Below are 58299 nucleotides of genomic sequence, written 5' to 3'. Positions count from 1 at the left end.
AATTGGTTAACGAGCCTCGGTTGTAAAAATAAGCGTAATTAACATCCCTAATTAGAACCTCCGAACCACAAACAATCATGCTTGTATTATTCTACTCTATCAGACCTCCCGCCCGTGGTTCACTCTGGTTTAGAGGGACTGCTCAGCGCTCATTAATAGTTTATCAAAATCATTACATTCATTAAAAAGCCATGATTTCTGGGAATAATCACATGAATGGGGAAAAGTCCAACGAAAAAGTCCCACCTTCTAGTAAAAAAAAGCCAATCGTCAATCTTTACAGACTGGCAGTTCTTTGGGAGAGGGGCTATCTACAGATTTGGTTGTTGTTTACGCCAGTCCCTGTCGTTTGATGACGTCTGTGTGCCTGTGCTGCTTTTGAAAGGAGAAATACCACATTGCGGTCGACGGTGAAGGGTAAAAAACACTTCAAAAACATTCATTTAAAGGTATGCACAAAATGTTGCATTGTTTTGGTGTGTTTAACTCAATTCTTACTACTCTAATTCTTAGAGTTTTGTTCCAACCCTGCCTCAACACACATACCATGTAGCTTTCAAATAAGCCTGAAAGACTTGAATAGTTGGATCAGGTGTGTTTGATCAGGGTTGAATCTAAACTCTGTAGGGCTCCGGAGTTGAGCTTGACACCCCTGGTTTAACTGCATGTAAGGTCCATGGTGAGTTAAAAACAAAGTTGGTCTTTGCTTAGTATTTGTAAAAATGACTTGTAATAATAAATGTATTTACATTTTTATTGAGGAACAAAATAAACAGAAAAAAAAGTTCAGCAGTTTTATTGAATATTGTGCATGACATGACAAGAACTGTTTATTATCAATCATAATGCAAAGAACATCCACATCACATCACATCTCGAGTCCTTTCAGTGTCGTCCTCTGGTCTTTGATCCAGTTCTGTCTCTGTTCTTCCAGTGTTTGTAACCACATCCTCATTGAAACAGCCATAATGGAGACTGATGTCATGAAATAATTGACTTTTCTATTGCACAACTGCTGAAATATACTGGGAAAAAACATGTTTTTAGAGCTTAAGCAACAAAGTAATGAGATCAGATTTTGTTTCGGATTTAAAATATATAATTTGATTGAAACGGTTTTGCAATTTCAGGATTCCCCCATTCATTTAGATGGGACTTTGTCATGGTTGAGCTGCCCGGAGGCACTGCAAATATGAAAAGAGACTATGGTCTTGTACACGTCCATACAATTGAGATGCACAGAGTTTGGATACAGGGTCTTTTTGAAGATGTGTTTAGAAGTCTCCAGTATACAAGGCCATGGTTTTATACTTTAGTAAAAGTGTAGTTACCATGTTTTTTTGCCAGACTGATTGCCAAATGTATAACGACAGTTTTACTACACATACCATGGTTGATTTATGGTTATCATAGTTTAACTACAATAACCATGTATTTTTTGTTATGTACCATGATTACAGGGATAGTTCACCCAATGAAAATGCTGTCATTATTTACTCACCCTCAAGTCGTTCCAAACCTGTATGAGTTCCTCTCTTATGTTGAACATAAAAGAAGATATTTTGAAAATTGCTGGCAATCAAACAATTGGTGTTTGCCATTGACTTCCATAGTATTGATTTTTCCTTCTATCATGGTCAATGGCAACCACCAACTTTTTTTTGATAACCAGCAATCTTCAATATGTTTAACATACGAAACCAACTCATACAGTTTTGGAACAGCATGAGGGTGAATAAATGACAGAATTTTCATTTTTGGGTGAACTATCCCTTTAAGTGTTATAAGAGAGCATGGGCCATCATGTTTTTGGGGGTGTTTATTGGTTAAAAATGAATCAACCAGTACTTTTAAATTTGTAGACTAGCTCCAAATTTAATTTAAATGAGTCTTTTGATTAACAGAATCACACAATTTGCGATTGTGTGATTCTGCGCGATTAATAAAAAAGCTAGCTGTAAGTAAAATATACGTTTTGTAATGTTACTGATCAGCTGACTTCTGATTCAGGAGAAAAAATATTGTCTAAGTGACAATTTATTAATATATCATAATTTTCAGTGCAGTTTATGGTTCACTCCTTTTGTTCATGCTATGTTCTAGTTTAAGGGTAGAAATCTGTGTGTATTATGATGTGATTTATTGTATATATAATAATCTAATATATATACACATTGTTTTAGGTCACATAGCAAATGCTGCCATTCTTCTGAAAACTGCTGATCTTCAAAGACCAGCCATCAATCAGGTAACCTGAACACAGAAAGAGTTTCGGAATACAATTCAGTTACCCAAGTTATCAAATACTTTAATCAGTTACAAAATTTGCAAGACAGCCCTTTGACAAGCTTAGATTTTTTCTGTTCTTTTAGAAATGTATTTATTAAAGTTTGGGAGAAACATTTTCAGATTTCGCTTTTCTCACCTCCATTCTCAGAGGACGGCAGGCCAAACATACTTATTCTCACTGTTATGTATACAGTGGGTATAGAAAACAATCATCCCCTTAAAAATAATCACATTTTGTTTCGCTGCCTGAAATTTAGACATTTTTTGTTTTATTTAGCTTTATTAACTCTGTGCAACATATTAAATCCAAGTGAAAGATATAACACCAACATGTCACAAAAAATAAAAAAAGTGCACTTGGTAGTGCTTGAGTTGCACTACCAAGGACTGAATTCTCCAGAAAAGTTATTTTCATGCTGAGCTAATCAAAATAACCACAGCGGTTCACAGCTGAAAGTCAGATGACATTGAGAAGGTGATTAGCTACACCTGATTGAGTCATATTCATTTTTTCTGACATGTTGGTGTTATATCTTTCACTTGGATGTTATAACTTACACTGAGTAAATGCAGCAGCATAGAACAAAAACTGTATCCATCTTTATTTTAGGCTGCAAAGCAATAAAATGTGGTTATTTTAAAAGGCAGGAATTATTTTCTATATACTGTACAAATGTGAACTTGTGAATTGCTGTACAATTCAGCTAAAAAAAGAGCTACCTGTTATCATTACATTTGTTTAATCATGTAACATCATTATTCTAACTTTTGCTTAAACAATGAAAACTGCAATGTAGAGAATATATACACACACACACACACACACTTTTTTTTTTCACAGGATCCTCAACTGAAGGACTGTGAAAATGTGACCATTTTGAACCACTAGTGACCGTTTCCACAAGATAAATAGAAAGGACATATCAGAGGATGATAGAGGTATTGATATTTCACTGAAGTTAGCATGCAGTATTCACTGTTTCAGACAGACATACGGTTGTGTTACAGAATGTGTTTTATGGTTACTGAACAAAAAAAAAAAAAATTACGTTTAGGCTGCAAGTCAAAATTATAGCTTATTAAAATAATAAGGATGCAGTAGTGGTTCAAGTTTGTTTTGTGATAGTGTTTAATGATTCCTTTGTCACGTGCAGTTTAACTGCAGGCTGTTATCCATCTTTTCACATGGAGGACAACTGAGGGACTCATACGCAACTATTACAAAAGGTAAACACATTTCCTGATACCCAATAAAGCCACACAATCCATTAAGAGCAGCAGGGTGTAAACGATTTGAATTGGAAAATCAGAGAAAGCTGTACTTATATTGGCTTCTGTGAAACAAAATTATGTAGCTTCTGAAGGGAAGTACTAAAACAAATCTGAAACAAGAATAATGTACTCTTCATCATTGTCCTGTTCAAAGGTTTACGCCCTGAGCTCTTAATGCATTTTGTTTCCTTCTGGAGCATCTTGTTTTCTCCTTTATCATATTTGTGAGTTTTCCTCAGGATGAAAAGATGGATCTAAAAAAAAAATATGCAGAAGATGCTGGGTTACCAAAGAATTTGCGGGACTTGGGGGATTCTTTTCTTAGTGTAAATGATTAGTTAAATGTTTGTTAAATAACAATTGCAGTCCTGTAAAAGGCTGTCCTGCATTTGCTGATAAATAAAACTGAGTTTTGTTGATGCTTTGTTGACAGTTTTAATAAGCGCATAAAATGAATGTGTGTGTAGAAGGCCCATAGCATGATGATTGGCCATTTACGGAGATTTAACTGCTTGCACCCTGGATTTTGTAGAGACTTTTCATTAGCCGGTAATTGAGTAAAATTTTTAATCTGTGTCTGGGGGTTTATTGCGTTATTGAGTGGCCTGAAAAACTGTTGTGCTCAAAAGAGGTCTGTTTCTGTCTTTGTCAAGAAACGCCAGAGCACATACACGGAAACTGCCCAATCGTGCAGCTTATGGGTTCGTGCACGGATGTGAAGAGTCCATAAACGCAGTGTATTACACAATCTGCTACAATGCTGTCAGTTTTCACTGTTCAAATAAAAAATCCCATTTAAAACGTCTTTCTAAATTAAAGCCAAACCAAAATTTCCAAAGACCGTTTAAATGCACATGAAAGTGAGTTATTGATCAACATGAGTTATTCTGGAAGTACAAGAATGAGCTACTGTACATGATATTCATGCTGCCATCTGCAAAAAAGCATATTATAACAACATTTAACAATGAAAAAAAGCTGTATATTTTGTAATAGAACCTCAGTTTAAGGGAAATTGAAATCATTTACAGAACATATTTCAAACATGACTTGCTAACAACGTCAAGTTGAATCAGCATTCCATGGGTGAGAAACAGCCCACAGACGTGCTGATTTCTAAAGGTCAGTGTTGAGACTGCAACACATTTCAACACTCAAATCCACAGAAATGTGCCAATGACTGGACAGTTTATGCAATTACAGTCCTACTCTTGGTTTGCGTGCTATGCTGGAAAAGGCACAAAACACCTGGCGATTTAAAGGGGGAAATGATTTTTAAGTGCACTGTACACTGCTTAGGATGAAAAGTTTCTTGCTATATTCAAAATAAAACTCCGCACACAACTGCTATATGTAATTTATGATGCTGTACTTTTATATTTAACAATAACAGCTTTATGCTACATTGTTTTCAGATGACATTACTATTTTGCAGGTTTACACAACCATCTTCTCACTATATATAGTAACCTCTTGAAAGATTTTCTCAGTACTTGGAGTGCTAGATTTAGATATTGTTCTAAATTTGGTTACCATTTGATTTGAACCTTTACAGACTCAGCAGACTGTCCTTGTTTTCCCCCGTTCTTGACACTATAAATTAATACAAATTAAATAATTATATTTTAACTTCATCATTGGGGGGAAAAACAAGGGCAGTCATATGATCAGTAAAAATTCAACCGACAACAAAATGGAGAACACTATCCTAATCTAGAGCATAATCTGTGTTTATTTCTGTAATCACACTAAAATAATCCCTGAGCTATAAAAGCCTTCAAGACACTAAAATATCCATCAAGTACATAATCCAATCCCTCAGCATAAAAAAAAATGTCTCTTTAATTTTATAAACTTATTGTATCTTTAAACATTTACAAATTTCATACATGCTTTCTGCTGGGATCTAATATCACATTCAGCTTCACATTCCCACACTCTGTTTTAGGTATAATATTCTGGTTAACCACCACTGGTTTGTGATCAACTCACCAGGGTATAGACGCAGGTAGTGTTTTGGTCCCACTGATACAGCTGTGTTATTTCACTAAAGTGGTTCCAGCTGCACTGGTTGCAACAGTGCAGTCTAATGACTTGCCATTATTCGCTTTCATTACCTGTTCATTTTTCCTCAGTGCTAAAACAGAACTTCTCTCGTCATTCCAAGTCCAGTATGCCCTCTGAGAGAGCATCTATAGCTTTGGAGGCAGCTGAGGAGGAGCTTCTTGGTCCTGAATCAATGAACATGCGAGGGATCTCACTTCCAAAGTAAATCTTACTATTAGCTGCAATTGCCTTAAATTTCATCAGCTGAAGATATTCAGGAGTCAGCTTCAGCTAAGAGGAGAGGGGAGAAGTAAAGTCAAAAACTTTCATAAAACAATGAGCACAATAATGACGGGGGGCAGTTTTAGGAGTTTACCTTATTGGCCTCAGCTGCTCTCTGAGCAGTGTAAAAGTCTGCATCTGCTTTTGCTTTCATCCGAGCAATGAGAGCGCCGTCTATAAAATCAGCGAGACATATGAGAAATCAAAATCAAGACAACAGAAACCACAGAAATATTCAGAGCTGTGTGATGAGGGATTGTCAACAGCATTGAAATTCATCCTAAGCATCCCATTTCACACTTATGATTATGAATATGTTCCGACAGCTCACCAAAACCTCAGTGTCTCCCCTCAACAATCTGTCATTCTAATGATATTATCATTCTGAAATGTTTCTTTATTTACATTTCAATTTATAATGAATTTATTCCACAAGTGAAAGTTTCCAATAATGGTGCAGATTTAAGGCAGTAGTATTCAGCTAGTCATGTGATCTGATAAATGGAGTAGTGCTGCATTTACACCGTCATAATTACTGCAATGACAACCTGGCCCTTTATAGTTGAAATTGTTCACATCCTCAAATTTGGAATTACGAGTGTCTATGCCAACACTTTCACTGCCAAAATTAATCTAATTAATTAATTAAAACCATAACACAAACCAGTTGTTATGGAAATGCATTATTAATAAACATTTAGCACTGGACACTGATTTTTCTGTCAGTGACTTTTTTCTAGCTACAATATATACTGCAGGTCTTTCATTTATTTTTATCATGTTAATTAAAATATCAACAATAGTTGTTTATAGGAATTATTAGACAGAAAGTTACAAATAACTGCCTAACTACATTTGTCTGCTGCCATTTTGAGTGTTTCAATGCTATGTTGCACCAAACAGTTACAAAAGTAATCAGAAAATTCAGAGCTGACAAGCTTTAATTGTTCTAGAAAGACGTGAATGCAAACACCACTGGTTTGAATTTTGACTCTGAAAAATGATGACCGTGTGAACACCTTAGTATCTCAACATGTCGGCCCTCATGAGGCAACCAGCTTCCATGTAAAATAAAATTGATTTTCTCAGGTTACTGAAATGACAGTGATCATGTTGATGTAGATTTGTCATTACTTTTACAAGCAGCAAAAACTGAGAAAGAATAATATAAAAAGAATAATAAAAAAAAAAAAAATGCTTCAGCATCCATTGTACAGAAAAGAGCAGATACAGTATGAGACAGTACAATAAACCTTTACACAAAACTTCCAAAGCGTGATCAGAAGGAAAAAGTCCTAGCATCTGCCTCTTCAAAATCATCTTGCACACACAGACTGAGAAAAGATGCTATTTGTCATTCTACTCTGTGTTGATTATAATCACAGTAGTTCAGAAATACTCATGGAATGTCCATAATTTCTAAACTAATGTTCGCATTAAACTATTACACTGTGGCATTTAGTACACACAATTCAGTTTTTGTAGCATAGAGTAGGGACATACTGATTTATACTGTCTTTTTACGCATTGTATTGCAATGTGCCGTGTAAACGTAATACCATGTCTGCATTTGTGATTGGAAAAAGAGACAAACAACAAGCTCTACTCTACACTGCTCAAAACTTGAAATTGAATCATCAGAGGCAAATCCTTTAAATATGTAAACGTACTTAAAGACTGCGCGTCAGCATTTTTTGTCAGAACACTGGCATTTGTAGGCTACTGGTTCAGGAAACAGTCCTCATCCTAAGTAAATTGCGCTGCACACATCTAAATATTTGGGTTGAACTGTTTTCGGAACAGAGTGGTAAAAACAACTTAACCACATTTTTCTAGTTGTGTCCTCTTTTGTAAGACAAAACAAAGTAGTTTTGCTATCACGAAACAGCGTCTCCACCACACAGCAAGCAGTAACAGCAAGAATAAAAGTTACGCCTTCTTTCTTTGTGAAAACATTCGGGCGGCATTATGCAAATCTTCCCACACCTTGACTTAGGACCAATTCCCATTATTGCCGTGACAGCGGCAGATAAATATCAACATTAAAATATATTACAGCGCACATGAACACACAAAACTCAAGTACATGGAGGGAGGGGTTCCAGCAGACCAATCACAGCGTTTGCAGTGTGCGTAAGAATTGACGTGCTGTTAGATTTTTGGAGAAGCGCAAGTGAGGCTAAGGCGTACTACACATAGTCTACGGCGTAGGTTCGACACAGAAGTATAAATTGGGCTTTAGACGTGGGGGCATGTTTAAACCACCTGTTTCAGGAAGGCGTGGATGTGTCTTCACTTTCATAAAGAAAATCTCTTTGAGTTTGAGACTTTAGTCTTTGCAACTATAGGGATCTTATACATTCATGAACAGCTTTTAACTCTTCAAAGAGAAAGGAAAACTTGAAATCGCATCATATGACCGCTTTAAAAGAGCAGCATTTATTTGAATAGAATCTTTTTGTTAATTCATGAATGTCTTTGCTGTTATTTTTGATCAATGTAATGCATAATAATCAATTTAATTTGCTGAAAAACATATTTCTTTAAAAAATATACTAGCCCCAAACTTTTGAATGGCAGTTTATATGTTTTTCTTTTGTATGATGTTATGTTTTATTAATGAACCAGGTATATACTGAAATCCTATGAGGTAATTTCTTACAAAAACTGACAGTTAATTTTGACATTAACTTTATATTTTGATATGAACAGGGCCCAAATACCCCATATGATTAATGAGGGATATTTTCATTCTCAAACATTGAAGTTTAAGACCTCGGAGGGAACATGACAACACATTCACCTACCTTCAATTTCTGAGATCCTTTTCTCTATTTCTTTTTCCATAACTTTCTGTCCAAATTTTATTTCAGACACCTGAGCCACCTTCTCTGCCTCTGCGCACACAAAAAAATAACAGAGCGACATTTTCACTTTACATGAACTACAACTTCATCTAAATCCAACCCATATGACCAAACCTGCTCATCAGGCTGAAAACTAGGAAAAACATCTTTGTTCACCGATGACAGCCTTTTTCCTCTCCGTCTCTGCCTCCTTCTCTACCACCTTCTGAGTCTGAGCCGCAATCAGTAACTTCGTCCTCTCACCCTCCCTAAGAGACACACACACACACACACACACACACACACACACACAAAGAGAGGAACAGGGAACAGATTCAGTTTCAATAAAGTTCAGCCGATAAGGATTGACAGAGATTTCTTATATAAGATCAAAATACATTTTTGCAGTTCAGATACAGGACGAAGTTAATTTTGGACCCTGGTCACAGCTTAAGACTCACCGTGCACCATGTGTGAGAACAATGCTATTTGCCAGTCGGCTGGTTACTTTATTAGGAATTGTCTGCAACATAATACATTTAGTCTCACTAATGAAAATTATAAACGAAAATGATTCTATTTTTATGTTAACTGATCTTACCCTCATTGTTAACCAATTATTTGGACATATGTGTAATATTCCTCAAACTTAATCACCAAAACTAAATTAAGGAACCAAAATCACGTTCAACAGCATATTTATGTATAATATTGTAAGTAATTAATTTTTTTCTGTAGATACTTTAAGTAACTTATTCTGTAGTATACTTATATGCAAGTCCAGTAATTATATTTGAAAAAATGTGATTCAGAGACAAAATGTATCAATAAAGGCCAGTAAGAAACATTTATTACCTGTACATGTACTGTTTGGAGATGTTAATGTTGGGCCGTTGTAACACAATCAGATCATTAACAGCTATTACACTCAACATATAAGAAGATCTCATAAACTCACATCAGTTCATAGTTCCTGCGGATGCTTTCTGGAATGTTTGGTTTGGTGACACGGACCGCCTGCTTAGGAGGAAGAGGAACAGAAGAAAGAGAAAGCAAAGCGAGGAGAGAGTAAGAGAAAAAAGACAGACAGACATGCTTTTTGTTAATAAAATTAAACTAATTATTTGACAGAACACTGTTCTCACAAAGAGACCTTGTTATGCAACAATTTATACTTTTTTTTTCTTTTTTTTTTTACTGGAAGGGCCTTGGGTAACAATAGGACGCATAAATATACAAAACAAACTTGAATGGATATGGTCAAATACTTCTCAAGTGAATCACAGCTCAGTGTGCATCGTAAATGACACATTACTTTCAAAAGCTCCATTAGAGAATTCTGGAAGTATTACAAGGAATTGTGAATCAGTTTACTGTTGATCTCAGTATCAGCTTAACGAGCTGATGACTGGCATATTTTGAGTGCTACCAGCTGAGAAACAAGAACAATGGAAATCACAATGGAAAGGTCAGCACCAAAGGGATTTGATGAAGGAAATCTGAATCTTGCCAAACCAAAGCTAAATAAATAAAGATAAACCCATGTGCAAATACACAAAGCTAATATGTAGCATCTTGTCTTTCAGTAGGTCTAACAAAACGTCACAAAAAATAAGTCTTGAATGTTACGAAAGCCCATGTTTATCTTTCCTGATTTCAAAAGAATTGTTAGTGTATAACTGGTGCAGAAAATGGAATGCAGCCAAAAACGTGACTCAGTGGAATGGAACAGAAAAAAGATTGAACTGCCAAACCAATCCAAGTCGAATCCCACCTGAATGATGAGTCCAGGTGCCATGTTGGTGAGATCCTGCTGCAGCGTGAGCTTTAGATTCTCGTCTATTTGATCTAAGAAACAACAGGCTACTTAAAGAAAGACAGGTGTACACAGAATTTATACCCCTAACTTTTTGTTTTATCATCACACACAAGTGCAAATAAAAATCACTTGAGAAGCTTATGGCACAAACAACATGTCAAACGTCTCCACATTACCACTAGAAGGTCGTACACGGATGAAATCTAATGCTATTATGTTATTAATATATATTTTACAAATTTAAATGAATTACTGTAAGGAGTTACTGTAACTGAAAGAGTCATTTTTTGATTCCTAAACCTTCCTAGAAATTATATATTGCACTTCAAATGGGAGTCTATGCAAAGCAGATGCATTGAAGTAAAGATTTTAAAGCGCCAAAATCATACCGAGCTTCAATCCCTGATTAGGACATTAAAGCACATCACTTACCGAATAGACCTATGTAGACCTCCTGAAGTGCGTGCACACTACAGAACTGATTCAGCTCATGGTGAACTTTGTTGAAAATCAGAGCTTTGTCGTAGTCGGCAGTGAAGTTTCTCACAATGTCGTACACTGCAGCAGAGCAGACAATGATGTTAAGAGAGAGATGAATAGGGCACATAAAATGAATGACAGTCAAAGTTTGGGTTATCACTTAAATTCATAGAGAGTGGGACAAATCATTTATTGGCGAGTAGGCTGTGCCAAAGAGGCTCTTAGTGGGCCCTCCCATTACAGGGACCAAGGGAAATGCTGTCCACCCTTAACAACAGAATTGTTAGTGGTTCTACATTATAAACAGCAAACAAGTCATTATACCTGCTGAGGGAGCAAGATAGTTCACCACCTCAATGCGATCAAAGTAGATCATTACACCTCCACTGCAAAGCAAAAAAACATATATACACACACATGAATGAGTGTGAAAATGTATTCCAAAAAGCACAAGCAATAAAGGAAATATCATACGGGGTCTCCCTAAAAGCAGCATGTGTCTGTGATAATCTGTAATACTGTAACACTGACCGACTGTTTTATGACCAGAATGTATAAATGTTTTGTAGTTTCCACACTATTTCCAGCTTGGATAAGAAAAAAAAATTCCTCAGCAACAAAAAGTTATTTAAATCGTAATATTTCACAATATTACTATTTGTACAATAAAATACTATTTGGTTGAATAAACAAAAAACTTACTGAACCCAAACTTTTAAACAGCAGTGTACAGTATATACACTTATAATAAATGATACATTTACCCACAAAAAGTACACATAATCATCAAATGATGATTACATTATTATCAACGCTTTACAGCAACAATCAATATAATCTCTGGGATTGATTTAATTTTAACCAGTTTTTCTGTACTTTTTCCAGTGTTATTTCACAAGTTATGCTCACAAATGATGTTCATCCACAAAGTTAAACTTTCAACCGTCAGTCTAGGATTCTCCTGAACTAATGATCTGCTGTGTGTACAGGCTTTAAAACCTGCAAAATGACTCCATTATGATATTGGCTATACAGAATCGCAGGTAAGAGTTTACCAAATTTGAATTTGGTATCACGCAATAGGGGAAACCAAATGCCTACTGTAATGCTGCTCTCACTCTCATTTTGCATGCATATGAATAAAACACAAATTCTATGGTGACTGCACCTCACAGAAGATCTGATGAATGTTAAAAATGTATCTCACCTTGTGCCACATGGAACATTCTTTACTTCATCTGTTTGTAGGGTTGTCTTTATGAAAAGAGAGAGGATGCAATAAGAAAAAGAAATCTATTAAGTTAAACCATACATACTGTATAATGTCAGTCTTTTACCTGTACAGACTTAAATGTAGTAATGAACGGCAGCATTAGATGAAATCCAGGGCCACTGGTGGTGGTCAGCAGAGCTCCACCTCTGAGAGAAGAGAAGCACACAGTTATACAATCTACAGTACAAAGTAAAAAGTGCCATGTTCTGCAAGAAGATTAATGCAAAATCTTGAGCAACTGACCTGTAGTAGACACCCACATGTCCTTCTTCAATCTTATGAAGAGCAGAAAACATCCCAGCGCCTCCTATGGCGAGGATAATGGCGGCAACAGCAGCCAATGTCATTCTTAACACAAAAGATATACGTTAACCAAAATATGTTCGCCTATTAAGTTACTGATTTATTGTTGTTAGGTTATTTCCTATATCATCTTCACGTGGGAAACCCAATGAAAATTTTTTCATCTTAGCAGTTAGACAACAGCCGTCATCCAAAAAAAAACAACTTAATAGCAATGATTAAAAATTCTTAATACATATAGGCCTGGTTTCACAGACAGGGCTTAAATTAAACCAGGTTTAGGCCATAGTTCAATTATGACATTTAATGATTTTTATAAATGTGCCTTAGAAAAAAAAAAAAAAAAAAAACACACACACACACAAAAACATTACTGGTGTGCATTCTGAGACAAAATAAAGGCACTGCTATATTTTCCAATCAGTCAAAGCAAGTTTCTTTCAGTTGAAACAGCTCAGATTTAGATTTTAGTCTGGGATTAGGTTTAAACCTTGTCTGTGAAACTGGGGGATAATGTTTTATTGTAGCCTACTATACTGATCCAAACAACCTAAAGTGTTTTGCTAGTCTTAGCTGATTTCTCCAGCCTGGTCAATAATCTCTTGTGTAACAATGATAAGAACGACTAGTTTTAGTGTTGTGTGTGTGTGTGTATATATAAATGTTATCGCTAACAGCTAAACATGACTAGTGTGAAACCCACGCACAAGCAGTCGTTAGAGTTGTTGACAGATTGAGAGAGCATGTGGAACACTGACACTGATGTGACTCTGTGGCTAAGAGGATCAGAAAACCTAGCACAAAGACCTGCTGTCCGTGTTATAACATCACAAACGAAACATCAGTTTAGTAAGCCAGCACTGAAGGGTGCAAAGCCCGGGTTTTAGACAGGATAAGAAGCAGGAACTCTGGATTCAGCCACCATTGCTCGTTAAACGCATGCATGAGTGTCCAGAAGTTGCCGCCGGATGTGGCTTTTCTCTTTGCATCACACAAACTAACAGATAGAGTCCTATAAATTAAACATACTCCTGCTGACAAGATGCAATATAACCAACAGAAAACATGACTAGCTATATTTATACACAGACGAAATACCAGACAATGCGAGACTACAACACGGAAAATTACTTTGTGGATGAATGCGAACTAAAAGAGATGTTACCTAAGTAGGTTACTGTAACTCCTTCGTAATGGCCGGAAGAGACACCTGCGATCGATGAGGAACCTACAAGCGACGCTCCTTTGCGTCTGACGTCACCACAGTTTAACGCACATTTCCGCTGTTGTTCGAGCACCACACCAGTAGATGGGGACAAATATCTTCATATAAAAGCAGGATTGGGGCTGAGGGGAATGAGAGACTCTTTAAAGGGATAGTTCACCCGAAAATGAAAATTCTGTCATCATTTACTCACCCCACAAACCTTTATGAGTTGCTTTCTTATGTGGAACTTAAAAGAAGATATTTTGAAGATTGCTGGTAATCAAAAAGTTGGTGGTTCCCATTGGCTTCCATAGTAGGAAAATAAATACAATGGAAGTCAATGCGAAACACCTACTGTTTGATTAAGGAGTTGAGGGGGAGTAAATGATGACAGAATTTTCATTATTGGGTGAACTATCCCATTAATTTCCCGATTTATTTGCCTCATTGTTTTTATAATAAATTAAAAACATTTGTAGTAGTATTACATTAGATTGTCCTAATAAAAGCTAAAGGGTTAATTTCAATAATTTTTATTTAAACTTTAGTTGTATTAATTGTATTATTTCAGCTTAAATTTTTATATTATTTAAATGTTTAAATGTATTGTTTCATATAATATTTACATTTTATATTTATTTATGCCCTTTCATTTTTTTATATTTTATTTATTCTAAAATATATATTTAATAGTTTTAGTTAAAAATAAATAAATAAACGCTGATTTGCTTGAATTGTTAAAGCTTTTACATGAATTTTGGAAACTAACATGTACATTATACTTGAAATTACAATACTATGAAGCCACTAAAAAAGGCTACAACAGGCCTTGGGCAACAAAAACAAATAATAATAATAATAATAATACACACACACACACACACACACACACATACATATATATATATATATATATATAATATAATTTTTATTTATTTCCTTTTAAAGTGCTGCTGGTCCAAGAATCATCTTGGTGGGAAGCAGAATTGGATCTGTAGTTGGTTAACTTGCCATACCCATGTGTTCCAACAATTTCTGATCAGCAAATACTTTGTTGAATGTTTTGGAATTATCTTTGGTTGTTTGTCCTGAAATTGCTTGATTGATTGGTCAATTGAATTTGTGATCAGTAAAAACCTTTTATGTGATTTTTTTTCACCGGGTGAACTTTGGACTTCATTTCTTTAAGGACTCTTGTAGGGAATGTCAATGAAGAAGGCTTACTGCCAAAAGTTTGATTGTTCCATGCTGCAAAATAAAAAAAATAAAAAAATAAAATTGATGAATATTAAGCGAGTGTGGATCCGTGACTAGAAAATGATGTGCTTATTGATGTACGCCCCCTAGACTAAAGTTGAGTGCAGAGTACTTAATTTTTTCTTGATCATCATATAATAAAATGGAAACAATTAATGGTTTGGGATGGTTTGTTTATTTATATAGCACTACTAAAAGAACCCTGAAGGTTACCCACAGTGCTTTGCATTAAAGCAAAACAACCAAAACACCATTCTTACATGCAATGTTTTTATTTTCATTGTGAACAGACGTGTTTATGGGGCTTAATATTAGAAACTGTAAGGTTTATGACAGTGGATTATATATTTATAATATCTTTATATTATGAATTGCGTTACAAGAGTACAAAAAACATTTGTAAAAATGAAACTTAACGTGGAAACTTCTTTTATCCTATAAAGATAATGGATGCTTCTTGTCTCGTCCTTGCCCTTATCGCTAATTTTTTTTTTTTTTTTTTTGAGGTTCAGTGGGATGGTTTGTGGTTATAGTAGATGGTTAAAATTGCTCATCTGGTTGCATCTCATTTAGAGTGTTTCTTAAAGATGGAGATATACTCCTGTACATCATCAGGGGAGCCCAGCACTACAGGAACCCTCTGGTGGATTGAGTCAGGTTTGATGTCTAGGACATTCATGGCTCCTGTTGTTGCCATACCGCCAGCCTGCTCCATTATGAAGGCCATGGGGTTGCACTCATACAACAGCCTCAGCTGGAGCCCAGAAAAAAAAACATAAAACCATGTGAGATTGTTGCCTTAAATACACTTTAAATTGCATCCTTTCACAACTCAAACAGCTCATGGTGTTGTTAGCAATGCAATGCATTCACTTTTAAACCCTGTTTCTCCTCACCTTGCCCTTGGGGCTCTTGATATTAGCAGGATACAGGAAAATTCCACCATAGACCAGAGTCCTGTGCACATCAGCTACCATGGAGCCCACATAGCGCCCTCCATAGGGTGAACTTCCATCCTGCAGGTCAGAGTGGGAATGTTATCTTTACTGTTAGTGGAAGATGCTTAATATGTTGGTTGCAAAATTTGATAATGATAAATATGTTTCTTGAGCAGCAAATCAGCTTATTATGAGAATTTCTGCAGGAACGTGTGACACTGAAGACCAAAGCAATGGTTGCTTGAAATACAGCTTTGCTATCACAGGAATAATTGACATTTAAATTATATTAAAATAGAAACAGCTATTTTAACATTGTAATACTACTGTATGTCACAATGTTATTGTTTCTACTGTTTTCTTTTCTTTCTTTCTTTTAAAAAAAAAAATGGCCTAAGACTTCAAAAACATTAATGAGCCCAAACTTTGAACAATGGAATATCTTAAGTCTTAAGTAAAGATCTGACTCTGCCATGATAGTAACCATAATGGTCGCTAAACAGATAATAGAAGGATATTTGTCTAACACGAACCCTTCAGAGAAATCTAATCAAAATCTGTAGGCTCATACCTCTGGGAATTTCTTCTTTTGCAGATATTCTGTGACATCTGGGTAAAAATGTGCTGCATAGCCTTCATTCAGACTGTAGATCTTCCCCTTCTTCTTAATCTTCACATCCTGGTCTACAAGTATAAACTCACCAATGGCCTAATGATGGAGGAAGAAAAGGTGTAGAAAGATTAAGAAGTAAAGCAACTATTTAAAGTTAAACAGAATATGAAGAATGTAACATAATTCTGACTTACAGGATCAAGCATGAAGCAGTTGACTCCTTGGCCTGTGGAGAGAACCAGCATGGTGGCACTGCCATAAAGAGCGTACCCTGCTGCCACAATGTTTCTGCCGCTCCGCAAGGCATCTTTCTCTGAGGGTTCATCATCAGTTTCCTGGAGATCATGTGCACACAAACAAACAAAAGCATTTCATTCATTTTTAAATGACTATGAAGAAATATTTGTTTGTAATTCATTTAGATCTGAAAGCCTGTACTGTACATTTCTGTAGATTGCAAAAATGGTTCCAATAGAAGCTAAGCAGTCAATGTTTGAAGAGCCATCCAGAGGGTCAAAGCAAACCACGTATTTGCCCTGAGCAAAATAAATAAACACAAAGTCAGGTAGTTTATTGGCTTATACACAAATACATCAAAGATGTTAGTTAATACATAAAGAAAATTATTTTACAGACCAAAACAAACAAGTCAGATCATTTCAATTTATTAAAAAATTTAAACTTAAATTATATTAACACAAGATTTTCGTATGTAAATCAGTTTTTTAAAATTGGCCAAAATATTAAAGTGTTTGAAGGTTTTACTTTGACATTTTATCTTTACTTTTTTTTTTTTTTTTTTTTTTTCAGATTACACCACAACAACAAACATACTGATGCACACACTTACCCTTTTCTCTGGTTCTACAATGATGGCACGTTCATTTTCTTCAGACACCAGAACACAGGATGTGAAGGAGGCTTTAATCATGTTTATAACAAGATCATTGGACAGGACGTCCAACTTTTTAACCTGGTCACCTGTAACATTTGTGCTCCCAGCAATTCCATAGCTGATTAAAAGAAAAAAATATTTTTAACAGAGACTGATTCATGAAGAATTATGTACGTAGTCTTTATGCTTTCCTCACAGTGCCGATAACTTCAACATTTGTCCCCTATTTCAGCAAGAGATGAGGTCTAATCATTGCTTCAGTCTGCAGTGTTTCTTTGCAAAATAGCTTAATTGACCAGCCACTGCGACAGTTCACTGATATACTGTAAATGTATAACTATTCAAATGTGCAAAATGTGCAAAAACTATGCATCGGAAAAAGTTTTTTGCAAGTGGAAATGAAAGTTTTAACTGTTGAAAAGGTTCTAATCAATAGTAAACTAAAGCACATTGTATAGTCTGTGAAGTGATAGGGGCTGCTTATTGAATACCAAAATATAGAGAATTTTTTTTTTTTTTTACTATAAGATGCAAAGATGACAGAAACAGTCTGAAAACCATAATATTGTTAATATTGAATTGTTTGGTGCTGTAAATGCATTGGCAGATACTCACAGATTGGCAATGCCGGCTTTTCTGACAGCAGTGGAAATGGCTTTGATGGCCGTGCACATGGAGTTGAGAAGGGTTGTAAGCTCTCCCGTTCCTTTGGCTTTTCTGCCCTCTTCCAAAACAAACCTGGTGAGGGTCACCACGTTGGTATCAAATGCACCTCTGTCTGACATGATGACTGACTGCTAATGTGTGAAACCTCCTTGGAGTTCCTGCTTGGATTCCTGTCAGAACAGATTTATTAGAACTAAGTGTAGATAAAATACTGTGTTTAAAGGGGGAGTGATGGTAGTTTAGCCAATTGCAGATAGAGTTAGAAAGGAGGGGTGGCTTCTTGCACATGTAGTGAATGCAGGTGAGGGCCTGGCTGAAGTCCATAGAGTTTATCACAGATTTCAGACTGAGTATAGGGGGACAGTTGATTTAAAACAATGGAGCTGATTGTATCATTTTGGCTTATTTGATTTGTGATGGATTGATTGACATTTTGCAATGTAAATCTACTTTATGCAACAACTTGTGTCTAGTTTTAAGATCTGTGCTTACAAAAAAAGTAATAAAGTGAATAGATGATAAAAACAACGGACTATAGCTTCTTTTTTACAGAATTACAACATTCATTCATTCATTCATTCATTAAATCATCTGTTTACCTAAAGATCCACATAGTTGTAGTGACTAATGATTGATTGGCATTGCAGAACTGTCAACAGAATCTGTTCATGTGCACGGGGTGTCCGTGATCAACGTGCAGTTCAAAGGTTAGTGCCCGCAAAAGAATGCATGGGCAGTGGGATTCTTACACAATATTATAACAACCATGCACTAAATAACTGTTCAGGTTTCTTAATGTTTCAGTGTTGATTTTTGCCAGTTTTGTTTCCACAGTTATATATGTCAGTTTGAACCCAGGGCTAAAATGATGGTAATACCATACAATAATGCACTCAATATTGATTACAATGATGATGATTCTGGGCCTCATTTCCAGCAGTAATGAAGCCGCATACTTGGATGAGGTAGAGAAACTCACATCATGGTGCCAGGACAATTGTTTCTCTATGAATGTGAGTAAAACTAAAGAGCCAGGAAGAGACAGCAGCAGCCATATACTCCTCTTATGATCAGTGGGACCCCTGTGGAGAGGGTGAGCAGCTTCAAGTACCTTGATGTAAACATCACCGAGGACCTGACGTGGACTTCACACAAGACTGCCATGCAGAGAGTTGTGCGCTTAGCTGAGCGCATCTCAGTTTCGACTCTTCTCTCGCTGCTGGAGATCTACCTCAAACACTGCAAAAGCAGAGCTGTTAAAATCATTGAAAGGTTAGTTCACCCAAAAATAAAAAAAAATTGTATGCATTTTACAACACATATTCTCTGGGATTTGTGATATCACAAATATTGACGAATGGGACGAGACCTGATTGAGCTGCACTAGATAAGGCAACGAGTGTTAACACTATGTCGGAGACAAGCTATCTTTCCCAAAGCAGACAAACTTCTGCGGTTTAAACCAGTCTCAAATTGATTTGATTTTCAATATTTACACTTATGCTAGCAGGCGGCTATGGTATGGGGCATGACATTTTCAGACCAGGCGCCAAGTGGAGCCACTCACAATCACACTGTCCCAGCTATTCAATCATTTGATATAGGAGCTATTCCAGCTGTTCATGACAGACTGGGGAGAGAGGTGTTAAAATATTGTAAAATTTGTTAAAAGTAAAGGTTTTACGCACAACCTAGTACAAGAGCCTGATCTATTACACCTCCAAAACAAACTTTGTATAGGAGCTTAATAGGACTCATTTAAAGCTGGCCCTGTACCTTTAAGAGACTTTAACAGTGCTTCCGGGTTAGAAGGCTGAGTGGATAAGTCCAAAACATCTGTGAGTAACTCATGGATGAAAACGCTATATGTCATTGATGTTGGGGCATTTCTATTTATAATTCAGTTTTTTTTTCTGTTATAATTTACGTGTTCAGCTGCGCTTGCAAACGTAAAGATTCTTTAGAAAATGCCAATGCAGAAAGTACTTAACTAACGTAACTAACGTTACAGCCTTCAGTTCATATTATTTCCAATAATATGAATGTGACCTGTGTAGTAAATCGCATTGGACTGTAAAACAGACTTCAGGACCTGTTACTGACCTAAAGTTGGCTGGATTACAAGTGCACTTGACCTTCTTGCAGTTGCAGGTTCAATATGCGATGACTGAACCAAGAAGTTTTAGCGTTTCTTCTTCTTGGACAGTTACCCTGGTCATTCAAACCACATAAAAAAAAAAAAAAAACTTTTCCAATTCCAATGGCAAATATAGTGATATAATATAGAGTTGTGCAATTTTAGTAATACAATTTCTATTGTTTTGTCAGTAGCTACTTTTGCAAAAAAAAAAAAAAAAAAAAAAAAAACCTTTTAGTATTAAATAAATATAGAGCAGTATTTAAATGGTGAATATGTAGTGGTCTAACAAACAAATAGGTCTAAATCTATTAGAATGCATTGTATACAATACATGCATTGTAGAAAATACCAATGCCTTCAAAGTTTAGCCTCAGACTGTTTTTCAGTCTGTCTTGTAATTTTTTTTTCTTGAAAGCGTGTAACTGTCCTTTTAATTGTTACATTTTAATGCATTATTCACAATTGCTAGTCTTACAGGAGCTGTTTTAGTTTTTTCAGGATGGCCTATTTTGGCTGGAAACGTAAGGTGGGGGAGAGAGTTTCCAAGATTCCGAGCAGGTGGATGACGAGGACATGGAGAAGGAAAGAGCTGATTGGCTGCATGTCATCAAACAGAGACGAGAGCTGCTGCTGGAGGATTGTGCTGCTAAGAGCAAGAGACTGAAGGATGAAGGAATGCTGCTCGCCGAGCAGGGAAGGTTTGTGTGCTTGTTAAATCCAGTCTTGTGATAAATATTGCAAGTTTGGATGAGCTATTAGAAAGCCAATATTGGAATAGCAAGAAGTGTGTACAGAAAAAACCGAGTCTCAAACAACATTGCTTCCACTGTTTTCATTTCTTAGTTACAGTCTGAAGCATGATGTATGGTATGAGTCCCAGCGCTGTGTTGGGTGCACCATTGTAATCTATTCTGTGTTCTGGTCCGAAATTCCTTTATGTATACTTGAAATCAAGATTAAAATTTTTTGAATGAAATCTTTCATTCAGCAATGACACGTGACACTGAAGACTGGAGTAATAATGCTGAAAATTCAGCTTTCCCATCATAGGAATACATTACTATTTAAAAATGTGTTAAATTAGAAAACAGTTATTTTAATTTGTAATAATATTTCAAAATATTATACTTTTTTTTTTATCAATTCACAATTACTATTTTTACTGTATTTTTGACTTAATAAATGTAGCTTTGGTGAACAACATGCAATTTTTATCTTACCAACCCCAAACATTTAAACAGTAGCATAGACACACACACAGACACACACACACAAACACGTTGGTAGGATACAGATATCCTGGTTTTGACAGTGAGCTTTCTGCTTGATTCGAAAAAGTGATTCACAAAATAAGATACTTGTTGACCCATGGACAACCTCTCTCATCCTTACCTGATTTTCAGTAAGTCTCTCCGTTTTATACACTCTGGAGGCATGTGGCTGCCAAAATCCTTCCTGGAAAACCTGACATATGTTTTGTCTTTATGGTTACTCAACTGATAGTTGTTATTTAATCAGGTCAGTGCATTGGCCAGCAAATGACAAAGCAGTTGTTGTCAATGATAGAAACAGGGTTCTTGGAGTCATCAACAAAGATGATAAACAGCGGGTCTTTTACCCTGTCAATTATAACAGTGCCCATCCAGTAGATGGGGCTGTGGGTTTGCTACAGACTCTCTGCATTTGGATGTGGACCTCTTGTTTGAACTGGTTCACAAAATATGCTGGCTCATACACAACTATTATATAGCTACAGAGGACTTAAATTATAATAAGTATGGAGTATGATGATGGTTTTTATCCTTTTTGTTGTTTTGGAACTTGACTGCCCAGACCCCCATGCAAATTAATTATGTAGACATTTTCTTTTTATATTTCTGGGTTTGTTATTCTTTGAAGAACTTTGACTTACAACCCACTATTTACATTATGCACCCTGAATGAAAAACACTGACTGAGCTCATATAAGCAAGGATACCGTGATATTATATCACTTTTCAAAGCAAACCTTGTGCTTTGTTTATATGAAGTAGAAAAAGGATTACATCTATTACTTTTATTGACATTTATTCCTTCAATGACTGGATAAACCCGACACCGGTCGGAGAGGCCTAGGCAGGAGTTCAGTACAGCATGTAGAAGCTGAACATTTTAGCACTCAAATGAGACTTTCAGTTTTAGCATGTCTGTGAAAAGCTCAACCAACGGTCATGAAGCAGGACTGAGCTGAAAAACAAAACACTCTAATGTGTGCGTTTTTCTCTCACTATTTATTTTCTATGATCATAAGTAATTATGTCATTGTTTAATATGCACTCTCTTCTCTTGGAGGCAGCATTTCTTATATGAATCTCTGAAGCAGGTGTGTCCACATACACTTAGGATGATCTTCATCTCTTTGAGTTGAGAGGGTGTTACGAAATGTGAGATGGAGAGGAAAAAGGTCTTCTTTCTCAAGTTTCTCATCTTTTAACCACTTAACCGGAACAATAAGTCAAATTAGGCTGCTTGTATTCTCACTATCCAAATAAAAAAAAGGAATAAACGTCACAGCCAGCAAGCACCTGAAGGGGATAAAAGAAAAAGCTTGAACTTACTGGAAGATGGTTTAAAGGTACGGATTAAACCGAAGCTGTCGTTATTGCGGCTTTATCCTGTAAAGCCTTAACAAGTCCATGAGAGGTCAGGGTAAGGTGTCCCCCGTCAATTTTACAGCCTTTTATCTTCTTTTCTTCTCCACAACTCTCGGTCTCCATCCATGTCTTGATTCATTTAAAAGCTGTAGTCTGAAATGTTTTTAATGGTATAATTAAGCAGCACTTTGGCTCTAACCGCGAATTAGTGGACTGTAAGCTACTGCTGCTCGTGATGTGATTACCGTAGCACTATGCCAATATTTGTTGCACCTGCTTTTTCAGAGAAATTTAAGGAAGGCCAGGTAGCGTTCCCCAGATTATTATTTATTGCAAGGTCAAGTCAAGTAGATGACAGGGCCACAGGTTTTAGGATTTCTGTATAATCTCTTGCTAATGGACAGTTTGTTTTGAATAAGAACTGTTCAACTGTATTTATTGACTGCTGAGCAATCGATTTTTTTTTACTTTTGAATCATCACAATTAAAGATAACTGCTGGAAAATGTCCTCCTGCTTTCTGTACAAACTGTTCATGCATTTTTATTGCTACTGGAGCTTTCGACTGTTTTATCATGCACAGGATGATCTTCAAAAAAGAAAGAAAAAAAAAACGTTTTCGTTAAGTGGCCTATTTAAATGTGGAGGGCAAAAATAGCCCTGTGTTACCAGGGAAGGCTTAAATAGGAGTCCCAGAGAGGGTTTCTAGGCTCATCAGACCTCGGTACATCCATTCATTGTCATCTAATAAGAATATGAAGTGAATCTAGACTTCAGTAGATCTGAATATATTTGAATGTATTGGAGATCTGGAACAAATTGAAATGATTGAAGGATGCATAAAATACCCAGTTTGTGGAACTGCTCATAATCAATTTATATATTGTACAATTTCCCTAAATGAGAAACTATGCAAGCTATGTATCATAAGAGCCAACAATATTTGCAGTGCAGTAGTAAAGATGCTACAGCAGGTAACTTGAGGTGACGGTCTCATTCACAATCTTATAAAAGACTCAAACGTCTTTATTACTTTAAATCACCTTTAAATTTCACATGCTTGGTAGCCATTATAGCTGGGGTCAGTGATGATACTCCCTTAAACAATGGTGCTGGCTAATGCTTTATGCAGCCCCTGAAGAGGCGTGTTGCCCTTGGCGACTCTTATAATCAAGTTTTTTGGAGAATAAGTGAATTGTGATGAGGAAATTACATGGAGCTGCAGAACAGTGGGAACAGGCAGGTCAACACAATGCACTTATAGGAGGCTGCATTTGAAGCTCACTTTGCTCCTTTGTGTGTTAACTGCTCAAGATAAACATTTTTTGAAATTGAAAAATTGAACTATTGAAAAACAAAAAACATCCAGGTAATGACACGCAGTTTTACTCTAAGTTTCAAGCATATGTAAACCTTTGAGGCAGCTTTTTAATTTATCTTTTAATTCAGCTATAATTTATTCTTGTGGACTATAAACATCTGTCATGTGATTTTTTTTTTATTCGGGGCAGTACTAAATAACTTATCTCTTTTATTAAAATTAACATTTGGCATTTTCTGCAGAGATGTAAATTGACTATGAATGATAATGTTATTTGTATAATGTTACAAATATTATTTGTAAAATGATGCAGCAGATTTTTTTTTCTTTACAATTTTTAGTTGTTTTGTATTATTTAGCATGTCAAGTTCACACAAGTAGCAAAGTGCCTAGATGTTGAAAGTGTGTTGTCATCAAGATTACTTGTCAAACAAATACATTAATTTGACCTAGCAAAATTGCTTAGAATAATCCTTGACATTTTTAAAAAATAAAATAATTGGTAGATAAATGTGCCCCCATACTAAATCCACTACATATAAATGTGGTATAGTTATCCAACAGTAGTGCCATGCAAGATGCAGTATATTTATTTCTAACCCAATATAACAAGTTAGTTCTAGTTTAGAAAGCTGGATTTTCTTAGCAGTTTACTTACTTTGCCATTTTTCCCTGAAACCAATTAGTTATCCCATATTTACATGACTATCACTCTTTTACTTGGTGGGGTTTTTCTTTTTAATAAACTTCCACTCATTTAGCTCAAGGTTTACAGCCAGAGTTACAGAATATAAACTATTGCGTGGTTATTAACACTTTAACCATTTTTATATGTGAAAAAAATCTGGAAACATATTCGTCTTGAAGACTCATGTGACTTCAATCAAATTGAAAAAAAAAAAAACTGTGAGATTGGGGGAAAGAAAAAAATAATTTTATGTCGCTCAAAATGTATTTTAGTTACCCAATTGGTTTTTCTCTTAGTGTGAATTTTTTAAATCATAATTTATGCACAAGATGAAGTATCACACAGTTGAATAAATATGTCCTCATCATGTGTTTCTCACAATACAGATCGATATCACTTGGGTACGAGTGTGATATTGCATTTATACAACAGTTCAATGGCACTGTAAATACATAAAAGTGTAACTAAATGTCTTAAAAAACATTATGTTGGCATCTGCCACGGATTCAAATCTCAAAGTTGACCGTTTAACACAGGGCTTCTCAACTCTGGCCCTCGAGGTTCACTTTTCTGCAGAGTTTAGCTCCAACCCTAAACACACCTGAACAAGCTGATCAGGTTCTTCAGGACTGCTACAAAGTTACAGGCAGATCATTTTGATCAAGGTTAGAGCTAAACTCGTGAGGATCGTGAGGGCCAGAGTGTAGGTCCTCTGGTTTAACAGCTGAGCCCAAGCCTCTGTTATTAATTTGGAAACCTCACTTAGAACTAGTAACAAAGGAGCGTTGAGTTGCTTCATTGAAAGCTGACTGTTTCATGTAGAGTTGGGTATTATGAGAGAGTACTCATTTGACTACTGTGATTGCTTCAATCCATAATGTGCCTGAGCACGGTTTGCTGAGCAGCTTCTACTTTTGTGTGCGCTACTGTGATGATTACGACAACAAACATAGATTATAACGGATGTGGTTCTCATCTTATTGATAAACTTTAGTTTTAATTTGTGAGAAAAGCAGGAAGTTCCTCCATCAGTGTCATTTGTCTTCTGTAATAATGTTCTGATACTTGCAGCACCATTAAAACAATGAAAACCACTGCACTACGTAAGGGATAAATCTATTAAACAGTCTATTAGCGAAAGCGCTTTCTCAAATCAAAAAGTTGCATCATAATGACGTAAGTATGCTCAAGCCCTGGAACATTAAATACATTGTGAGTACAGGCCAGCGCGGAGAAAAGATGAATGGGTGATATAGAGTATATGTCGAACGTCACCTGACTAAATCTGGAAAATAGGTCTCATCACTTCCTCTTGTCAGAGAATGCGCTAATAGCCATAATAAATAACTGCGATATCTATGGACTTTTAAAATAATCACTAACTATCTGTTTTTATTGTTGACATTATATATATAAAACATATAAATGTTAGTTTATGTATAGTAAATGAAAATAATAATAATAATAAAAAAAAAACTTTTAGATATCATTCTGCATATTTGATGGACATTGGTTATGATAATCTTTGTTATCTACTTTGATACTTTGATATCTACTTTTTACTCAAGGCATCTTGAGTAAAACTGCTTCATATTTAACAAAGCATATGCTTGAACCAGAAGCAACTCATGGGTGGAAAACATTGATATGTATAGGTGAATGCCACTTTCGATCTCTCCAGATATGTCAGATATGTCAATATGTCGTCACTCACAATAAAAATGAATCCGTTTCAAGATGCCACAACACAGCGCAGCCTCTTGTTCTAAACATCCACTGGCACTTAAATTCTGAAGAAATTGGATAAACATCCAAAGGTCAGAATAGAAGCTGCTAATTTATCTATCTACCTATAAATATCTATGTTGGAAAGACCTCTCAGCCAATCAGAATCGAGGAACAGAAAGAACTGTTGAAGAACTGTTGTATCCACTTTTTTTCCTGAACACGGAAGTGTTTCTAGTAGTTTTTTTAGATGACATGAAGCGGCTGGACGTTAGCTGCATTGAAGAAAGATGAGCGCACAGATCCAACATACAGCATCTATCTGTTTTTTTTTAATTATTATTTAATTTTACATTAAACAAGACATTAGTCCTATTACCATATGCAGTTCAGTTTGGCAGAGTTGCCTGTTTTGATCAGTGTGTGAATCATGTGAACACCCCACAATCCTTGTCTCATAGATGTTCAGTAAGTTACAGTATGTCACATTAAAAAAGTGACCGGACAGATGGTATGTGTCTCCTGTCAGTATTGTTGGCATGTGGGAGATTTTCCTCTATTACTGGAACTATTTCCTGGTTGACATTCATTTAAAGTTAAACTGTCCTTCCACACTTCATTAAGTGGGATAAAATGAGACCATTTGTAAGTTTCAATCGCAGGACTGATTATAAATATCTGTAATGTAAGTTTTGAAAGTGCTAACAGTTCAACAGAGACAGATTTTGCTACCAAACAACAGAAATAGCTGGTGACATCAGTCAGCATATTCCTAATACTGGACTAGACATCCATGTCTTGCTGATAAATTAGTTATTATTATTATTATTATTATTATTATTTTGACTAGCATAATCTGTGATATTAAGACTTAATGCTTGAATATTATTAAATTCCCCAGTAATCTAATTTTTATATATTTTATAACTTTTTATATTAAATAACGATTAAGTTTGCAGGGGGCTCATGAAACATTGATGTCTAAGGCACATTTACGAGGTGAAAGACAAATAGTACTTACTATAGTACTATAGTGTCACTTACAGTAAGGATGACCATAATAGTGAATAACATCGCAGTTTCACATGACTCCTGCCTCAACATGGCTATAAAGACCCACCTACTGTACCAGCACATTGTACTGTGATGTTGTAGATGTTTTGCCTGTTCAGGCACCACTGGCACACTGTTTACACTGCTAACCAGTGTGCCCAGGGAATTAATTGAGTGAGCAATACTTTTTTGGGAAAGATAAGTAGACAAAAGTGATTAAGCGTTTGCTTCCTCAAACAATATGACCTGATAATTTACTGCCAAATTGTCTACACAAGATTCGTAGTATGCCAAGAAATTTAAACACAGCCCAGTATGAGGGTTACATTCATAACATTCAGTTTGGCTCCTTTTTAGTCCTTAAGTTTTGTTATTGTTGTTGTTGTTGTTTTTCGTCGTGAAATCTGACTCCTCATTTTCTATTTTCCCCAAGAAAATTTCCTAAAAAGTTAAATTTTATGATGTAAGCATCTGTAATATAGCTCTGAATTGTACTACAGTTGTAGGAGGACGTTTTCTTTTGGGTAATGATTATAGTCATTGTCAGAAGGTGATTTATTTTAAACACCATACCATGAGATAGCTTTTTCAGGAGAGAAGGAAAATAAGAGAAGACTTGCATTTGTTAAACTTCATCAGAAATCTTAATATACCCCATACATACCTTACGTTGCTCAGTCTACCTCAGTTGTTGTGAAGGTCTCTGTGTGTGTGTGTGTGTGTGTGTGCATACATACATCATAGTGTATATTTTGCAAACCAGAAAGCTCTAAAGAAAGTGTTACAATTTTTCAAATAATTTACCGGAGTATTTTCTGTTTTTGTGTTTGCTGTAGGAACTGGGAGGCATTGAAGAGGTGGGACGAGGCGATTCAGCTCACACCAGACAATGCTGTGCTCCATGAGATGAAATCACAGGTAAAAAAGAAAATCAGTTCAGTTCATACACACTACAAAATATGATTTTAATGTGAATTGGGAGTCTGCAATAGTGGAATTTACCGTAAATGTACAGCTGTTACGTAGGCTGTTGTTTTCATTTCTTCCTCCCTAAGTTTCATTCTCCAAACCCACTCCCTGTCTGTGGCTTTATGACAAAACGTTTTGACATCTAGGGGTTTTTTCTCGTATTTTCCCTTCTCTACTCTCACAGGCAAACTGTATCTTACATAGAGAGCATGATGGACATACTGTACCTGTCCTTCACTCTGGATGGAATTATTATTCTTTGAGGATGCGGACGATTTTAGATAGTGGTCCTGAAAATGCAACACACATTATCATAAATAAATATATATATATATATATATATATATATATATATATATACACACACACACACTTGTTTCTTAATGTAGGGAAAGGCCTGCTGGGTTTAAGTGTCTTGCTCAAGAGCGCAGTGGTGATCAGACGCAGTGGTCACTATGACACTGTCATTAATTCACTAGACACATTTACTTGTGATTTTTATTTTAAATGAAAGTTTATCCAAATTTAAAATGTAAGTTTATCCAAATGGATCTCTACTTTATTTATTGTATTTTTGTTATTCACTGAATGTCGGTTGAAATAATGTCATGAACAGGATCATGGAGGAGTTTGCTTCAGCTGATGGTGGGCTGTTTATGAAAAAAGTTTATACAGTAGGTCACATTTATATGTTAGCAGCTCGTAATTAATAGTAAACCTGTTTTACGGTAATGAATGACAACATAAAGGAAAAAAAAGCAGTCTGACGACCCTCCAGGCGGGCTGCTCCTTCAAAATGTTTGCAAGCACCTGCTTTTGTACAAATCAAATGGTAACAGGATATGTTTGTAAAACATTTGCATAATGCTCACAGAAAACAACTGATGACCTGGTCTGCCTTTTTATTTGTTCCTTCATTTGTCAACTCATTCACTCATCTTACCTTTAATATCCTGTCTTTCACTCTCTCCTGTCAGTTTTCACTCTTATGATCTCAGCTTTAGCTCTGAGAGTCTGAGAGTCTGCGTGAGGACATCACAGTATCTTGGATCTGGCAAAGACAGATCGGCTGAAAATATCAGACAGTTTTTATTGAGCATTTTGATCTCTTTGACAACTTAATTAAATACAATTTTCTACTAAACTGAGAGCATTGATAGATCTAAATGTTATGTAATTCGTTTTAGTTTCTCTCCTTAACCTGTTCATCAGGATCGTAGTTACTATATGTTTTCTTATTTTGACAGACGTTCAAAATGATGACAAAGTTCTGTGACAAAATAGAACCAAGACCAATTTAAGCTTTAGACTTTCATGATTTCACCATATCTGCAATGAAAGCTCTTCTCGGAAATGGTCTTGGATTGCATGATTTGGATTTCTCTTTTATTTTACTCCACTAGTCTTTACAGAATTTGCTGATTGGCCCTAAATCTTGACATAGCTTACTCAATCATACACAAATGTATGTGCTGTAGATGTACAAATACATGTTCAGAGACTGAGCTGTTTACTGAGGTGAATGCACACACACACACACACACACACACACAAACAAACACACTTGTTTGCTCACTCATTTTACTTAACATAGGACAGATTACAACCAGCAGCAGTCATTGCATCCAGTCACTTAGTCTGTTCTGTCTACTTGTAACCCTGTTTTGTCATTTTCATCCCTTAACTTTCACTTTTTCTACATTTTCCATCCTCTATTATTGCTCCCTTTTAAACTCTTCTTTCATCGCTCTTCATCTTATCTTTGGCATACGTGTCTAGGCTTTGATGTCTGGGAAAGTTGTTTTTCATTGCACAGATGAGCGTAGGTGTAATGACAGTTGGACTTTAAAACACCTTTCAACGGATTGATTTTCTGATTAAATTTTCTATCAAACCAACAACTGTCATATTCTCATATGTGGGTGTAAACTTCAGAAACCAGATAAAGCTGAAATCGAATAGTCTATGTGAAACTGTGAATGTAACAATGAAACAACAGGTTTTACAATAAAAATAAATGCATGCATATAAACATGTTTCTTTCTAAAAATAACTTCATCTGGAAAACTTAAGTTGTTTTTCTACATGCTGTAAAGAGTATGCCAGAATAATCATGATTTATTGAGCTGAGTGCACATGAACAACTGCTTTCTTTCAAATCGCTATTGATCATTACTGTGAATGTTGACTTTACTCTTTTATTTGTTGCTCCCAATGTGCATTTTTTATATCCTGCTTATATAAAACTGTCCAGTCATTTCAGTCCATTTTATTCTGAACAAAATCACTTGAACTCACATCATGTCATTATGACTTCTAAACTCATAAGTGGGAATTTCCCAGAAGCACTTGAGCGCTGCACAGGTCAGGGATTCGTTTTCAGCACTGGTTGCAATTACAAGATCTGGCTAGCCTTATATCTAATTAAATTGTTACTTCAGGAAAACTGATCATGTTTGGAAATCAGACTGAAATTAAGTTTGAGGTGAAAATTACTTTTAAAATTACTCTTCTCATATAAATTATACTTATACTTATAGTCATACATCAAATTCAAAAAATAATAATAATAATAATTTGCACACATTGTGCTAGTGTAGCTGTTTTAAGTTGAATAAATCAAATTTTTGAAAATGTTTTGGTTGGAAAACACTACACAACATTTGCAGTTTTGTAGGAGTCATTGCCTGTTGCCAAAAGAGCCAGTCTGAAGATTTTGTCCAGTTGAGGAGACTGATTTCACAGAAACTCCTGTAGTGTTTGATGGGCACAGACTCTGTTTATCTTCATAGTTCCCGACTGTGATTCCATTCAGTTGAGGGAGTCAGTTTTAGAGCTCATACTGTTTTCATTTGTCATGCGGCTTCTGAGGCGCATTCTCTGTGACTTTGTGTTGGAAACAACTAATGCTGGTAGTGTGTGATCATCATTCAGTTGATGCATGATTTCTAGTTTTTCTCTGTAACCATTTACAAAGTCTGCAAAGTCTTCTAAAATCTGTTTAGATTTTAAAATTAGTGTTGAGAAAATATTTCAGGAATTGAGTCTGTCAACTTCTAACCTTGTGATGTTGTAACCCTTAGGTGTTGATCGCCCTTCAAGAGGTGTTCCTGGCTGTGCAGTCTGCAGAGATGGCCACCAGACTCCGCCCCCTCTGGTGGGAGGCGTGGCAAACTCTGGGCCGCACCCAACTAAGTCTTGGCGAAGTAGAGCTAGTAAGTACATTTTATGTAATGAGCTTCAATTATCTAGTCATTCCAGTTTATGCCAAAACTATAGTTAAATCTGCCCCATCAGGTCTTACCATAAAAACATTCATAGAACTTCAGAACAAAGAGTAATTTCTTTCTTTTTAAGAAAACAAACTAAAATAATAATGTGTATAATATGTGTATAAATGTGATATTTAGTCCAAAGATTTTTTTTTTCCTTTTTTTTTTTTTTCTTCAGTTGATTAAATAAGCAGTGTTCTGTTCATTGATTACAGTTGGGCTTTTTTTTTGTTATAATTAACAGTGTAAATGTTCTCTTTAATTATATCTCATCCCACAACATCAGGGCCCTAGGCAACCACCTAAGTAACCCAAATGAACAGCCAAGCTTAGAGGTCAACACAAACGGTTAATTCATCATTTTGAGGCAGTCAGTATGAGGTGAATGAGACCTCTTGTCACTTATCAATCGCTCAGACTGAGTGTTATTGTGATGAAATGTGTAGTTCAGTACGTCCAAGCCCAGGAGCATGGAAGAGTACTTTAAGAGGAACACTGCCACACCTTACCTGCCCCGACCTGTGTGTGATTGATTGTGCACATTAGACAGACATGCTCAATGAAAGAAAACCTTGCAGATCCTGTAGTCCTCCAGCTAGTAAGTATTTGCCTGTGTCTATTGTAATACAAACACTCATCGCGCACACCGAGTTTGACGTCTTGGCTAGAGATTGAATAAATACTTTACTATTTTGGGCTAAGCATGCCTTGTCAAGTCATTTACTCAAGTCAAGTCAAGAAAAATAACCTGAGGATGGAGGATTTGAATGAAATGTTAGGAGTAATGTTTACGTTCTGTTTTTTTTTTTTTTTTCTTTTTTCTTTTTTTTTTTACATGATTATAGAACACATTTTCTTCGAACTGCTGCAGTGATAATTGACTTCTTGTTGAAAGGGTGTTCATACCAAAGACATTAACTGTTTTCCTGCACAAATCTTTAATTACATACTTTTTAAGATTTATTCAAACTGTGTCACTCTCAAACTAAAATGTGTTACATCAATAAGAGCTACCTACATTTGCTCTAATGAAAATTATTACTTTTAATAACATTTACATATCATAGTGGAGTTCATAGTATCAATGTTTATGCATTGTTGAAACATTTGGAAAACGTTTTGATCCACCATTCTTCTCACAACATTCTTTAAAGAAAAACAGCTCACAAAAAATGAATGTCCAATCAATTATGAGCAGATTTTTCGGGAAATCTCCAGTGCATCCCTGTGGAAATTTCTATAATGTTTGAGTCTGAGATAAAGACCCTGGAGAAGAAGTGTCAAGCTTTTTATTTTAATTACAATTTTGTCATTTTAGTATATTTTCATAAATTCTTGCGTAAAAGGTGTAGTGCAGTTCTAAAGTATGCAAGTTTTTCTTAGAAATCGCTGATAGTAATTTTCTTTGTCTGGGGTTATGACATTTTGATTTAAAGTAATGAAGTAAAAAAAAAAGAAATATATGCATAATTGTTCACAATAGGATCAATAATATGCATTTAGGAAACTTTAATTTCCATTTTATACCTACTGCTATTGTTATAAACAAATATAAGGTAACTTATGCAACCGCTACAGTACACACACACACACAAGTAATCTTACAGGATTCAGCACTTTCCAGTTTGGTGTGTTAGTCACTCCTAATGGAGGAGCAAGATTGAGTGAGTCTATGACATGACTTCAGCACAGCTGTTGTAAACATCTCTGTTAAATCGATCAGATCTCTGCAGGAGAAAAGGTCTCCCAAAGCCTTCAGCTGGTTTTATTCCTCATTAAAGGTTTTCCTCATGACAAGTGCTGAGGATTCTTGGCTCCTGCTCACACTGGCTCTGATATTCTTCCTCTCTCAGGCTGATATGTGATCTAGTGTTTCTGTTGAAGGAGTGACCATTCCTTTGTAGATTGTCGAGTCAATAGGGCAATTATGAAGGTAAAATGCCTCACTAAATCCTATTTATGAATGCATTATTTTCCCAGGGGATGAAAAGAAAGCAAATGTCATTCTTTGTCTCTCTATCGTTCTCTTGTCCCCTGAGTAACATGAGCAGGGTGACTGATTCACAGCAGGAACTAGGCTTTAGTCTTCATACAGAATGAATGTATGTTAGTTATGTATAGACTGAATGTGCTCTTCAGCACTCAAGCAGCTGTGACACTGTGTGCACATAAAAGCCATCTTCAACAAATAATTATTTAGCTTTCTCATAATCATTTTAATACTGTCGATACTGAATATTGAGTGTAGAATAGATCTGACATATGCAGCGGTTCAGTGTGTGCATTGAAAGATGTGTTGATCTTTCAATCTTAATTATGTGCTTTGCAGCTGTGGTTTTTTCTTTCTTTTCTTTTTTTTTTGTATGCGAGCATGGATGATGTGACTTGTTAAGGCTTATTAAGTTTTATTGAGCTGAAACCACATTCTTGTTTCTTTTTAACTTCTTTCTTAAAGTGGGTTTTTGGGAAGAAATGGGAACTGACTTTTGTGTAAGTGAAGTTGTTTTAGTACATTTTCATTAGTTCCAGAAAGCTGCAGAGGTTTGTTTTATCATGAAAAGAGCAAGGAGTCATGACTGCTCACTTGGTTTGACTGTACATTAAACATCTGTTCATGCTCATTTTGGAGTGTGCTCTTAAAAAGTCCATGCATTTTATATTCCAGCAAAAAAACAACAGAGGGCAGAACTAGCATTCAGTGAGCCACTGCTTTTGGTCATATCAAACATTTTCATTAAAATAAAGACATATTTATTTAAATTAAACTGAATTGTTCTACTTGAGATTGCAGTTAGGCAAGAGTTAGATTTAAAGACTCATCTCAAGCTGTACATGTGTGAAAAATGTTGGTGGATATGTCAGGGGAGACTGATTTATTTATTTATTTTTGAGCTCTATGGCATGAACTTTTTTTAAATGGAAATAAATTGATACTTTTTTCGGCATGGATGGATTCATTTTATCAGAAGTGAAAGTAAAGACATTTATAATGTTGCAAAAGTGTTATATCTCAAATAAATGCTGTCCTTTTGAACTTTCTATTTATCGAAGAAGCCTAAAACTTATTATTATTAGGGTAGCCTATTATATGCCCTATTATTAGGGTATTATTAACAGTTTTCAACATTGAGAATAATAATAAATGTTTCTTGAGCAGCAAATTAGCATATTAATATGATTGAGGACTGGAGTAATGGCTGTTGAATTACATAAAAAAAATTAAAAAAAATTTTTTTTTAATTACTATTTAATAATAATAATTTATATATTTCACAAAATTAATGTTTACTGTATTATTGACCAAACCCTATACTAAAGTGTTACCAAAAATACTTTTAAAGCATTTAATAATCCTATTTGATGTACATTTTCACATGTTTTATGTTTCTTCTGTGCGTTCCAGGCTGTGCGATCTTTCAAAGTGGCACTGCACCTGCATCCGTCTGAGCGCTCCCTCTGGGAGGAAGACCTAGGCTGGGCTTTACAGCTCCGGGAGCAACAAAATGCTCTCCGTGAAAGAGCGAAACAGGAAGATGAAGCCCAAAGGCTCCTTGTGCAAGCTCCTGAGCTGAAGAGCGATTATGATTTTGAAAGCGATGAAGTGATTGAGGCTTGCACAACCATGGCTGATAGACAGAAAAAATATGAGGACTTAAAGAAAACAGTGGTTGTGGATGCACGCGGGGTCGCCAAAGAAGTGATTGTCAAAGATTAAAGCAAATCCACTTCATCCTCACAGTGTTGTTTAGTCAAGGCACGAGGACTCTGAGTGAAATAGAGGCTGGGGATATTGGTGAATAAAGTTGAATACATTTTTGTTTTCTTTGTGCACAAAAAGTATTCTTGTAGCTTCATAACAGTATGGTTGAACCTATAATGTCACATTTTAAAGTGTTCTTCCTTACTTTCTGGGCCACAACTAAACGTTTCAGTTGGATTGATGTCAATGCAGAGTCAGAAAGCTCTTGGATTTCATATAAAAAAATAGCTTAATTTGTGTACTGAAGATGAACGGTCTTACGGGTTTGGAATGACACGAGGGTGAGTAATTAATGACAAAATTTACATACAGTATTTGAGTCAACTATCCCTTTAACTATGTTACTATTCCCAGTGAATCTGTATAGTGAGCATCAGATTCCCAGAAGAATTTGAAATGCTTTGGCATTTTCACTCCAATAAGAGCATAAATTCCTTCTTTTTTTTTTACTGATGCATTCTGTGGTTATTTCATTGTTTTAGTCTGGTTAAGCATTGCCTTATAAGTTTCCAAAATAGCAGAGCAATCCCTTCTCAATGTACACTCTTGATTAGCAATTTCACCATTTCTAGTTGGATTTTAATTCAGTCCTGTTTTATGTGAGATGTGAGCTATCACTTGGGACCCTAGAGCTGTTATTCTGTAGCAGTGTGACTCCCTGATGTACTAGGGCTGGCTGAATCAATCATAATATCAATAGTATCGAAACCAATGTTTGTATTGGTATCAGATCAATCCCATCCTGATGAGATCGATAGTTCAGGTTAATTTTCTCTGGTCTGTGCTTAGTATATTGTTTCTGTTTCATTAAAGACTAGACATGTCTTTGTGTGTACATACAGTATGCAGCTCCTTTCCCATCTCGTATACACATGTTGCTCCTCCTTATATGGGAGCAAAACGCTGAATGTGAAACTTTGCGAACTGCCCTCATATTTGGGGCTTTTCTGCTTGTCTGTAAATAATATTTTCACATTAAGCATTTTTAAATGTCCCACTGAGTCAGAAGTCACTGGCAGAGTCCTTTCAGAAAGGCAAAGAATATCCATGTAGCGATGGTGAATGTAATATTGTAGTGGTAACATTTTAGTATATAGACCAATTCTCACTATTATTTTACTTCTTAGCATGCCCATTAATAACATACTTGCGGTGTATTAGTACTTATAAAGCACTTATTCGTCATGACCATATTCTATATCTCTAATCCTACCCAATACCTTAACATAACAACTACCTTACTGTTAATAAGAAGCAAATTAGTAGTTTATTGAGGCAAACATCATAGTTAATGGTTTTTAAATGGTGTGAATTGGACCTTAAAATAAAGTGTGACCATTTTAGTAATAGAAGCGTTAGTTATTGTACATTTTCAAAGTGTAATCAGTATCTGTATTGGCGATACTGGTCTTGTATGTACTTGGTATCGGATCGATACCAAAATTTGCAGTAACACTCACCCCTATGATGTACCAGGACTGAGTGGGAAGGACATGACAAAAACACACATACACACACTTGCTCCATTATCTATCTACAGATTTTTTTAGTTTAGTTAGTGATACAAAGAAATAAAGTAGGCCTAGTAGTAATGCAGTCATGGGTTAAAATGTCACGCAGAAGAGAAGGTGATGCAGGGAGCAATATTTTAGTTATTATGCTTTATTATAGGATTACTTTATATAAGGATTTTTATGTGATTTTCTTTGGGTGAAATTACACTTCTCAACATTTAATCAGCTCGGTTCCTTGGTGAGAAATCGCTGGAAAAGATTTAGCTCCAGGATTTTGTGAAGTTGGTATCACCAGTTCCTTTCTGACTGGCTGGGTACTACAAAACTTCAGAAAGTCAAAACTTCTGGGTTCTCAGGTTTTCATTAATCAGTACCAGGCTGCTGCATTAAGTGTTAACAAGGGTGAACTCTGGATTTGGCAAAATCTGTTGAGTTCAACTGAATATTTCAAATATAAGAGAATCATTACAAACTTTCTCCTTCAGCGCAATGATCATCTTCTCGCTGGACTCCAAAGAATGAAGAACAAAGAAGCCTGCTACTCTTTCTCAGCACCTCTCTACTGCGGTCGTCCGGTGACTTTCAAATTCTCTGCTAATTGAGAAACTTCCATTGGCATTTGACTCATCATGTCGTGGCATGAGTGCGGCACATGCAGGGCCACCCCTTCATGCCACTGACCAGCACAGAGGGAGTGCTCACAGATATGGACTGCCCTCATTGTGAGAGCATGAGTCTTGCTCCACTCACATATTTTCCTACTCGGCCCTACTCCTGCTTCCTCTGCCTTCACCTCCATTGATGGCATTGAGCAAAAAGGCTCAGTGGTAGAGCATTGCATTAGCAGCACAAAAGGTTGTGGGTTCAATTCCCAGGGCACACACATACTAGTTAGAAAAATGAATATCCTGAATGCATTGTAAGTCGCTTTGGATAAATGTAAGTGAGAAGCTCCCCTCTCAAAGAGGCTGTCGCGGCACATCTATGCTCACCCACGGGTAGAAAATTTATGATGAAATGGCACTCAGCTCGATCTTATATAGGCAGTTGACTGCCCATTTTGGCAGGCTGAAATGCCATTTGTTTGTGCAGCTTCACAAACGATAACAAATCATGCAATGCTCATTCTTGTTATCTCATGGAATCAAGGTTACATTAGTAATCAAGGCGTAAACAAGCTAGTTGGACATGTTTAATGGTTCCAGTAACTCACACATGACGCTGCGTTCTAAAAACACATCTCTAGACTTTACTGCCATGCATCTGGCAAAATTGTGTCCTATGGAGGGACCATTCCCACAAAACACATTTTGTGTTCCACGGTGCAAACACGGCTTTTCAATGTATTTATTTATTTTATGTACTTCTATACTTGGAAGGTTTTTTTTCATTCACTGCCCTGCCTCAAAAAGAGTTTGTTGTGAATGGCCTCTAGGCAGTTTTTGTAGAATAATGTGCTACAGGTTGCTGCAGGTTTCTCACAAAAGAATACATGATCTTTACAGCTTCATAAAAACACAGTATTCCTTACCCAAACCAAATATAATATAATGCCTAAAACTACTTTGTTGCCCTAAATTGAATTATTTTCAAAATGAAATGTGCTGTCCTCTATAATTCTGTAGTAAGCACCCCACAAATTCAGTTTCTTTGTTACAAGCCTTACATGTATGTATATGTGTTCTTGGCTGTCACTGCCACAACCCCATTATTTATGGGCATTCATATCAGTGCTGATACTGTTCAACTGTGTGCGTGGGCTGCAAACTGGAAGGTTTACCTCTCTAATGTTTTTTATTTGGCTTCCAGCATCCTTCTGCCTCCCGCTAATCCTCTGCTAATTGTTGCTTTATTCAAATAAATGAGTACACTAACGTTTTCACTAATGATGATTTAGGGAGGAGCCTGAAACAGATGGACTGTGGACTGTGATGCTGTAGGACTGCAGTGAAAGATCATTTTCATCAGTTTTTATTTATGTATCCGTATGGTACCGAGACAGGTAGCAGTTTGTTCATCATGAAGTAATGAAATAAATGGATGTCTATAGTTGGTGAAGGTTTCCAGATCTGTCGCTGTGCATTGGTCATTGTGCAATGATCATATAACACAGTCAGAGTAATATATTTTTAGGATGTGGATACAACATGATGAATAGGATGACTATCCAGGAATATGACCTGACCTGACAAGTCATTTATTCTTCTTAAAATATAATGAGCTCTGACTTTTTAAAAAAGTAGACACAATGATTGCTGACACATTGGAAACATTACATTTGTAGTTTTATTTTTGGTCATTATAGGTCATCTGTCTATTTCCACATACAGATTCAATGACCGATGCTGTATGTGAGCATTATATATTTTGTATAATAAATTGATTTGTAATACATGTTGTTAGTACTGTGAATTTTCAGTTCATCCCAATTATTTAAATTATATTTGAATTATGTTCTAGCTGCTATGCTTTTATTAATATTTGAGTGTGAAAACAAATACCATAAGTTTTTTTTCTTCTTCAGTTTTTCTGTTTGTCATCAATTCAAGAGTTTATTTTAGCATTTAATAGCTGACCATTGCACATTCTGGAAGGTCACATCGAGGGTGAGAGCAAGACAAGGTTGTCTTTGTGTTTGAAAGTGTGAAAATGTACACAGTAATGTTGGATCATTTAGATACATGCAGCAGATGATGATGCTAAATAGCTTGAATTATGCCTCGTACTGTTTTGCTACACATAAATGTGAAATGAAACAAAAACCATATAACTTGCTTCAACATGAGTAGAACTATGTCAAACTCTATCTCACAGAGAAGAGATAACTACAGTCCACAGATGTCTAAAAAAGACTACAATAAATAAAAATATAACAACACAGTGTTCACATTTTTACATCACAAGTATGTACAGACGAACTCAATAGCTCTTCCTTGACAACCACTGACCGATCAACACCTTAGTGACAGTTACGTTTTTCTGCAGTGGTTACAAGGATTTAAAAGTGCAAAACATATGACCTTAAAAGACATACACCATCTTAATAGCTTTTACAATTCCACCTCATATCTACATATAGTTTAAAAGAAACAAAAACTCCATTAACAATGTGCTGTGTATCATGTGCTCTTAAATTTGTACAATGTGTTTTCAGTACCAATATATTTTGTGATGGTGTTACTGTTAGTTAACATGGATATGCAATTGCTTGGTTAATTCACAGAATGTTGTACATATTATGGAAAATCCATAGAATGTACACTCAGCTACATCTTACAAAAGTCTGAAATAGTGGACAGTTGTTTATGCACCAATGGAAATGAAAAGTGTTTTGGTAATCTTAACATAACGAAAAGGAAATTATAAACCATGAGTTCCAGCTTAAGAAAAGCCAACAAGGCACTCTGGTTTCTTGAACTTGTGACCAAATGGCGATCTCACCAGAATGTCTGCAAAAAGGGAGCTTAAAAGCCGGGCAGTAGATAATTGCTCGCAAGTACAATATTTGGAGTTTCAAAAATACATCCCAGGTCAAACAAATTAATGAATTAGGGCCCAGTGGAATTTTATTGGTCTAATATAAAGGCCTTTTTTTTTTCAGATATTCACAAGAATGAAAAATAAATTAAAGACACATTTCTAAGAGCTTTGTCATGTGCCTCACTGTTTAGAAAATGCAGTCGGCATAACCTGTTGCTTAACAAAACATTCTTTTGAAATGCATACTTTTTTTTTATATACTTTATAACTTTTTCATACTTTAGTAAGCTTTTTTTTAAAAACTTTCCTCTTTAGTCTCATGAGTTTTTAGGAATTCTTTCGCTCTGAGAAGTTCTGATTCCATTCTCAACACTCAGCTCTTGAAATGTATTTCACCCCATGAAATGTTGAATTAAGTGAGTTTTTCAGTATGTATCATATGCTTCTTTCTTGTAAGCTCAAAGTCTCATCTGTAAAGGTCACTTGCAGCGGCTGGTGCTTGGAACACTGTGCCTCATTTGTGTTGGAGTGCGTGCATGAATGTGATTTCACAAAGTTTGTGTCTGTTTCTGTTCTGTTTTCTCCACTGCTGCGCTCTACCACCTGAGAGTCCCGCAGAAGGCTTTGCTCGGTTGAAGTTGAACACGTCCTGCTCTGCATAGAGTCACTGCAGCAGCCCATATCCTGTCCCGCCTCCAGGGGATACAGACACGTTTGCGACGTGTTAACCACATGCACTAGCGAAAGCAAATCACGAGACATGACCGATGAGTTGTGGATGCCATTCCCACAGTGAAAATCTGTAGAGCTCCTCCCGTGTCTCCTTCCACAGATGCGGCAGAAGAAGCACTTGATCTTTTCTAGAATCTTCTGCACGACTGTCTTTCTCAGCAGGATGTAGATCCAGGGGTCCAGAATGGGGTTGATAGAGGCAGTTCGGATGGCCTCAAGGTCTAGGTTCAGCTCAGTTGTCATCTCTACTGGAGAATGATACAGCTGGTTCACAAACACCCGCACCTAGACAGAAAACAAAACATTATCTGTTTACTTGCATGCCCACTTCTACGGTGAACAAAAAAACAACAGCACCCCCAGTTAATGCTGTAATAATGGCATTTCATTGCAGATTTGGCAAACCATAAACTGTTCTTTATGGTTTGACTTTGACGTTTGGAGATCGGTTTCTATTTCAACATCTTTTGCAGTGATGAGCAAATGTTGTAGCCAATCACAGACAGTTGATTTCTTGTACACAACAGCCAAACAGAGCTGTTTAAGTCAGGTGTTGTGTTCAGCACGAATCATCCAATTACAACAAAGTATATAAGAATAAAAGTATCAATTATTGTATTATTATTATATTAATTAAATTAAACAATTAGGCTAATAACAAACTATTATCTAAACTGCCTGTAGGCCTATATCAATCTGCGTGTTTTCTGTGTAAAAATAAGGGTCGTTTTTGGCTTTGGACTAAAACAAAAAGCAGATGAGCTTATTGAAAAAATTCATTTTTTCGCTTTTCACCAGGAATATAGCCATTTCCCCGGTAACTGCACTAAACAAAGCAGCGCAGCACCTGATTTTACAACTTGCATTGCTCATATTTTATTAATATAGAAAAGCATTTTGAGGTGTAAGCTATATCTAATTTCGCATTTATATTTGTTTTTGTTGGGGTTTTTTGAGTTTTTTTTCTCCACAGGAGCACCAGCTGAATCTTCTCTCCCATCCCATTTCTACCAGTGAATCCAGATTGCCAAAGTTTAGGGGACAAATGGGTTGAAATTAGAAGGGGGACGATTGTGTGAGAGGGGTGCCTTTAAAACAAGATCTGGCAACTGTACAACCTTGAAATTTGTTGACGTGATTATTCATAATGAGTTTTGGTTTATAGAAGTCAGTAGAATTTCTTTATTACGACCATAGAAATTACGGGAGTTTTACCGAAGGCGAATGTAGCAAACATATAAAACACGCCCAGTGGGATTTTTTTAAATTTATTTATTTATTTATTTATTTATTTTACGGGAGAAATACGGAAAATGTCTAAACGGGATGATAGCGGGATAAAATGTTAAAATACGGGAGAATCCCGTGAAAAACGGGAGGGTTGACAGGTATGAGCCACGCATCTCAGTGTTACCTAAACAAAACACCACCAGTGTAGCTACTAAAGTTAAGTGATGTAATAAACTGGTCACAGAATAAAATTAGTTTGTCTAAATAAAATGTAAGACGTGATGGTTTGCACAGGCAAAATATCCCATATTTTTAATTTATAAAACAAAATTTTATTTTATTAACTGTATCCGTATTGCCCAGTATCCTAAAGTATGATGAATTTCATAATTTTCAATTCTAACGTACAGTAGCTACTGTAAACTATAGGTAGGCTATGATACTATTTCACAGAATTTTGTGACAAAAAAACACTCTTCTGTGCCATCTAAACTTTAAATTAATCATTTACTTTAATTAACTAGCTAAAACCAGCAAATCATCTGCCAAACCATCTTGGTTTAAGTTTTGCTGTGTTGTTTTCAGCCGAGTTTCAACATTAATAAATTTTGTGCTTAATCAAAGTAACTCGGTCAGTCATTTCCCAAAGACCGTCACATCCCACTTACCACTAAAGGGATGGAGCAGATGAGAACGACAATGGACGTGGCTGTGAGAACAATGACCATCTGGATCTCCGCGCCCGCCAGACGGGCGAAACTCCGCCTGCGCCTGAACTCCGCGACTCGCGCCTGGTCCGTCCCCAGCGAGGTCCTCCGGACGAAGCGCTTGTGCATCATGATGAGAGCCGCGCACACCAGCACGTTACAGAGGACTGTGGCGAGGATGAGGACGGAGCTGAAGCCGGCGTACATGTAGGAGAAAGTGGCGTTGGTGCTGTCGTTGCTATGCCAGTCAATAAAACACCAGGTTCCTGGACGCTGTCGCACCACGGACCCCAGTCCCATGCTTGGAAGGGCGCAGAAGAGTGCATTGGACACATAGATCACCACGAGCGTCAAACCTGCCACCCGTTGGTCCACGTAGTGGTTGTAGAAATACGCGTGATTGATGGCGAGGTACCTCTCGACAGACATGGCACAGATAATACTGAGACCTGCCAAGGAGAAGAAGAGTAAAATGAAGCCGGAATACTGACACAGCGGGACCCCACCGGGCCACTCTCCCTTCACGTAGGTGGCAATGGTGACTGGACTCGCAAGCAGTGTTCCCAAGAGGTCAGTCACGGCAAGTCCACACACCAGAGTGTAAAAAGTGGTCTCTTTTTGCTCTTTCCGCGACTTTTGAAGCACTACGATAGCAATCACGTTCCCGACCACTCCAAATATGAACATAATGACTGGGATTGTAGGGTCCCAGCCTTCCTTGCCATGACTCGTGCTCGTTTCGTTCATCTTCACAACTTGATTTTTTTTTTTTTTTTCACATGCAGGTTACTTACGACGCATTGCGTGAAATTATGACTTCCTTAATCGCTGTCAGAAAAGATTCCACGGTCACACTTTCTACATCTACATTTCACGCGCTGTTACGCGTCTCCAAAATCTCAAAAGCGCGTCTCGGATTAGGACACATTTTGACTCGCCGGAGTCGGATACTCTTGCAGTCTTTCAAAAGTACAAAAGTTCAGTCCTGTGTTTTTGCTCGAGAGAGGTGTGTAGTCCACGGTTGCCCTCAGTCTTACTAAACTGATTCGAGTTTTTCCTTGAGAGCTTTCTGTCAGCTCCGCCCCCAGCGCGCAGCCTAGCACGCTCCTGTCACCGCAAGTTGACACGTACATGTCTCTGCATAAAATATCTAGGCTAATATTTATCTACCTGATTCGCACTCATTGCTCTCTCTCCAAAATTATGCATTGACAATGCGATTTATTCACCTGCAAAAACGAGCAAAAACTCAAATTAACAAATCAAGTATGACTGGAAGGAGTTAGTATTACATTTAGATCTCCTTTGGACAATTTAAAATAGCTTTTTAATTATTATACAAATATATGGGCCCTAGACTAAATATATTTTACTGTATTAGTTTTTTTAAACACTTGCACCCTTTTTTATTTATTTATTTATTTTATTTTATTTTTGACCTGGACAGGTCAATGTTTTCTGAAGACAATAACCCAGTCAGTGCACAGCCTTTGAAATGTCATTAAACTAGCTGTTTCTGGATTCGTTTGTTTCCGTCTTGTGGTGTACTTTGTGCTTATTGACGTCTGATGTCTGCTCAAGCTACGCCAGACACAATGTTATTCAAAGCCACACGCATGTATGAGAACTGAAAACAGTGTGGTTTTCTGTGAGGTTTGCATCTGTGGAAATTTTTATTTTTATTTTTGTAGTCATTGCTATGTACCAATACAAAGGAAGTGTGAGGCCACAAGGTGTTTAACAAAGTTGACAGGAATGTCACATACCAGTTAGCTTGTAGAAATGCACAAGAAATTAGTGATTACCAATTACAAACCCAGATCAAAATGTCTCAACGTAAAGTGTTAAAGATTTTAGCTCTGAAAACAGAGCTAAAGCTGACACAGAATAACACACACTGGTTAATGTTTTAAGAGCATCTCTCTTCAGTTCTGCAATTGTACGTTTTAAAACTGCACTTGCAATATGAACATATATAACAGTGCATTAAGATCTGAAGTAACAACTGCGATAAAATTAAGTTGCAATTAAAAGAAATAAAGTTGCGATTGTGACAGTTAAATTGCAATTATGAGGAATTAAGCAATTATTGCAAGGTAAAACTACAATTATAAGACAAGTCACAATTGAGATATAAATTTACATTTATAAGAAATATACATTATTAAAATAAATAATCACAAATGTGAAATATGCAGTCACACTTGTGGGATAAAGTCTCATTTGAGAGAAATAAAGTTACAATTGTCAGAAATAAAGTCACATTTGTGAGATTAGCCACAAAATAGCCGAAAAGTCGGAAGTTGGACAGAAGTACAAAGTGTTGTGTTATTAAGATGATGCACCTCACCGTCACGTTGCATTGGTGTGAACTGGCAGCTTTCAGAGCGCTGGAAGTAACTGGAGGTACTGCTGCACGAGCGCTCTCTCTCGCGCGCGCGCGCACCTCTCTCTGCATCCGCTCTTTTTAGGAGCAGCACTTTCAGTTTCAGTCATTGTAATATTCATTCCGTCGACACCAGAAACATTAAAACATAGTAATAAAAACAGTTTTATTGAGAATTCGGCTGCATTAAAATGCAGTATGTGAGCATAGGGAGGCAAGACAATGCGATGCACTTACGTTATGAATATGCTAATAAGCACGTGACGTCATCTAGTGGCATTCAGCGACAGCGACTTTTCAGGCGGGCTTTAGCTACTTTCCATTGAAAGAAGTCGGCAACACCGATACACATGCCAGTGGTGAAAGGAAGTTTGGTAAATGTCGTGATACAGACTGAAAGGATTGTTTTGTTATCTTCTAACAATAAGCATTTGTTGGCAGGTCTAGGCAGTGCATAGCCTAAACTAAATTATTGCATCATATTTATTAGGCTATACATGACAGCTATATTCTGAGTCTAGGGCTGAGTAATTTATAATCGTGATTAATCGCATTCAAAATAAAAGTTTGTATTTACATAATAAATGTGTGTGTACTCTCACTTTCCTTAGATATCACTGGAAAAACAGTGCTAGTTTCGTTTCAAGTTTCAATTTATTTATATACAGTAGCAGATATAAAACAGCCACATGGCTGACCAAAGTGCTGACTAGACAATTGAACAGGGTCTCTTCCTTATAATAAAATAAGTAAATAAAGTAATAGCACAAGAGAAATGAAATATAAACCCATAACAGACTAAGCAAATACCATAATATAAAACTATTTGTAAGTCAAAGAAAACAGATATGATTTCAAAGTTCCCTTTAATAACCTGTTACCACTGGATACCATCTGATGCACATCCATGACATTTCTGTATCCAGTTCTCACACACTCTGTTGCACCTTAGCATATTTTTATGCAAATCTATGCTTAAAATTTTTTGAATGTGTACATTCTGTGTATAGTGTATAATCTGTAGTGCTAACTGTAAGTATGTCTGATAGTACACTGTGTGTACTGACTTTATGCATATTGCACATCTTCACCTGTTGAAATCTGTATGGTTATATGTTAATTGTTTCTGCAATTTCTGGAGCACGCTCCCAAGAATTTCACTCACCAAGGCACATGTGCTGTGGTGATGTGACAATAAAAGTGACTTGACTTGACTTGAAAAGTGGACAGAGAAGGGGCAAGTCTAATCTCTAAAGGGAGGTTATTCCATTCACAGCCGCGGCCCCACTACTGAGAAAGTGCAAATGGATGACGTCAAATGGTACACAAGCGTCATTCTTACAGAATGACTGTGCTGTTATTGAATCCAACTCTTGCTGCGCAGGATCATGGAGCAGTATTTTAAAAACATTGATTCTGTAATTAATTATTGTCTGAGACGATCGATGACCCTTCATCCCACATCATGTTTTCAACTTTCTGAGAGTAAATTCCCGCTCAGTCCACTGTTACGATAGATATTTAATCTGCCATTAATGAAACGTAAAACCTATTAAACAACATCTTTTGTTGATTGAGCTGTCTGTGTTTGGAAGGGTGATGCAGTTGACTACAGTGCTTCTGTGACTAAAGTCAATATGCAGTAATTAAAAGTCATTCAATGAGAGCGGAGTGCATGATGGGTATTTACTTTATTCTAGGGAAGCTCACTTAGATCGTATTTTATTACTTTCCCAGATAATGAGCAGACATGAGTCTCTAAAAAAATATATCAAGGTTATCACCTATTTAATGGCCTCTATATGATCAAATTTTGTATATTTTCTTATCAGTGATGGATATCTTGGCCCCGGGTTTTGTCTTAAAAATCATGGATGTCATCAATGTTTATGACTTAATGACCATGTCACATTAACAGTCATTAAAGGATTTCTGTCATTTGCACTCAGTAATTCAACGAGTCTCCATTTATGAAGGGCTGGGGTTTCTCCGTCCATCTCTAAGAACTGCACATTTTCCATGTCTCTCTTACAAAAGAGCCCCTAATCTGGGTGTGTCCGATTTCTGAGACATCTAAAATAAGGTAGTGAAAGTCATTGTAGGAGTAACTTTTGACAGAGAAAGATCTCTTTCTGCTAGCATTAGTTTAACGTGTTTATAATAATAGGTCCACATATTTGAGATCATTTCTTATGGTAATATCCAACTTATTTTTTTAGAGCACGTGCCATGATTTGTAACTTGAATGTGTGGCTTCCAGTGTCATTCCCTTGTGTCATTAACAGTCCATTAAGCTGCTTGGTTTGGAGCACAAATAGTTTTACTGTTTATTGCACTTTAATTTTTATTCTTACACATTTCATGTTATGAAGTCTTGCACATTGACAGAAAATAACGTACTGTAATCGTTATTATACTATCAAATATGATACATGTTTTGATTTACTGTTTTCTTACAATAGTATTATACTTAGCCCACAAAACTACTCATCCAAACCACATCTCTATTCAGATATAGTAAATAAATGCTTATTTTCTCTAATGTGAATGTTGTCATGTGAAATGTGGTATGCTTGTTGATTTTTGACAAAAGGGTTGGTTGTGTGATGAAATTCAGAAGAAAGAACATTTTTGGCATGGAACTGAAGAGGAAGGAAGCAACTGGGGAAACATGTACGTAATACTGTGTGTGTGTGTGTGTGTGTACGTAGTGAAGTATATGTAGTGAAATTTTAGAGCACTTTTTATGCTGCTGGACTGGATTATGCATGATTATGTGCATATATGGTTATGGCTTTAATTCAGTCTTGAATAAATACAATAAATGCCAATTAAATACACATTTTTGAAAATGTAGTGTGAATCATCTGACGTAACTATGATGCAACTAAGAAAAACAAGAATGGCCTTAGATGCAAAGATAAAATATAGAAGCACTATGAAGCGCATCACTGGAACAGTTTAGATCACATCCTGTTTTGCTCTCGTCCTGATGAGACCTGATGTGACCACTTCCTCCACAAGTTACAGTCTGTATTCATGTATGTGAAAAGTGATCTTTGTAAACACTGCTTTAAAGATGCAGTGCAGTGAAAAGGTAAAAAAGGAACTGAGAAACCGTTAACTGACACACAAACACACACACACACACACACACACACACACACACACACACAGAAACATCCATTGAAATCTAGAATGCGCATGTATAAGAATGAAACCTTTGCTCTAGTCAAGTGACGACTCTGACGAGTGGAATTTGTAGTAAACGCAGATCTGAGTGTGCATCTCAGTTCATATCTGTGTGCAAGCAAATGTTTGATGTCCCTCTGGACACCCCCTCCCGACCCCTCTTCAGAAGAAAAACCCCAGTCTGCTATCATGTTGCATTAACTGGAATCACCTCCATAGAGTGAGACATGATCCTTCTCAAGATGTGTCACAGATTACAGTGCCGTACTGTCTTGAGTGTTCTGTTTGTTTTAATGTATTTTAAGGGATTATGTCATAATGGCTCGTCATTTTTGTAATTAATATATATATATATATATATATATATATAGTAAATTACACAATATTTCTTTAATATGGATTCTCTTAATAAAAAAAATAAAATAAATGAAAGAAGTGAAGAGAATAATAATGTTTCTCAACTCACTGAGAGTGAGTGAAACTGAATTGATATTTATGAAACATGACCACCCAGCATTCATGAAAGAGTCAAAAACATTTTGAAAGGAAGCCAAGACAAATGGCTTATTCACCCTTGGGTGCATGTGTACTAAGTAACTGCTCAGATAAAACATCCGATTACTGGAATTGTCGTCTTGGTTTGGAAAAGGTTACTTTTTTGGTGTCATGGGATATAGAGCCAGTGTATATGACTTATTAAAATCTAATTATGGTGTTTAAAAGGGAGGAAATGGACAGAGTTATGATTGAGACCATAGAGACACAAGAGTGAGAATACATATCTCATAAATCATCTGATGTAGTTTGCATGAGCAATGAAATGAGCTTTATCTAATAGAGTGACGATATGTCGTCCTTTTTAAGTAAAATGGTCTTAAATGTCGACATGAGTCCACTTATATTATATGCATGCATATTGTCACTGCACTGACTGTTTATGTAATGCCTGCACACTATTGGTCAAACTACTGTTCAGTCATTACCTTCAGCAAAACAAAAACAAAACCTAGACATTGTAGGCAATTCAGAATTCCCCGATCAGGAGGACATATCCAGACAAAAAAAAAACAGGACGTATGGTCGCCCTTATCTAATAGACTAGTTGTATAGTCTAGATGGAAATAGTGGTCCACGCGCACGCCCCGGCTTTTTTTATGCCACCTGATTTTTTTAAATCCTTAAAGTGTCTATTTTCAGAATCTGCCAGGTGCCAAGCTGAAATAATGTCCCAAAGGGTTCTTTTTTAACCCTTTGCTGCACCCGACAGGAACCCGAAAAATCTAAAAGTGAAAAAGAAAGTGGTATAACATTAGAAGTAAACAACATACAGAGACAAATGAACACATTTTCCCATACAATTCTGACCCCAGGAATTTAATGGAATGGTTATTTTTGACATTTGACAACATATTGACCTTATTTCTGGACAAAAATTGCAAAAAATGGCCAAAGATGCGTAGAGGATCAACTTTTTTTTCGTTTTCTCAAGTGCATAGGGTGATTTTTTTTTGCACAACATATTATTTCTTTATCATTCAAGTGTCTATTATAAGATTAAATTGGGTACCAAGCTGAAAAAATGTCCCAAAGGGTTCTTTTTTAACCCTTTGCTGCACCCGACCGGAACCCGAAAAATCTAAAAGTGAATTAGAAAGTGGCATAACATTAGAAGTAAACAACATACAGGGATAAATGAACACATTTTCCCATACAATTCTGACCCCAGGAATTTAATGGAATGGTTATTTTTGACATTTGACAACATATTGACCTTATTTCTGCACAAAAATAGCAAAGAATGGCCAAAAATGTGTAGAGGATCAACTATTTTTTCGTTTTCTGAAGCACATAGGGTGATTTTTTTCCCCACAACATATTATTTCTTAATCATTCAAGTGTCTATTTTAAGATTAAATTGGGTACCAAGCTGAAATAATGTCCAAAATGCTTAATTTTTAACCCTTTGCACCAAACCCGAAAAATCTAAATATGATTTAAAGTGGCATAACTTTTGATGTAAACAACTCACAGAAGACAAATGGACACACTTTTCAATACAATTCTGACCCCAGAAATTGTTATTTGTCATGTTTTATAAAATCTTGACCATCTGTGGTCAAAAAGAGCAAAAAAAGTTCACTTGACAGCATTTTTATTATACTTAACAGCCTGAAATAGGGTTTATTTGAACCTTTTACTTCACCTATCCGGAACCTGAAGATATTTACCTGAACCTGAAGTTAACAAAACAAAGCAAATTAGCTTAAATAAATAAATAAATTAAATAAATAAATAAATAAAAAACTACAGAAAAAATCCAAAAAGGTCCAAAAAGTTGACTGAGCATAAACTGCAAGTTTTAGATTTTTGGGGCTTTGCAGTTGGCAGTTGGTGGTCATCGGTTGGTACCTGCAGATCACCATCTCCCACTGCTCTCTCTTTTTATTTATTTATTTATTTATTTATTTATTGACCCCTATTTCCATCTAGACTAGTATTTTCATAAGAAAAAGCTAATTCGGCATAAATGTGCATAACAATAACGTACATAACAATTGTGACTTATTTGTTTCTTTCATTAAATATGTGCCGTGGGCAGACAGTGTGCCTTCATGTGGGTGCATCCCATCAAGCTTGTGTTTTTAGAAAGTCATGGTTTATTGTGACATATTTAGCTGTGTTGTTCCCTTTGACAGGGTGAGTTTGCTGCTGTGGTGAGACCTGACAAAAGCTCTCTTTGTTCTTCCTCTGTGAAATTGGGGTTAGGTGTTTACAGGGCAAGCCTCAATCTGCCATCAGTCTCTCATCATTCTATTGTCCAAATAAAATCACAAAAAAATCCCATGACTGTATCTGTTAAAGAGAGAGAGAGAGAGAGAGAGAGAGAGAGAGCTAAAATGGTGAACAGTTGAACATTAAACACCTGGTCCAAAATGAACACATACCATATGCGAAATATGAGTAAAAAGTGATTTAGGTGAGTAATATGTCACATTATTTACTGTATTACTGATCAATAAAAATACAGCTTTATATATTTTGTATGTAAAATGTTTTCTTTCTTTTTTTTACTCACCATTGTAAATTATTAGAAATATCATCATGTCAACAGATTTCACTAGGCCTCTAAATTTATCTGAGCCAGCTGCTTAGAACCGTACATAAAATCAACTGATAAAAGAAAAAAATTGGTAGTAATTGTTTGTCTCTCACTTTTAGATTAGAAGATCTGCAGTGAGACACATTGTACTGGCACATTGTCCATTGCTAATGAAAAACAACAGCCTGGCTTGTGGTTAAAGGTGCATTTAGACTCACAGCCAAATTGGCCATACTGTGATCAAGGCATGTCTGAGAGCAACCTAATCATATTTGTGTGTGAGGGAGTGTTCATGTGTGCATACTACACACTTCTCATCTGTCTCATGTTGTGTGCAGCTCAGTGCGCATATGATCAAATTCACCTGTGAGTTTCTTTTATCTCTTATCAGTGTTCCACCTCTCTTTTGGTGCAGCTTGTTGCTTCACATGCTTCCCATGCTTTTGGGAGAGGGGGGAAGTTACCAGGGAACTGATTTACAGCTGAAGGATGCTGGAACTGTGGTACTGAGCCCACACTTGACTCACTGACATGCATTACATACTGTGCTCGGGTTGTGAAATCCAGATCAAAGACACCAAATGACAGCAATTCCTAGGAAGAGAGAACAGAAATGTACGTAATTGTTGGGGCATGAGAAGAGATTTTTCTTGTTGTTCTCAGCATGGAATCTACCGAAACCAAGATATGAACAACCCTAAATGGATTTTATTCTCTGAACTTGCATATATTGTTTATAGAATAAACACCTGATGCTATCAAGCCTTCAATGCTCTTCTGGTTTGTTATTACTCACTCAGACAAGCTTTAAAGAAAGTCCCATAGGGATGACTTGGGGATTTCCATCAGTAACGCATGTTTCAGTAAAACGTGCTTATGAAGGAATATTTTTCTTCCTTCCATAACTGGAATAAGGTGCAACATTGCAAAGACTTTCTTTAGATATTGTTTAAATAATCAAGTCAAGTCACCTTTATTTGTATAACACTTTATGCAGTTATACTGGGTCAAAGCAGCTTTACAGTGTCAAACAGGAAAAAAGTTTGTCAATGATGCAAGAAGACAATAACAGTCTTTTTGAGCTAAAGTCGGTTCATTGATGATTCAGTGATGTCATCATCCAGTTCAGCTCTCTTCCAACAGTGTCCGTGCTTCCATCAGTCAACCGTCCCCAACTAAGCCAGCCAGAGGCGACAGTGGCAAGGAACCAAAACTCCATCGGTGACAGAAATGGAGAAAAAAAACCTTGGGAGAAACCAGGCTCAGTCTGGGTCAGTTCTCCTCTGGCCAGATGAAACCAGCATGCCATGGTTTTATTTCAGGCTGCAGCACAGGTGCACGGGACGAATCTGGTTCCTGTGGTATAGTGCCGAAGGTCGCCGAGGTGAGGAGGTCTTAGCTAGGGATTCGTCTCTGGCGCTCATCTAGTTGACATGGTCTCCACTGAAATGGAGGGTCGTAAAGGTCGTCTCTAGGAGATGATCCACCATCTGGTCTGGATACAGATTGGATCGTGGCTACAGGGACCTTGGAATAAGAATGAAATAGACTTATATTAGTGCAGATGCCATTCTTTAACACATTTTAATTATAGAAATGTGTTTGTGTGTTATGTGTATGCCAGGTTAAAGAGTGTGTCTCCCTCCCGAACAACACTACGTAGATTGTTCCAGAGTTTAGGTAGTAAATAGGAAAAGGATCTGCCACCCGCAGTTGATTTTGATATTCTAGGTATTATAAAATATTAAATAAACAGTAATATCAGCAGTAGAAAGTTATGACTGATAAGTGATAATGCTAATGTAAGTGAACAGAACTGTTTGAGTTTACTACTGGAATTGTGAATTCTTTAGATAATTTTACCTCTGTGAGCTTAATCATTATAAATAAGCAATAATTTACTTAGAAAAAGTAGCAGTTGCAGGCAGTACCAGTCAGTAACTTTTGTTAAAGTTGTGGCTTAGTTCTTTCACTGAATTAAATAATTAATAAAGATGATAAAAAAAAAAAAAAAACTAGACACCATTAATGATTATTTACTTCATTCCTATTCAGTAACTGTCCATGACAAATGCCTCGTTCAAACATGCACCCACATGTCTACGTCACAATATGGAAATATTTGCTTAATGCTTAATGTGCATGAAAAGAAAGAAGGCCTGGTTTCAGGATCCCAGTAGTGTTGAAGCAGCCATGTCAGGGAGACGCTGTGTGTTTCTGTGCAAGAGTAAAAGCACTTTATTTGGCCTTCGCAAAGTAGCTGCAATTAGGAATCATTGTTAAGATTTGTTTACAACAGAACAGCACAGCCGAATGTTTGAATTTGTGCAACGCATTTTATGGACGACACTTTTGTGAACCTAGGAGAGTACAAGGCTGGCTGTGCACAAAGGCTATTTCTAAAAAAAAAAAACAAAAAAAAAAAAAAAATGGGTCAGTTCCAAATTTGCTACGACAATCTGGTGCTTCTTAATCAGCTATTGTAAGTATATTTTGATATTAGTTTAAGTATTTGCTATTGACTGTTCAAATGCAGAGTTTTGCACAGCATAGAGTAACGTGTCTTGTGTGTGTGTGTGAGGGGAACAGGGTAGTATAACAGCAGATGAACAGCCTGTCAGAAATCATAACACGTCAGTTGTCTTAACCGCGGCTTGTGTATTGCATCATCACTGTGTCTGTCACATGACTTTGTTCCCCTTTTGAGCTTGAACTGATGGTAAAACTAATGACACTATAAATCATCTTAATATTTCCTTTGAAAGCTGAAGCTCTGGACTATAGTAAGGGGAGTTACATTTTTGATGCATGCTTGTGGTGTTTGGCCAGTCACAATGCACTGGGTCAGCTGGCCAATCAGAGCAGACTGCGCTTGTCTGGAGGAGGGGCTTTGTTGAAAAATATGTTTCAGAGAGGTTGGACATAGAAGACCTACAATACTGTACAGTATTTGAAAAATAATGTGTTTTTGAACATTAAAGCATGTCAGCATATTCTACACCGAATACACAAAAGAATGATCTTTAAAATAACATCATATGATTCCTTTAATGCTGGACATTTTCTGCCATGTCGATACATTCAGTTGCACAAAAGCTGACAGGTCTCTACAATTACGGTTCAAGAGGTTGAAGTTCCCATAACTGTGACGTCTTTATGAAAATGATAAGGATCTGAGGCAGGTGTTGTCAATGATTGCAGTTCACTTTGTTTCGTTGGGTCATCTGATTTGAATTCAGAATGAGGGCATTTATCAATTTTATCCAAAAGACCACGACTGTTTTGAAATCCAGTGCATGTTATAGTTGTAAGATGAATATCATAAAATGTACCTCTACATGTATGAAATATTTGTTTCAAAAAATTAAATTACAATTTGATGTCTGTCAATAAATATTTATTGGTGGCAAAATGTGGATTCTAGACCATGGTTATGAAGATCATACGTATCCATTCGATTTGTGATTATTTAATATTGATATTACTATTATTATTATTAAAATAAGTCACAAACCACAGTGGACCTATAAATGGTATTTCTGGCAGCTGTGAAAGTAACATTCATAAAGTAATTATGAGTTTGTTTGTTTTTTAATTAAGAAAATTTATATCATAAGATTACATATCTTTGAAATGTAACCACTGTTAATGATAAAACATCTCTATGTTTTTTTTTTTTTTTTTTTTTTTTTTTTTATTATCCCCAACTAATAATTCTGTAGAGTCCAGGATAGACCAGAATGTGGGACCACCCCACCCCAAGCAAATCGCATCCTGCATATATCTATATATATCTGAGGCAGGAGGCAGATGGATAGGAGGGTGCATAGGTCATTCATAAAAATCCTCTAGGTCAGCAATTTGTAACCCCAGGGCTAAAGAAAGAGGTAGAGAACCAATCTGCAGTCTAACACGGCAAACAAACAGTATTCTGCAACAGGTCACTTAATACAGTACATAACAGACAGCAACAGACAACAGGGTACACACAAGAATGTACAAAATTACTCCAATATCAAACAACACTATGACAACCATTGTTACAGTATGTCATTGGCATGACAGCTATGTTTCTTTACAATAAACAATTACTGACAATATAATAGCTAATTTTGACAGGTGAGCAGGACACATTTATTTCAGACATGCTTAAAAAATATAGCAGACTGCAGAGCATTTGTGCGGTTGGCTAAAGCAAATATTCTATATTCAAATATTCTATAGGGAGAATTTTTAGCTTGACCTCTTGATCCAAAACCCTGGGCTTCTCACATATCGTCACACAGGTCTGTTTGAATGTGTGTTATGCAAGAGCTCACAAAGAGTATGTTTATCTGGAGGTACAGATTGCAGACAGCAGAATAAAAAGGAATTGCTGTGAAAGTTTACAAAAAGACATTTTGACATGCAAGAAATGAATATTGGAGAGATAACACAAAACAAATGACACACAGAGCTCTCTCGTATTGTTAGTGCAAATATGATTAGTGTGTATGTGTATGTGTGTGTTGGTTGCTGTTAGTTAAATCTTAAGTCACATTTCAGGAATTTCCCAGGAGTACCTCTTTCTCTGTCTTTAACTGTCTGTTCATTGCTCCTTTTAGCCAATGTGTGTGGGAGAAAAACAGTGAAAAAGTTAGGGTGCAAATAGTAACAGACCGTCAAAAAAATAATAATAATCATAATAATAAATAAATCTATTGTTTTTGTTTAATGCATTATTTTTGTAGATTGGTAAGATCACAGGCTTCCATTGTTTGTGCTTTCCAGAGAAAACACTCATAAAATAAATTATGTCTTAAATTATGCCTGTCATCTCTGACTTTCGTGTGTGTTTTTAACACAAGCTTTAGTAGAACAAGTCTTGACAGTTGCAAAGTATTCTCCCCAGGGCAAACCAAAAACAACACAGTAATCACCAACTCAACCCCAGGAGAGAATGTGTGTATGTATGTGTACTGTGCTTGTGATTCTGTGTATGTTTATACTGCATACTGTAAGTATGTGTGAGGAAAGTACAAAGCAAAGGTGGTCATTGAGGGACTGTAATTGGGACTGTACATTACTGGAGATTTACAGGACATCAACAACAACAAGGCTGTCAAACTGTTTTCTAAAGCTGGCTAAATTTAGCTTAAAGATACATGAGTAACTCTCCAAAGAAGCTGCTTGTCAAGATGTCAAGTCGATGCCTCGGGTTTTCCAGAGATACCTGAAGATTTTGTTGAGAAAAAGCCGTTAGTGGTCTTTGAACGTTAAATTCACAGGCTTCACAAAGATTCTGCATTAACACTTTAGCAACGTTTAGTATTAACATTCATGTAGACATTGTTGAACATATGCACATGTAACACATACTTATTTAAAGTAGGGTTCCTTACAGTGGTTCAGGATGTAGGATTGCTGAATGACTAAAGAAAGTTCATCAGCCTGATGGTATAAAACTGCACATTTCTTGTCTATAACCACCCACTGCTACTTAATACCATCCATGGAAATAAGTGCAGTTAAAATAGCCGAAATAGCCGAGCATTGCTATTATGTGACTACATTGTATTGCAATAGGTAGAACTTTAATGTTTGTTAAATTTAGACTAGTTTGTGAAGTGGTTACAAAATAGATGAAGGATGCATAAAACAAACAGTCAACTGTACCCAGCATGTACAGTATGCAAAGTGTTACCTGAGACAGAGAGAATGATAGAGGAAGAGAGAGCAGGGACCCAAGAAAAGGCCCCAACAAAGAAAGAGAGATTGCCAGCCAAGAAAAGAAACAGAGCAACAATTGCTACTTCTTTTAGCCCTTCCTTGACCATGTGACTAAAAAACAATATGTAAAAACCAATTCAGCTTTCCCTACTGCGCAAAAGGTGTGACAATTTGTAGCTGCTATTGATCTGTTTACCATCTCCACTGCTGATTATAGTCATTCAGTAAACCCTCTCTAACTTTTTGAAAACTCTTTCTGTTATCTCAAATATTCTTCCATTAGAATGTCATATACAGTATAGGAGTGACACGAAACAGTCGAGACAGACTTTAACAGGAAAGTATGTAGGAACTGCTCTCTAGCTACTGTCTATATTGCTATGATATGCTCACTGGATGAAATCAGAAGACTATTGTACATTATTAACACTGTCTCTCCAAGTTATAAGCTTACTCATTCAGATTCATATCCATTCAATGCGATTTGTTTTAAGCTTCATATA

The 58299-nt window shown here is 36.3% G+C and overlaps 3 protein-coding genes and 1 pseudogene across 5 annotated transcripts; 1 reads left to right on the top strand and 3 right to left on the bottom strand.

The window, feature by feature from the left end:
• Positions 1-780: 780 nt before the first annotated feature.
• Positions 781-14049, bottom strand: LOC113076181 (erlin-2-like). Of its 3 annotated transcripts, none has more exons than XM_026248852.1 (13): positions 13776-14049; positions 12551-12655; positions 12372-12453; positions 12242-12288; positions 11359-11420; positions 10987-11112; positions 10510-10583; positions 9694-9752; positions 8913-9004; positions 8697-8786; positions 5984-6063; positions 5679-5898; positions 781-2253 (listed from the first exon to the last, which is right to left on the bottom strand). In XM_026248852.1, exons 2-12 carry the CDS (start codon positions 12652-12654, stop codon positions 5719-5721), a joined length of 996 nt encoding a protein of 331 aa, XP_026104637.1. In that variant the 5' UTR covers position 12655; positions 13776-14049; the 3' UTR covers positions 781-2253; positions 5679-5718. The 3 variants fall into 3 exon arrangements, with proteins under 3 accessions (XP_026104637.1, XP_026104645.1, XP_026104629.1); XM_026248860.1 differs by lacking the exon at positions 781-2253 and adding an exon at positions 2283-3815; XM_026248844.1 differs by lacking the exon at positions 781-2253 and having other exon boundaries at positions 5274-5898.
• Positions 14050-15230: 1181 nt separating this feature from the next.
• LOC113076174 (fructose-1,6-bisphosphatase 1-like) lies at positions 15231-18390 on the bottom strand. Its single transcript, XM_026248830.1, has 7 exons — positions 18136-18390; positions 17476-17638; positions 17069-17161; positions 16820-16960; positions 16584-16721; positions 15971-16090; positions 15231-15828 (listed from the first exon to the last, which is right to left on the bottom strand). Exons 1-7 carry the CDS (start codon positions 18303-18305, stop codon positions 15640-15642), a joined length of 1014 nt encoding a protein of 337 aa, XP_026104615.1. The 5' UTR covers positions 18306-18390; the 3' UTR covers positions 15231-15639.
• A 2162-nt stretch (positions 18391-20552) lies between these two features.
• Positions 20553-36885, top strand: LOC113076160 (tetratricopeptide repeat protein 33-like; annotated as a pseudogene).
• Positions 36886-39527: 2642 nt separating this feature from the next.
• Positions 39528-44467, bottom strand: LOC113076151 (prostaglandin E2 receptor EP4 subtype-like). Its single transcript, XM_026248821.1, has 2 exons — positions 43371-44467; positions 39528-41757 (listed from the first exon to the last, which is right to left on the bottom strand). Exons 1-2 carry the CDS (start codon positions 44154-44156, stop codon positions 41176-41178), a joined length of 1368 nt encoding a protein of 455 aa, XP_026104606.1. The 5' UTR covers positions 44157-44467; the 3' UTR covers positions 39528-41175.
• Positions 44468-58299: the final 13832 nt, after the last annotated feature.

The sequence above is a fragment of the Carassius auratus genome, chromosome 5 (genome assembly GCF_003368295.1).
Source record: "Carassius auratus strain Wakin chromosome 5, ASM336829v1, whole genome shotgun sequence".
NCBI classification, from domain to species: domain Eukaryota; kingdom Metazoa; phylum Chordata; class Actinopteri; order Cypriniformes; family Cyprinidae; genus Carassius; species Carassius auratus.
Note: the sequence above shows the minus strand (reverse complement) of the source record. Positions and strands in the feature narration are given on the sequence as shown.

Excerpts from the sequence above, each read along its gene's own strand:
- LOC113076181 (XM_026248852.1), bottom strand. The coding sequence starts at position 12,654 with ATGACATTGGCTGCTGTTGCCGCCATTATCCTCGCCATAGGAGGCGCT. Across the intron at positions 12,454-12,550 it reads CATGTGGGTGTCTACTACAG|AGGTGGAGCTCTGCTGACCA; the intron begins GTCAGTTGCTCA and ends CTCTTCTCTCAG. Across the intron at positions 11,421-12,241 it reads AATGTTCCATGTGGCACAAG|TGGAGGTGTAATGATCTACT; the intron begins GTGAGATACATT and ends TTTGCTTTGCAG.
- LOC113076151 (XM_026248821.1), bottom strand. The coding sequence starts at position 44,156 with ATGAACGAAACGAGCACGAGTCATGGCAAGGAAGGCTGGGACCCTACA. Across the intron at positions 41,758-43,370 it reads TCTGCTCCATCCCTTTAGTG|GTGCGGGTGTTTGTGAACCA; the intron begins GTAAGTGGGATG and ends TTTTCTGTCTAG.
- LOC113076174 (XM_026248830.1), bottom strand. The coding sequence starts at position 18,305 with ATGTCAGACAGAGGTGCATTTGATACCAACGTGGTGACCCTCACCAGG. Across the intron at positions 17,162-17,475 it reads TTGTAGAACCAGAGAAAAGG|GGCAAATACGTGGTTTGCTT; the intron begins GTAAGTGTGTGC and ends TATTTTGCTCAG. Across the intron at positions 16,091-16,583 it reads AAAAGAAGAAATTCCCAGAG|GATGGAAGTTCACCCTATGG; the intron begins GTATGAGCCTAC and ends TCTGACCTGCAG.